At 39.5% G+C, this 72,089-nt stretch overlaps 2 protein-coding genes and 1 long non-coding RNA gene across 3 annotated transcripts; 1 reads left to right on the top strand and 2 right to left on the bottom strand.

The window, feature by feature from the left end:
* The first annotated feature begins 41,586 nt into the window (after positions 1–41,586).
* LOC114280351 (uncharacterized) lies at positions 41,587–43,736 on the top strand. Its single transcript, XM_028222711.2, has one exon. It carries the CDS (start codon positions 42,178–42,180, stop codon positions 43,435–43,437), a length of 1,260 nt encoding a protein of 419 aa, XP_028078512.2. The 5' UTR covers positions 41,587–42,177; the 3' UTR covers positions 43,438–43,736.
* Positions 43,737–53,311: 9,575 nt separating this feature from the next.
* On the bottom strand, positions 53,312–55,052 carry LOC114280350 (Eukaryotic aspartyl protease family protein). The gene has a single exon (XM_028222710.2). It carries the CDS (start codon positions 54,889–54,891, stop codon positions 53,557–53,559), a length of 1,335 nt encoding a protein of 444 aa, XP_028078511.2. The 5' UTR covers positions 54,892–55,052; the 3' UTR covers positions 53,312–53,556.
* An 11,337-nt stretch (positions 55,053–66,389) lies between these two features.
* On the bottom strand, positions 66,390–68,347 carry LOC145792771 (uncharacterized). Its single transcript, XR_014332633.1, has 2 exons — positions 68,198–68,347; positions 66,390–67,120 (listed from the first exon to the last, which is right to left on the bottom strand). It is a non-coding gene; the product is annotated as an uncharacterized LOC145792771 (long non-coding RNA).
* Positions 68,348–72,089: the final 3,742 nt, after the last annotated feature.

The raw sequence follows: 72,089 nt of genomic DNA, 5'->3' as shown, positions 1-72,089 counted from the left end.
AATCTCCGCTCGAGCGCAAGTAGACCCGCTCGAGCGGACCTCCTAAAAACTAGGCAACAAAGAATTGAAACCAAAGCCTAACCAACCTGTAACAACTCTGCCCAATACATCCTAAAACCCGAACAAATGGAATTAAAGGATGACAACAAGATAGATACAACTACCAACTCCACGAAACTGAGTCCGGAATACAACAGAACAGTAAAGGGACAACCGGGATCGCTATAACCTCCCCCCCTTAAAGAATTTCGTCCCCGAAATTAAACACAAGTTTTTCAAAAACAGGTTTTCTCCATTCTCAACAATGCTACAACATAATATTAAACAATCCGACCCATTGCCGGTCAATCCCCTCTCTTTCAAGAGGCATTTCACATTATACATAACAACCTGCATTATCAACATGCATTCCTTTGAAATTTACCAATTTCAACTCATTTTCTACAATTCCATAATACATGCAACATTAACATCATGCCTGCATTTCCACAATACATTGAACATATGCAATGTTATAACAAATTTCCATTAACCAAAACATTCACAATATTTTACAACTTAAGACACATATAATGTTCTTAAAGTTCAACGATATTACAAAATTACCAATACATGGTTACACATCAACAAACAAGTCCGGATATTTCTCGCGGACTTCCAACTCATGTTCCCAAGTGGCTTCCTCCACTCCGTGATGTTTCCACAAAACCTTCACCAAAGGAATGGTCTTGCCACGCAGGACTTGATCCCGCCTATCCAAGACCCGAACCGGTCTCTCTTCATACGAGGCATCCTCATCTACCTCCAAGTCGGTCCAATCTAACACATGGGATGGATCCGGCTTATACTTCCGAAGCATACTCACATGAAACACGTCATGCACTCCGGACAACTGCGACGGTAAAGCTAAACGATAAGCAACCTCGCCAACCCTTTCAAGGATCTCAAAGGGACCAATAAACCGAGGGGATAACTTCCCATTCTTCTCGAACCTCATCAAACCTCGCTTAGGTGATATTTTCAAGAAGACATGATCACCTACCTCAAACGCCAAAGGCCTCCTCCTACGGTCGGTATAACTCTTTTGGCGACTCTGGGCTGTAACAAGCCTCCTACGAATAAGCTCAACTTTCTCCGTCGTCTCCCTAACCAACTCCGGACCCAACAAAGGTGCATCACCCACCTCGGTCCAACACACTGGAGACCTACACGGTTGGCCATACAAGGCCTCAAACGGTGCCATACCGATGCTAGATTGAAAACTGTTGTTGTAGGCAAACTCCACCAAGGGCAAGTGCCTCTCCCACGTCCCACTAAAGTCAAGGACACAACCTCGAAGCATATCCTCAAGGATTTGAATAGTACGCTCGGACTGCCCGTCAGTCTATGGATGATAAGCCGTACTAAAGGTCAACCTAGTGCCCAAGGCACTCTGCAAACCCTGCCACAACCTAACAGTAAAATGAGGATCTCTATCTGAGACGATCGTCACTGGGACCCCGTGCAATCTCATTATGTCCCGAATATACAAGTCGGAGAGATGATCTACCGAATCTCTCACGCGCATAGGAATGAAGTGCGCCGACTTAGCCAACCGGCCTACAACCACCCAAATGGCATCACTACCCCGCTGAGTCCTCGGAAGACCTACAACGAAGTCCATAGTGACATGCTCCCACTTCCACTCGGCAATAGGCAAGGGTTGCAACAAACATGCTGGCCTCTAATGTTTGGCCTTCACTTGTTGACAAGTAAGGCACTTAGACACGAAAAAAGCCACATCTCTCTTCATAGCCCGCCACCAAAACTGGCGACCCAAATCTTGATACATCTCAGTGCCTCCCGGATGCACCACAAGACGTGAATGATGGAACTCTCGGAGGACTTCCTCTCGGCAAGACTCCGGCACAAACAAACGGTCTCGGTATCTCACACTCAAGTCGGGATACACCGTCAAACCCTTCTCAACCTTCCCATTTGAGATCTTCTCTCGGAGGGATTCTACCTCAAGGTCACCTCTCTGTGCCTCTAACACTCGGGTTACAAGTGTAGGCTGCGCAACAACAGAAAACAAGGCCACAACCTCAGCTGATTCACTCAGAAGCAAGTTAAACTCGCCAAGTGCACCCAACATCTCCCATTCCCAGATGGCTATACAAGCTACATCACTAAATGGATTTCCTACTAAAAGCATCGCCCACAAGATTGGCCTTTCCTGGGTGATAGTGCAACTAAAAATCATAGTCCTCAATGAACTCCATCCACCTTCTCTGCCTCAAATTCAAGTCTCTCTGTGTAAACAGATACTTCAAACTTTTATGGTCCGAGAACACCTCGAACCTCTCACCATAAAGGTAGTGCCTCTAAATCTTCAAGGCAAAGATCACTGTTGCTAACTCTAGGTCGTGTGTAGGGTAATTCTTCTCGTGTATTTTCAACTGACGTGAGCCATAAGCTACCACTTTCCCCTCTTGCATCAACACACAACCCAAACCCTCTCGTGAGGCATCACAATAAACCGCATAACCCAACCCTCTCTCCAGAATAATCAAAACTAGAGCAGTGGTCAATCTAACCTTCAACTCTTGGAACGACTTTTCGCAAGTCTCACTCCACACAAACTTGACCCCTTTTTGCATCAATCTAGTCAACGGCGAAGCTAGCCTGGAGAAATCTTTCACAAACCGACGGTAATACCCAGCTAATCCCAGAAAACTACGGATCTCAAACACACTCTTAGGCTGTACCCAATCTTGCACTGCCTCTACCTTGGATGTATCAACAGACAGCCCTTCCTCGAATACCACATGGCCTAAGAATTTGACCTCTCCTAGCTAGAACTCACACTTCCCAAACTTGGCATACAGCTTATGGGCTCTAAGCAACTCAAACACCACTCCCAAGTGTTCCTCGTGCTCCTCCTCAGAAGGCGAATAGATAAGAATGTCGTCCACGAAAACGACTACAAATCGATCTAAGAATTCCCGAAAGATCCGGTTCATCAAGTCCATAAAGACTGCCAGTGCATTGGTAAGCCCAGATGGCATCACCAGAAACTCATAATGGCCATACCACGTACGGAATGCCGTCTTAGGAATATCCTCCTCCCTGACCCTCAACTGGTGGTAACCCGATCTCAAGTCTATCTTGGAGAAACAATGGGAACCTTTCAACTGGTCAAACAGATCATCTATACGGGCATAGGGTACTTATTCTTGACCGTAGCCCGATTCAACTTCCGGTAGTCTATGCACAATCTTAAGGCACCATCTTTGTTTTTAGCAAAGAGGGCCGATGCTCCCCACGGCGAAACACTAGGGCGAACAAAACCCTTATCTAGCAATTCCTGGAGCTGAATCTTCAACTCACTCAACTCGGCTGGAGCAAAACGATAAGGTGCCATAGAAATCGGCGCTGTGCCGGGCACTAAATTAATAGAGAACTCTATCTCTCGGTGGGATGGTAAACTAACGAGATCCTCGGGAAAAACATCCGAATACTCACAAACCACCCTTGGCAATACAATCTGGGTCTCATCACACTCACCACTCATAAAGCTAGCAAGTAGACCACTAAGCTTATTCCACCCTCGCGGATCATACATCGGTGGCAACACACTACCAACCCGATCCCCCAAGAAATGGAAACACTCCCCGCTCAAGGTACAAACCGTGACCCTCTGGCGGTAGCAATCAATAACAGCCCGGTATGACGATAGCCAGTCCATACCCAAAATAACATCAAAACCCTTCATGGGCATGACAACAAAAGGAAAATGAAGCCTATGGTCGGCGACCTCTATATCATAACCTCTAACACCTTGTTTCAAGATCAACTCACCACCAACAGGCGATACTACACATATAGGAGATGCTAACTGTGCCAACTCCAATTCCAAAACAGATGCAAATGCAGCAGACACAAAAAAATGAGATGCACCTATATCAACCAATACATTAGCAATCGAGTTGCAAAACAAGAAGGTACCTCTCACAACTGACGGAGCAGGTACAAGATCTTGCGCGGTAACAGCATACACGCGCCCTGTAGGCCCCTGATCTACCTGCTCACCTCTAGGAGCAAAAGACTACTGCACTGACTGGGATGACGAAGCTCCCGGATTGGCCCTTGAGGCCTGCACAGACTGAGCTGGCTGATAACTCTGCGTCTGCCTAGAACCAGACGCTCCTGAAGTGGCACTCAACTGTGGGCAAAACCTCTTCAGGTGCCCAGGCTGACCACACTGATAGCAAGACAAAGGCTAGCCTCTGCCCTGACTCTGGCCTTGAGGTCTAGCTGAAGAAGAAGCAGCTCGCTAACCCCCTCCCTTCTGCGGGCAAACCGAAGACTTGTGACCCAGCTGGCCACACGCAAAACAAGTCAAGCCTCCCTGACTACCTCTCCCAAAGCCCGCACTCGGCACTGGAAAGGTCGATCTAGCCAAACCACCCTGAGACTGTTGAGGGTTAGAACCCCTCTGTCTCCTGCCGTCACCCTGACCATCTTGGCTCCTCTTGGAGCCTCTCTACCCCTCATCTTCCTCCTGCATCATAATCTCCATATGAGCAGCAGCATCGACCAAATGTCTGTACTCTCGGATAAAGGACCTTCCAACCCTCAGCTTGAGTCCACGCCTCAACTTCCGCTCAAACTCAAAACAATGGCGTTCCTCGGACGCCACCAGTTCAGGTGCAAACCTGGACAGACTAGTAAAAGTAGCCTCAAACTCGGCCACTGACAAGCCCTGCTGTCTAAGCTGGCAAAACTGCTCTCTCAGCTTCTCCCTAGCAGCTGAAGATAAAAACTTCTCCTGGAAAGCATTCACAAATGTCTCCCATGCACCACCAACACTGCCCTTCTCGTACTTCCACCATTGACCCACATCTCCCTTCAGTTGGAAGGATGCCAAGGTCACCTTTAAAGCCCCGTCCTCGATGCCAAGTATCTCGAACGTCTTCTCCATCTGTTCCAACCACTCGTTAGCCTTAAGTGGCTCCATCGGATCCCCAACAAACTCGTCCGGATTGGACCGGAAGAATTCCCTCTTCAAGAAGGAAGGCCTTGCCTCAACAACCTGGGCCTGAACTGGAGCCTGAACTGGATTCTCAGCTCAGAAAATAACCACAGACTCCCTCAAAGCATCGGCTATCCCTCGGGCTAAAGCGCCCATAGCCTCCTAACCTGCTGGCCCGGCCACATTGGCCTGGCCAACCCCCTCCTGCTGTGCCGGAATATCATCCGGTAAAGGCATCTCCTGCCTACCACGTCTGCCTCGTCTACCACGTCCTCGTCCTGACATCCTAATAAAGGTAACGAAGAACGTTAGCACATTCATAAATGTGCCAAAACTAAACACTCGCGTCCTAATACATGGACAACTGTAATTCACTCCACGTAAGCACATAAACACATAAGCACTTACGAATTTCATTTCCAGATAATGATAGTCCCGAGGCGTTACTAGAGTTCTGGTTAGAAACAGCATTGATCAAGTGCTTTTCCAACAAGACTCCCAGAAACCCAAGGATCCAATCAACATCCTAGAAACTACATTCCATACCCACATAGTCACATAAGCATGTTATCAATTAAACACATAGCATATGACACTACATCTAAGTCTCTATCAAGCGAGACAAACCCATTGTGATCCTAATCACTTCCCATGTACCCAAAGTATTCGAACCCGATACGCTCTGATACCAAGTTGTGACGCCCTCAAAATAATACATAAAACCCATCACTTTAAACATGCATTGATATAAAAGAAACCAACCATTTCTATTCATCAGAGTAATTCTTACACTGTATTACATGTTAACAACAAAAGCAAATGCCCTATGGGCTTACAGTTTTCCAAGTCAACACCTAGTTACACAAAAGAAGAGTACTAACTCTATACAAAATAAGCCATTGGCTTGATATACATGTAATACAAACAAAATAAACAAAAAAAAGAGTCTTCAACTCTCATCATCATCCAAGCTATGTCCTTGGAGGTGGCATACTACCTATACCTGAAAATAATGTCCCATAAAGGGTGAGCCAACGTCCAGTAGAGATATGCTAAACACAGTATGAGCAACGACTAAGACATTAGCAATTGATAAATGTTCAATTTTCATAAACCAATTCATAACCCATTTCCATTTCATGACCACTATGTTCATGTTTCATTTCAATTTCCATTTCTTATCAATTTCTCAATTTACATCAACGGCTCAGAACTTGGCCAACCACTTATATGAGACAGCGACTCATATTAAACATTTTCCATTTTTACAATAGATAAACATACTAGTTGTATCAACATCTCAACAGATAACCATACAAGCTGTATCCACATTTCAACAGATATGCATATTAGCTATATCAACACTTCCAAAGATAAGCATATGAGCTATATCAACACATTATCTGACAAGCATATTGTAGACAAGCCCGCGGGGGACCTCGCTACAGCTTGGACTCGACTTTCGTTAGTCACGGTTCTAAATCTGAACCAAAGAGTCCAAATCCGGCAAATCGTTTTAAGAAAACAGATTTTTGAAAGAAGTGCCAAACATGGACTGCTTTGCCAGATACAGAGTCGCCACCTAAATATTTTATTTTGGGAAATTTAGGAAACCCTGACTCGGTGCCAAAAGGCCACGTGTCCGTCATCACCAAAGTTGCCTCGGCTCGGGAACTTGGGTACGATTGGGGAAGGTCACTTCGTGAGCACCCCCGCTCGCCCGGTCATAGACCGGCCTCTACTAACCATGACATCTATTTTTGAAAACATTGTGAGTCCTTATTCCGATTATTAGCCTAGGTTACTACGTGATGCGCACAGCATACAAATATAGACCGGGTCGCCTGAATTGGAACGAAACATTTCATGCTTGTTTTTGAAAATGGTTTGCTACCCGCAGGTAGGCTTAAAAACATTTTATGATTTATTCCAATTTAAGTAACCCAACCTTCACCCACAGGCATTCAGGCAGTTATATCAGATAAGCACATAGCCTCATGGTAAGCATGCTATTCATGGCAGTCACTCACACGCATGCAAGGATGCTAAAGCATAAAGCTTACCGAGTACTCCAAGCCAAAATAGGAATTCATTAGAAATCATGCATGATCCTAACTATACAAAAATGCCTAATGCAACACATGCAAAATGCAATTATAGCAGGCTCGGCTATTCTAAGATGGCATATGAAATGTTACAACTATCATGTATTCAACTTTGAAATTGAAAGTACAATGCAGTTAGTATGATGCGCCGAGCCCGGTGCATGCAATACAGATGAATGAATGCAAACATGCTGTCATACTGTATGCTAATTTAAATATGCCCTAATCTAACCATCATAAGCGGATAAATAAAAGGGAGAAAGACGTAGGGTTGGAAGACATACATCACACTCACGCACACTTATTACAGTTGTGCCCTCACTCGGAGGGTCCGAATAAATATACAGTCCCGAATAAAAGAATATTACAGTCCAAATATTACAGTCCGAATAATGTACAAATTCCTAATTAATTAACAAATTAATTAAGAAAGCTGTAAAACTGGCATGCAAGCCAGGGACTGCCTTGCTTCTGATGGATGATGCATGTCCGGGTTGTCTTGCGCAGAAATCCACCGGAATGCCCCAACTAGCCTCTGTTTACACATGTTCTTGAAATGCGTGCCAAGCCCCAAAAAAGTTGCTGATTCTTCGTTTTGCTGCAACAGAGAGCAGGAAAGGGGCATAGCAATGTATTTGCACAGATATATGCATGTCTCGATCCTCGTGCCACCAATCACGCATACCGAGGCATGATGGCCGAGGAGTCGAAATGCACAACTCAATATAGAATGAATGCACATGAAACTACAGCTAAAACCTAACTCCATCATGGGTAATCCGGAGTGTCGGTGACTGGGGAATTGAGACACATTCCGTCACTCGGAGTACGAAATGTACCTCGTTTCCCGTGCCCAGGCTGACTCCTATTTCGAACACGATGCAATATGCATGATATGCATGAAATGCAACTAAGATATAATCCTAACATACACAATGCTACGGAATGACATGCCTCGAAATGCGTGCACGCAGGCACGCAAACCGAGAAAATGATAGAATGTGATCTAAGATACAACCTAGTATGCACTATGCTATGAAAATGAGATGCCTCGAAGTGCGTGCACACGGACACGCAAACCGAGAAAATGGCATACACAATGCGAATGATATGAAAATGTGATATGGGCTTATACCAACATGAGTGAGCCTCAGCCACACTCACATAGGATGCCGATGGCTGAAAATGAAGTGCCTCGAAATGCGTGCACATGAGCACGCAAACCGAGGCAATGGCAAAATGCGATGCAATGACATGAAATGATGATGTGGGCTTATACCAACATGAGTGAGCCTCAGCCACACTCACATAGGATGCCGGCGGATAAAAATGAAGTGCCTCGAAATGCGTACACACGGGCACGCGAACCGAGGCAATGGCAAAATGCGATGCAATGACATGAAATGATGATGTGGGCTTATACCAACACGAGTGAGCCTCAGCCACACTCATATAGGATGCCGGCGGATAAAAATGAGGTGCCTCGAAATGCGTGCACACGGGCACGCAAACCGAGGCGATGGCAGAATGCGATGAAATGACATGAAAATGAATAGCAATCATTCTAATAGAATTTCAGCACTAAGATATGGGGGAAAACAGTCCCGAAATGAGGCGAAATGACACGAAATGCATGGAATTGTCCCGAAATGCGAATTTAGGCACCCGAAATGGCCTATAGCTATGCCAAACATGCACAATATGGACATGCAATGCAAAGACAGAAGCTAGACAGTCCCAAAAAAGGCACTTTCACAGTTATAAACATGGCCAAACAGCAAGCATAGGTAGGGCAAAAATGGCATGCAAGAATAGGGGCCAAAAGAGGGGTAATGAAGCAAGTGATATAAGCAAAATCCAAACTGAAAAATTCCCTTCTACAACACTGAAGAGGGACCAAAAATATGAATATTTACAGTGTGTGTCAGCCTCAAAATCAGTATACAAACATGATAGAAATGCGATGCAAAATGAGGCTCAAAAGTGGCTATAACATGAGGTATGCAAAATATTCACCAAACAGCCAAAGACCCTTAATAAAACATGTAGAATGGGCCAAAATAGGACTATTTCCAGAACTGCAAAATGGCCAAAAACAAAAGCATGATAGGCTAACTAAACATGCAAGAATGGGGAATAAAAGAGAGATATAACATGAAGTGGCATATGGAGGTCCCAAACCATGAAAGGACCTAAATGAAATATGAAGAATGGACCAAAATAAGCACTTTTTCAGAACTGTAAAATGGCCAAAAACAAAAGCATGGTAGGCTGCCATTGCATGCAAGAATGGGGAAGAAAAGAGGAGTATAAAGGTAAGTACAACATGGAAGTCCCAAATGGTGTTGAGCCCTTCTTCAATGTTGAAGAGGGGCTCAAAATAAGCCTAATATCAGTTTACAACATGCTCAAAAACAGATTAATCATGGGCCAAAAATAGCATGCAAGATTATGACATATAAGAGGATCAATGAAGCAAGTGCATCATGGAGGGCTCAAACAGGGTTGAGCCCTTAATGAAAAGTGAAGATGAGCTCAAAAGAAGGCCCCTTTCAGTTAGGGCCGGAGCTTGAAACAAAAAGCATGTGGGGCTTACAAATGGATCAAGAAAAAGGGTCAAGAGAGGAGAAGTGTTACTCACCCTTGAAGACTAAAGCTTTTGTTGCTTCTTGGACCAATTTGCAGCTCCTTTAGCCTTTGAGAAGCCTTCCTTGTTGCTGGAAATGAGGTGGTGATGGTAGAGCTTGGTGGTGTAGAAGAAATGGTGTTTAGGGACTTAGGAATTTTCAAGGAAATGAGAGGTATAGAAATGGCTTTGTGTATGGAAGCTTGAAGAGCAATTTTTCTAACCCCTACAAGTGAAGCCACTAGCTGGTTATAAGGGCCAAAAAGGGGGTGTAAAGGTGGGGGAAAAGGAGAGCAACTTTCCCCCACAAAATATCCCCCGGATAAAGATATTTTCTGGGGGATAAAGCTCCACAGTTGTAAAGTGCACAGTGCAAGGAGCTCGGCCGGCCTGTTACTTTTGCTGCAGGTGGCCGGCCGGCCACACCCCCTAGCCGGCCGGCTAGGGGTCAAAAGGGTCAATCGGATTTAGTGGCCGGCCACCAACTGATGGTGTCCTCCTATCTGTGTACAACACAACCCTGTGGTTAAAAGTCCAAGAAAGTGGGTCCAAGGGGTTCAACATTAGCTCGGAAAGAGGGGTTCAAAAGGGTCAGGTGGAATTACTGGCCGGCCACCAACTTTTAGGGTCCTCTCATGTGTGTACATCACAAATATGTGGTTCAAAGTTCAAGAAAATGGGCCCAAGGTGTTCAACATTAGCCTGGAAGGAGGGGGTCAAAAGGGTCAAGTAACATTAATGGCCGGCCACCAACTTTTAGGGTCCTCCCATGTGTGTACATCACAAATATGTGGTTCAAAGTTCAAGAAAATGGGTTCAAGGTGTTCAACATTAGCCCGAAAATGCGAAAAACGGGCGCTGGAGGGCGTCGGAGGATGTATAACTGGTTGCTGCAACAATTGCTGGCCTCCCACCCTTCAGTGACCTCTCCGGTGATAAAACAGAGGTACCTGCCAAAAATGAACGAAAACCGTTGCAAAACGAATGCTCGGGGGCCAAAACGCGCAGTTCGAGGTCCCGAAAATGGGCTGTTAAGCACCGAAAGTGGCATTCGGCCACGAAGTGGGTTTCTCAGACCCCAGTGTCCCTCAAAAGGGAGAAAATAAGGAGTATGCCAAAAATCGGAGCAATAGGAGATGGTTAAGCGGTCCCGAACCGAGGCACACGGCCTGACGGCTCCGAAAATCGGAAACCGGACTCCGAAATGGGAAAAATGGCCTACGGCCACCAAATGTAGCCTGCGGACATTGAGAGATGGTCTACTGGACCTCTCCCTCCCCTCAGGAAAAGAAACAGAGAAAAACGAGTCCGGTTCGCAAACCGAGACAAGGCACAGAAGAGGGTTCGGAAGTCCGGAGGCAGGGCTCACGGCCGCAACTCTGAAACTTCTGAACGAGCACATTATGCAACATCACCAAGCGCTCAATCAGTGACATCTGAGTCTTAAGGTCGGTCAAAAATGGGGTGTCTACAGTTGCCCCTCTTTGACAGAACTCGAAAGTCACAAGTGACGGGAGTGAATGTCAAAGCCCAAAGACGACCCATTTTTGACAAGGCCGAAGACTTAGACAAACAGGCAAGATAAACAAAGATATGCCTGCAGGCATGCCCGCAGGCAGGGGGCAAAATGCAAATGATAATGCAAAGAGCCGGAGGTAACCCAATGATCATGCAAATGCAGCAAGCTATAATGAAGCAAGTATTCGCAAATAGATGCAACAGTTTTAAGCAAGAATGCAAAGCAACAACTACATTTCATGCAGTTAAGAATGCGGAGGATTATTCAATCCCCGCCACATCTCACACGGAGAAGATACGATACCTGCGCGATTCGTCTGGTTGCACCAGCCTCAATTGAACCGTGCATACAATATCGTGCCTGCAAAAGAGAGAAATTGCAACAAGTACAACATGCTACCAACATATATTTAATGTGATTCCGAAAGTTCGACACACGCAGTGCCGGTGAGTGTATACATCGCAATGCAAGAGTGGAACATGCGTGACAACGTATGCTCAAACATAGAGGTATGCCAATATCAAGAAATGTGCATGTTAATGCAGGTATGCTCATGAGAATGCAAGTTATGTGCATGATAGTGCGAAACGAGCATGAATCAGGGTGCCCGTTTGTCATGAAACAACGAGTATGGAAATGCGTGTTTCGGCGAAGGCGACTCAATCACAGCCTCCGATCCACTTCCTGGAAAGGCTACAACTCGTTCAAAAAGGATACACTTTGATTTCGATGAATGATGATGAGACATATGTCAGATCTCGAAGTCGAAGTTCTGACGGAGCAATTTCGCGACCGGAAGTGTACTTTTCTTGAACTTTTTCAGGTCCCGGGAACTCCGATCTTCCTCAAAATTTGCAGAGAGCTAGGTGGGCATGTGGGGGACATGGTCGGCCGTTTATCTTCCCAAGGGGAGGTGGCCAACCGGTTTTCCATAAAGCAAATGGCTGGCCGGCCAGTTTTCCAAAAAGCAGATAGCTGGCCGGCTAGAAAAGAGGGCCGGCCGGCCATATGCCCAAATCCGAGGGTAGTTTGGTCTTTTCACCCCCTTTTTGATGCTCCTTCAATCCAAGACTTGGGGCCTATATAAGGCAGCCGAGACCTTCCCCTTTCTTGCCTCCTATACCACTTTCTTCTCCAGATCTGAGTTTCATACGCGTTTTCCAACGCCCCGCGCAAATTATTTTCGCAAAAATATTCAGTTTCAAGCACTTTGAAGCGATTAAATTTCGGTTTCGGAGCTTCTTTTCGCATTTTCGCCACTTGAGGTAAATTTGTCTCAATATTTGGAAGATTTTCTCAGGAGTTGACTTTTGTTGACTTTTTTATTTCCCGAGAGTTGACTTTTGTTGACTTTTTCAAATTTCGGCTCATTTTGCTCATTTTTGCTCCCTTTGCAGATCTTCTGAAAATGGCGGGTAATTCTCCCCACGGCGGAGGTTTTCCAGGTGCCGGAGATGATTTTGATCCCATGACTCTACCCCCGAGGACCCGACCTTTTATTCCCGGGAGGTACCGTTCGCCAGCACATGTCCTCCCTCGTGCTGTCTTCCGTCACTTTACTAGCTTTGACGAGCGAGCACCCGGGGATCTGCTTCTCCGAGAGCCGGAGCATCACCTCTCTCATGAGGCCCGAGAGGTATTTACTTCATTTTCTATATTTTTCGTACATTTCGCACCTTTGCCATGCTTGAACATGCAGTTTAGCTTATGACATAGTACTTTGCTTGCATCCTGAACATGTAGTTTCAACACTCGAATTTCTGAACACTCGGCTCATTAATTAATTGCGAACGCACAGTACACATTACTTAAGAGGCGAACACATGGCTCAAACACTGATTTGTCGAACACACAGCCCGAATTCGAAAGTGAACACACAGCCCACACTTTAAATTTTCTGAACACACAGCCCAGATTAGATAGTGAACACGCAGCCCACACTAGTTGAAATTTGAACACGCAGCCCAAACTTTGAAATTTTCTGAACACGCAGCCCAGATAAATAGTGAACACGCAGCCCACAATTTTAACTGAAAGTTGAACACGCAGCTCAAACTTCAAATTTTCTGAACACGCAGCCCAGATAGATAGTGAACACGCAGCCCACAATGATAGAAAGTTGAACACGCAGCCCAAACTTCAAATTTTCTGAACACGCAGCCCAGATAGATAGTGAACACGCAGCCCACAATGATAGAAAGTTGAACACGCAGCCCAAACTTCAAATTTTCTGAACACGCAGCCCAGATTAAATAGTGAACACGCAGCCCACACTGATAGAAAGTTGAACACGCAGCCCAAACTTCAAATTTTTCTGAACACGCAGCCCAGATTAGATAGTGAACATGCAGCCCACACTAGTTGAAATTTGAACACGCAGCCCAAACTTCAAATTTTCTGAACACGCAGCCCAGATTAATTAGTGAACACGCAGCCCACAATTTCAAATTTTCTGAACACGCAGCCCAGATTAGATAGTGAACACGCAGCCCACACTGATAGAAAGTTGAACACGCAGCCCAAACTTCAAATTTTCTGAACACGCAGCCCAGGTTAAATAGTGAACACGCAGCCCACACTGATAGAAAGTTGAATACGCAGCCCAAACTTCAAATTTTCTGAACACGCAGCCCAGATTAAATAGTGAACACGCAGCCCACACTGATAGAAAGTTGAACACGCAGCCCAAACTTCAAATTTTCTGAACACGCAGCCCAGATAGATAGTGAACACGCAGCCCACAATTTAACTGAAAGTTGAACACGCAGCCCAAATTTCAAATTTTCTGAACACGCAGCCCAGGTAGATAGTGAACACGCAGCCCACAATTTAACTGAAAGTTGAACACGCAGCCCAAATTTCAAATTTTCTGAACACGCAGCCCAGGTAGATAGTGAACACGCAGCCCACAATTTAACTGAAAGTTGAACACGCAGCCCAAACTTCAAATTTTCTGAACACGCAGCCCAAGTAGATAGTGAACACGCAGCCCACACTGAATTTGCATGTAGCTTATTTCACTCCATCGGCACACAGCCCATTCCATTCCATTGGCACGCAGCCCATTTCATCTCATTGGCACACAGCCCAGTTCATTTCATTGGCACACAGCCCAGTTCATTTCATCGGCACACAGCCCATTTCATCTCATTGGCACACAGCCCATTTCATCTCATTATTGACACATGTATTCATTCTGAATGCAGGTTGGTTCCCGCAGTGTGCGGGGGTATGGTTCCACCATCGCGCGGGACTGGTACGCTGAGCTCCCGGAGGGTGTCCGAGACTTAATAGACTTGGCAGGGTTCGGGCCCTTCTGCGTCGGGTTGTCACGTTGTCCTGCCAGGAGGACACTGATGGCAGCCTTGGTAGAAAGATGGTGGGACACCACCAACTCCTTTCATTTCTCTGCTACCGGGGACATGACCATGACGCCTCTAGACTTCGCTGTGTTGACTGGCTTAGACATAGGAGGTTGGTCCATCCCTTATGATGAGGATATGGGCGAGTGGGAGGCCGCTTGGATGTATCTATTGGGGGCTCGCCCGCCTGTTGACAGGGTTTCTGGGAGAGTCCGATACACTTGGTTCTCTTCCCACTTCCGGCGGGCGGAGATGGTGCCCGAGACTCCCGAGAAGACGGAGCAGTACGCCCGTGGTTTCCTTATGTTCCTCTTCGGGACTACTCTGTTCGCCGATAGACGCAACACAGTCGGGCTATACCTGCTGAGCGCTCTGGTTGACCTATCACAGGTCCATCGATATGACTGGGGTGGCGCCGGCCTGGCTACCCTTTACTTTTATATGAGCGCGACCTCCCGCGGGCGGGGCGATTTACTTGGCGGCTACTGGAGAGCCTGGGAGGTACTTTTCTGTCCCCTTGATTTACATTTCTGCTCTTCATTACTTGTACATTGCACACACAGCGCACTTTTACAGTCTGTATTTTGCTCTCAGCATTTCGTACTTACATTCTGCACTGCTTTTCTCAGCTATGGGTCTATGTATACTTCCCAGCATTAGCCCCAGAGTTGGAGGTGGTAGGGGTTCCCATGACCCCATATTCACTGGTGTTCGAGGGCCCGCACCGGCCGAGACCTCGAGAGACCCTCATGTACCTGCGACAGTACTTTGACACTGTGCGACATTCAGAGGTACTTCAGAACTTTCAGTTCCTTTCATTCTCATCTTTGATTTGCTCTGTATATTCCCGCTCTCTGATTGGTTTATGCATTTATCATCCGCAGATCACATGGCAGCCCTGGGTGTCCCTGGGTGACGGTCTCCGACTTCAGTATACCGGAGGGTCGGACATCTCCCAGTATAGGGTCCTGCTTGAAGGGCCGGTTGGCAGGGCATGGTTCCTGGGGGAACGCTTTCTGCGCCAGGTATGGGGGTATCTTTCTCAGGATCCTCCCGCAGTACCCCCAGTCAGTATGCGGACTGCTGACAGGCTCTCTTACTCGGAGGTAGTCGGCGCCATGCTGGGTAGTGATGCTTTATTATATGTTAAGGAGGGGGACTACGCCACTTACCGTCACATATATTTGATGCCTCCATTGACGGGAGCTCGTATCCCGATGATGAGGCCTGCCGGTATGTCATCCTCGGGCCAGGCTTGGGCTCGGGCTGCAGACGCCCCTTCTACTAGCAGGGCTGGTACATCCAGAGGTGGGAGTAGACCGGTTCCTCCGACTCCGTCGGCTTATCCTCATCCTGGATGGCCAGATATGCCGACTGAGTTGATGGCGTGGCAGTATGGGGCTATCTCTCCGACCCCGATCCCGTTAGAGCCTCCGATGCCAAGTGATCGATACGCCATTGATCCTGACTCACCGCTGGTATGCTCCACTGCTTTTCATTCATCATTCAGATGTTTAGACATTCTTTCGTTCACTGATGATTATGAGCTCATATTTGCAGCCATCGCGAGGGTACATGGAGGAGGTGGTTGGACTGGTGGCCACACTCGAGGGCATGGTCCTGCGCAGGGAGGCACAGTTGTCTATCGCGGGCATTCAGGTACCCTTCAGTTTTCTGGCATTTATCATACTTCTGATGGCATGCTGATTTCTACTGCATCGATAGACTACTTGTGTAGAGCACATCTGACACACACCCCACTTGGACACTGCATTTACATGCACCCACTTCACGTAGCCTTTGCTTGTATCTGCATCTGATGTATATATTTGGACTGATGTATTTGAATTGAACTCTTTGTTTTCAGATGCCTTCATGGTCCGGTCAGCCGCAGGCCAGGCCACCCGGGCCTCCTTGGGGAGCTGGGCCATCTGGGCCTTTTCAGGGAGTTGGGTCACCCGGGCCTTTTCAGGGGGCGGGGTCATCTCGGCCTTCCCGAGGAGCCGGGCCATCTAGGCCTTTTCGAGGAGCTCGAGGAGGGCATGTCCGCAGACGCAGGGCTCACGTTGTAGAGGTGGAGCCTGATGAGGAGGAGGAGGACGCTGAGGAGGAGGAGGAGGCTACCGATCGTCAATTAGAGACATCTGCTGAGGAGGGGGGCTCCGGTTTTGGTTCGGGGAATAGAGGTGAGGCTGAGGGGGATCCTGAGGATGACAACTCTGACTCAGATGATGATGATGATGGTGCGGAGGTTGTCCCGCAGAAGAGGATGAGGAGTGCTTCTCGTTCCCGTTCCCGAGGACTTTGATGCCGCTGTTATTTCCTGCTTTATTTTTCTTTTTGCTAGTAGTTTGTAGCACTTTGCACATTGTTAGGCAGTTTTATTTTTTGTAAAACTTGTACCTTTGTTTGTTGTAAAGCATGATGGAATGAAATAGCTTTTGAAAAGGTGTTTGTATTTTAAACTTTTAGCATCGTATCGCATCATTTATTTTGCACAAGAATGAAATTGAATGGGAATGCGCATTGTGTAATCACCAAGTCAGGTAGTGAACCGACGCAACAAACTAAGCAACTCAACTTACTAAGATATAGCAGGACCTTAGGAAGTTTACAACTCGATAAGCAAAATGCAACAACGTTGACAACGCAAATAAACAAGACTTTAACAAAGATTGTTTAAACAGAGAACAATGGCTCAAAAACACGAAACACGTCCGCTCGACAAACAACTCGATAAGCAAAATAACAACTCGATAATCAAAACAACAACTCAATAAACAAAACTCAGCAACAACAGAGTGTACTTCTGATGATCTGGGCACCGGAACGCATCCGAAACGGAGGGAGATGAAGGCCTTTGACTCTCCCGTTGCATGGAAATGCTTGGAACTCTCCCTCGAAGGGCAAAACAGGGCCAAGGAGATACACTGCAGCATTGCCGGCCATCCCTGGGAGCCGGCCGGCCATTTTTTGTAGAGAGAGACAGCTGGCCGGCCATTTCTGAAAAAGTAAATGGCTGGCCAGCCAGAAAAGGTGGCCGGCCGGCCACTCAGTCCTGCAGCCACCTGATTTTTGACACGTGTCCCCGTGAATAGTGTTTTTCCTTCTATAAAAGCCTCAACTTCGGGAACATTCATTTCATCTTAGTTTTAGACAAAGATGGAGGCGTTTCTCGCAGAAAATCTCATATCTTGGATCTCTTCTTTGTATGGCTCGGAAAAGCTGAACTTCCGGGGTTTCGGCTTGAATGCACTTTTCACGCTGAGCCGTACTCCGCTACAGCTTCCTTTTCTCCATGCCGCGGCAAGGTTCTGGAATCCAGTGACGTATGTTTTTAGCTTTGGCGGCCAAGAGATGTGTCCCACTTTCGAAGATTTTCAGGTTTTGATGGAGTCTGAATGCTCTGAAGTGATCTTGCCCCAGCTCCGTTTTGGTCATGCTCAGGCTTTAGGGCGGATGTGTGGGCTTACGGCGCATGACACTCGATCTCTGATCTGCAGTGGGGAACTGGACATCCTTGGTTTGATCCATCGTTTTTCCGACGCCGGTGACCGCAGCAACCATTATTGGCAGGGTTTCCGGCAACACGCCCTCTGCTTATGTTTGTTGTCTCACTTTCTACTTTCCTCGGGCTTCGGCGGGGCTAGCATTCGTCTGATTGAAGTCGCCCAAGGTTTGAGAGAAGGAAAGAGCTCTATTGCCATGACCTTGGCCGAGACACTGATGGGCTTAGATTCTGTCTATCGCCGGGAGGCGACTAGGTTTGCCGGGAGTCCACTGCTGTTGCAGGTAATGTTTCCCACCCGACCTCACATATATATTTGCTCACATCACTCGACCCTCAGGCTCAGTTTTTCTCACAAAACCCTTGTCTTACTTTTCTCTCATCGTACATCTCTCTGTTCTTTATTCTCTCATTTTCCATCCCTCCCCTAGGTATGGTTAATGGATAAGTTGCAGGTTGTGGACTCTTGCCCGGCCTATTCAGCTCGAGGCTACTTCTTTCGGCAGCGCCTAGTCAATGCTCTTGACGAAAGGTGGTGGTTCGATTGGATGTGCAATTTGTCCGCAGACGGCATTGCTTGGCGTTGTCCTTGGCTCAACCTCCCGGCAATGAGCTATAGTATGTCTCAGCTGATTGGGATCCAATTGATTGGTCTAACCCACTGCATATTCTATTTTCCGTTCCGGTTCCTGCGTCAGTTTGGTCATGATCAGACCTGCCCACCGGAGGGGATTGAGTACCCAGTCGCTTTCCCGGTCCGGGGTGCACAGCTTGCCCGATACGCCACGGCATGGAGGACTAGAAAGCTCCTGGCCCCTGCTTCAACTTTCAGTTGCACTTTGTCCGATGAGTGCCTGGATTGGCTCAATGAGGAGGCACAGGTTGGGCCTAGCTTGGCATCAGATGCTTCGTCCAGCTCTGGGAGGGGACGCAGAGATACTTGATTCAACTATGTCCCAAATTTATTGCTTATTTAGCATTTTCAAGTTTTCGTTATGAATGTACCAAAAAAAGCAACCTCGATTGTAATGCAAGAGCAGGAGAACTCTATTTTGAAATCAATGAAATTGAAAGTTGTGGTACTGAAAATTTTCCGCTTTTGGTCCAAAAATGGTCTTAGTCGTAAAAAGATTGATTTGAACAAAGTCAACTTTTATTAAAACTTTTCAAAACTATTTTCGATGTGGATCAGAATTGGACACGCCGAAAATCTGTCACTGAGATGCACAACCCCAGATCCCTGCAACTGGAAAGTTGCCCCTAGTCTGAAGAACAATGCGGCACCGCAAAGCAACGGAAAGTTGCCCCTAGTCTGAGTAACTTTACACCGTCGCGGCAACGGAAAGTTGCCCCTAGTTTGAACAGCACTGTACCAGAGATCGCGATAAATGCTGATGGATAAAGATGACTGAGATGATCGAAATGGACAGAGTTGATCGGGGAAAAGTTTGTGGCTGAACTTCGAGGTGAAGTTGCCTACGTATCCCAAAGATGGGAATCAAGCCTTACGTAGTTCAGACTCAGGTTCACTCGAGTATTTTCACTCTCCTTTTGCGCTCTAACTTTTGCCAAGGCCGCCCTTTGCGGGTTTTCAACCTTGCGAGCTCAGTTTTTATATTTTCTAATTTTTTTGTGCTCTGACTTTTGCCTAGGTCGCCCTTTCGGGTTTTCAGCCTAGCGAGCCTCTCAAGGATAGTATTTCTTCAACTTGTCCATATTGATCGGTTGTGAGAACTCCAAGCCATCTAGATCCATCAGAACCACAGCTCCACCTGACCAGATAGCTTTGATAATGTAAGGACCAGTCCAATTGGGTTTGAACTTGCCCCTTGGGTCGTGGATGGGAGCTCGGTTGTCTTTGAGCACCAAATCTCCTTCTTTCAGATTCCTGGACTTAACCTTCTTGTTGAAAGCCCGGGCAATTCTGCGTTGATAGCCTTGGACGTGGTACAGTGCTTTCAGTCTTCTTTCATCAAAGAGCATGAGTTCTTCGAATCTGCTTTGCGGCCAATCTGCTTCGGCTATCTGGCATTCAGGCAATACTCGTAACGACGGAACCTCAATCTCAATGGGTAGAACAGCCTCCATTCCATAGACCAATGAATATGGAGTTGCTCCAGTAGAAGTTCTGATTGAAGTCTTGTAGCCCCACAGAGCAAATGGCAGCTTGTCTGGCCAATCCCGATAGGTTCCCACCATCTTCTGCAGTATATGCTTGATATTCTTGTTGGCGGCCTCAACCGCTCCGTTGGTTTGCGGCCGGTATGTAGATGACTTATGGAAAGCCACATTGTATTTCTCCAACAAGTCTACCACTTCTTTCTTGAAATGGGAACCATTATCTGAAATTATCTCGTTTGGCACCCCGTAGCGATAGATAATGTTGTTTCTGATGAACTTTACGACGTGCGACGCCTTCAACACCGCGTATGATTGGGCCTCGACCCACTTTGTGAAATAATCTATCGCTACTAGGATAAACTCATGCCCGTTTGACCTCTTCGGGGTAACAGCTCCGATCACATCAATTCCCCAGACTGAAAAAGGCCATGGCGAAGTCATGTTGTACAGTTTTGACGGCGGGATGTTCATGCGATTTGCATGGATTTGACACTTGTGGCATCGCCGAACAAAACTAATACAATCCTCCTCCATGGTTGACCAGTAGTAGCCCTGTCTGAGGATATTTCTGGCCAGCATTACTCCATTCATGTGTGCACCGCACTCCCCCCCATGGATGGCTTCCATCAGGCGTTTTGACTCTTCAGCTTCTACACAGAGCTTATGCATTCCCAGATGACCCCTTTTGTACAGCTTTCCCCCGCAGATAATGAACTGAGCAGCCATTCTTCTGATGGCCCTCTTATCTTTGGCATTTGCCCCTAGTGGATATGTCTCCTTTTCCAAGAAGTTCCAGATGTCGTAATACCAGGGGTTGCCGTCTTGAACCTCATCTATGGCGGAAATCAACTCGTATGCTGGCGCAAACTTCTGATCAATAATGACTGGACGCATCCGGACTCCGGACGGGATGTCTATCATAGAAGATAGAGTTGCTAGTGAATCTGCAAACCTGTTGTTCTCTCTTACGAGGTGGGTGAAATTTAGCTTCTCAAACCGAGGAATTAGCAAATCCAAGGTTTGGTGGTAAATTATCATCCTTTCCTCCTTGACTTTCCAATCTCCTTTTGCTTGAGACACAACAAGGTTCGAGTCCCCAATGACGTCCAATCGTCTTGCCCCTAGTTCCAGGGCTGCTTTCAGGCCAGCAATACATGCCTCATACTCTGCTTCATTGTTGGAAACTTTGAACCGGAGCTTGAATGCTAAAGGGATACGGGAATCATCAGGCGCTATCAGCAACACCCCTATCCCATACCCATACTGGTTTGACGCTCCGTCAAAGTACATCGTCCAAGTTTCATCTTCGACGTGCAGAATGGCTTCATCTGGGAATAGATACTCAACCGCTTCATCCCCCTCAACCGGGTGGTCGGCAAGGAACTCTACTACCGCTCTCCCTTTTACTGACTTGCGCGTTACATACTTCAACTCAAATTCGGAGAGCAACAGCAGCCAGCGAGCCAGCCTACCCGTAAGTGCTGGTTTCTCGAAAAGATATTTGATGGGATCCAAACGCGAAACCAACATTACAGAGTGGGCTAACAGGTAGTGCCGCAGCTTCCTGGTTGCCCATACCAAGGCCAAACAAGCCTTCTCCAGCGGTGTATAGCGGGTCTCGTAATCCAGCATCTTTTTGCTCAGATAGTATATGGCCCTTTCCACTTTGTCTTCTGACTCCTGCGCGAGCATGCAGCCCATGGTAGTCTCAGTTACCGAAAGGTACAATATCAACGGTCTCCCCGGCTCTGGTGGTGACAACACGGGTGGGTTCTGTAGATACTCTTTGATCTGCTCAAAAGCTGCTTGACATCGGCCGTCCCATTGGAATTTCTTTCCTTTCTTCAGGAGACTAAAAAGTGGTTCACAAGTCAAGGTTAATTTAGAAATAAACCGTCTTATGAATTGCACTTTACCCAGAAAGCCTCGCACCTCCTTTTCAGTCCTTGGTGGTGGCATTTCTAAGATGGCCTTGATTTTGGAAGGGTCGACCTCGATGCCCCTTTGTGTAATCAGAAACCCTAGCATCTTCCCTGCTGTAACACCAAACGTGCATTTCTGGGGATTCAGTCGCAGCCGAAACTCTTTGATCCTTTGAAAGAATTTTTGTAAGGCGGTGTATTGACAATCATGTCGTCCACATACACCTCGACCTCTTTATGGATCATATCATGCAATATTGTAGTTGCTGCCCGTTGATACGTAGCTCCAGCATTTTTCAACCCGAATAGCATCACTCTATAACAATATGTCCCCCACGGGGTAGTGAACGCAGTCTTCTCCTGGTCTTCGGGTGCCATTACTATCTGATTATAGCCTGAGAAACCATCCATAAACGAAAGCAAGGCGTGTCCTACCGTGAAATCCACCAGTTCATCGATGTGCGGCAAGGGGAAGTCGTCCTTCGGACTGGCCCTGTTCAAATCTCTGAAGTCTACACAGACCCGAATTCTGCCATCCTTCTTTGGCACCGGAACAATATTGGCCAACCAAGTTGGGTATTCAGATACCAGCAGGAACCCTGCGTCAATTTGCTTGGTGACCTCTTCCTTAATTTTGAGAGCCCAGTCCGGGCGAATCCTTCTGAGTTTCTGTTTGACAGGTCGGGCCTCGGGGTCAAGAGGGATCCGGTGCTGTACAATCTCAGGATCGATTCCAGGCATGTCTTCGTAGGACCACGCGAAAACATCTTTGAAATCTTTTAATAAAGCGACTAAGCGCTCGCGCTCCTTTGAAGACAACGTGGACCCGATCTGGACCAACTGCGGGTCCTTCTCAGTACCAACATTCACAGTAGTGATTTCATCCATTAAAGGTTTAACAAATCTTTCCTGCTCTTGATCAATTAATCGTTGCAAAACTGGGGGAATTTCTCCCTCGTTGTTTTCATCAAAATTTTGAAAATCCTGATTTAAGCAATAAATCAAAGGCACAGAAAAATACTCAGAAACCACATCCACATCATTCTCATTAAATATTTCCAAGCCGTCAGATTCCTCTGTTACAACAGACTCAAAAGAAAATGAAAATGACGACCTAGACAGGATTGTGGCATCCGAGTTATCACCCCCAGGAATACCGGACTCAGACTCAGTCGAGTTGGAATCTGATTCCGACGCATAAGATTCGGTAGAATCAGATTTCGGCTCACTACCTGACCCGGAGCTGCTAGATAAAAAGCCTTCTTCATATTGCCAAATGAGAGAAGGTGCGATAGATGCTTCTAAAATCGGCGCTGGAAAGCCCGCAGCTATTTCATCTCCAATCACAGAAACCGAAGAGTTATCCCCCAAGCACTCTTGGCCGATCGGAGGATCTGATAGTAGACTCGCCAGTGCTACCCCCATTTCAAGCTCTGTGCTCTCAGGATCCACTGTTTCACATTGCTCAACCTCAGTTGGTGGGTCTGTCTGCGCTTCGGCAACGTCATCCCCAGATAATTGTATGTCGAAGAAGATTTCAAAACCAGGCACGCGTGTCCCCTCCGCGTTTAGCCATGGCTCCGGGAAGCCGCAGAATGGAAAATCTTCCCCCTCCCGGACGAAGCGTCCGTTTAGGGTACCCCATATGGGCCTATGCATTAACTCAAATGGCTTCCCGGCCTTCTTTGCCCTGGCCCTTCCGGCCATTTCTTTTCCTTTCCTCACCCAATCCTCCTTGGTGGGCAGATAACCCAGTCCAAAGGCGTGAGGGTTGTGTGGCACTTCGGCCAACACTGAGACGCCCTTTCGGCCACTTCTCCCTAATCCCATCCCGAGGGTATGTTTTAGCTTGTTCATGAGGTAGATAGATTGTGCACTGACGTACGTGCCCTCATTCACAGCCATGACATTCTGCACCACTTGAGCCTCGGCCAAAGTGAACCCCGACAAAAACACATCTTCCGTGCCGTGCTCGATCTCCAAGACAGGTGTAGACACTTCCGGCGGCGGATGGATTGATGAATTCCCGAAAACGATCGCTACCCCTTTCCCGTGGGGGTACTTTAGCATCTGATGTAGAGTGGAAGAGACTGCTTTGACCTGGTGCAACCATGGTCGCCCCAAAAGTAGGTTAAAGGTTGCGGGAACGTCCAAGATATGAAATTCGATACTGTGTTGTCCTGGACCAACCTTGGTTTGAATCTTAACAGTCCCCATCACTTCTCTGCTGGTATTGTCGTATGCTCTGATCACTTGGGTAGTTGGGACGAAGTCCGCGGGTTTTAACCCGATCGCATATGCCGTTCTGGTCGGGCAGACATTAATTGCAGACCCGGTATCAACAAGTACCACCGGTATCCACTTATCTCTACATTCCACAGAAATATAGAGAGGTTTGTTATGACTTGTGCCCTCAGGCGGTAGCTCCTTGTCTGAAAAGGTTAATGCCGGGGAACCTCCTCTCGGAAAAACCAGCCCAACCAGCTGTTCAGGCGTGGTGTCTATGGAGAGTTTGGACTTGTCCATAGCAGATAGGACAGCTTCTCTATGTACTCGTGATGCCATTAGCAGTCCCCAGATGGAGATGTCTGCTTGTATCTTTTTTAACTGTTTTAGCACAGCTTCATCTTCAATCTGCTTCTCCTTCTGTTTCTTCGCTTCTCTATCCTTCCCGGATGCCTCGGGTTGGTCCAGGTGTGGGGGTTTGAAGTACCGCCCACTTCTTGTCATATGGTCAACCTCATCGAGGTACCAAGTGTCATCCGGTTGATTATTTCCCCAGTCTTCATCCGTGTGGGCAAGACATAAGTCATCATCTTCCCACCACATTCCATCGGCAGCCAACAGACACCTGTCTGGCTCCGGTTTAGTTGCACTTGCAGTATTTCCTGTCAACATGCTCGCAGCATTCTCTATCTTCGTGCACACAGCACTTTCAGTCCCCTCAGGGCCTTTAGCTTTCCTAATTCTCTCAGCCTCCTCAAACTTTTCCTATTCCAGCTGCATCAGTACAGCTGTTTGTTCAACAATTCCCGTATCCATAATGCCCATGTCTCGAGCGGAATTCTTAGCACCGGCGCTCTCCGGTGATACAACTTGACTTTCGGCCATTCCGGCCACAACTGATACTTCCGCCCCTGCCGGGCTCTGTTCTGGTTGGGCTTCCCCCACTGCATCTGGTTGATCCTCGAGCCATCCAGTGGCCTCCGCTGATCCGTCATAATCGTACCAATTGATTGACGCATCCCCCAGTTCCTGGTCATCGAGAAATTACAGGTTGGCAAAGTCCTCCTCTACGGCTGTCAGATCATCTGCCCATAGCCCAGATCCATCCCCCCGGATCATGCATAGCTCTCCTGTCTCTGGCAATTCTATACCTAGCCCAATTCGGCTCGTTGATAGGATGTACTTGCTTGGATCATAGGCTCCCCCAGCAAAATTCTGTCCAGTCTCAGATTCAACAATCTCATTCTCTCCCAAAATCTGCCCTGCCCTATCTTCGACGGTCACCGCCATCAGTTCTGGTTGGGTTTTGGAGATGTCCACCATGCACAAGAAATCTGTGCAGTCGGGGAGGAGCACCTCCGGCTTGGGTAGGTGGGTGGGCGTAATATAGATGCTAGGATCGTAAGATGCGACCCCAGTCTGGATAAAATTAATTCTTTTGGGAGGGGGAGGTTGGTTATGTGGCGGGAGAGGGTTGGTTGTGACATTAGGTTTATCAGGAGGCGCGATCACCTGTTTGTCAATAAGATCTTGGATCTCATGACGCAATCTGTAACAACGGTCGGTGTCGTGACCGTGTTGTTGGTGATATGCGCAGTACTTGGCTGGGTCATAAGAGGGGGGAGTGGATTCGGTAATGGCTTTGGCTCCAGGGGTTTTAAATGATTTTTTCTGATCAATATTCCCAGAACTTTGGTCAGGGGCATATATAGTGGGGTAAAGGTTCTTTGGCCTCGCGGTTGGAATCTGTTGGTTTGTGTGTTGCTTCCGGACGCGCCGGAGAAGGGTGTGGCAGTCATGGGCCTTGGAGGGGGAGGGGGAGTGGTGGTGACCATACTAACTTCCGAGGCTCTCGTATTTGCAGCGCCACTCGGGCCCGCATTGTTGTTACGGTTGAACGTCCTCCTCGGTTGTTCTCTGTCATGGTCAAACAGACCTTGTTTCATTGCGTCTTCGATTTGCACCCCCATCTCATGTAAATCTGCGAAAGTAGGGAAGGGGACTACAATCATTCTCTGCATCAACTTTGGGTGGAGATTGCGCACAATCATCCGGATTTGATCTTTGTCAGTGGGCCTTAAAGTCATCATTGACGCCTTTGCCCTCCATCGGATCACAAAGTCCGAGAAAGTTTCCTTGGGCTCTTGCCTTGTCGTTTCGAGATCACGGGTTGTGATCTCGATCTGAGTGTTGTATGAATATTGCGCGACAAAGGCCTCAGCCATTTCATCCCAATTCTTCTTCACTTCATCTTGTAACTTTGCGTACCAATGGGAGGCCACACCCGACAGGGTTCGGCCGAATAATGAAAGCTTCTGTGGTCGTGTTAGGCCCATTGGCCGCAAGATGTCTGCAAACAGTCGGATATGGACCATGGGGTCGCCGGTCCCGTCAAAGCGGTCGATTTGTGGCATTTTGAACCTATCGGGGAGTGTTACGGCCTCCTCGGTATATCCATCTTCGATATCCGGCATAGCCTTGACCCCTTGGGATTTCTTAAAGAGTTTCTCCAGTTTGCTCAATTTCAGAGCTGTATGATCAACCTCGACCTCGAAGGGAGAGTCCGGGTGATTGGATGTATGGACCTTGGACAGTTGTGGTGGAAGCGGGGGCGGAGCTGGCCCCGTTGGAAGATTCGTGTCCTCTTGTAAGTTTTGGATAGTCGGCACAGTATTCTGGGTGTTTGGAGGAGCGTTCTGAACAGCAGGTGTCTGCTCAGGTAATGGGGCCCCTGCCGGAGGAGGAATTTGGTGTGAAGCAGATGTTGTATTCTGTTGTTGCAGCCTGGTAATCAGCTCAGCCTGCTGGGTCATAATCTCAGCTTGCTGCTTAGCGAGTTCATCTCGGCAAACGGCATCCTGCTGCACGGCCCGCATGGTTTCCTGCATTTGGCGCATCATCTCCTCAACTCCTGTTGGTGCCGTCATACTGTTTCGATTTGTCTGAACTACTGGCAGATCTGTCTCAATGGGGATCTCAATCCAACTGTCCACTGATGGGGGAAACCACTGTTCTGGTGCTCTCTGTTCAGATACACTGCGCTTTTTCTGCTTCCTTCTGGTAACAGGGGGTAGAGAATGGAACACTGGCTGTCCGTCGATTAGATCCTCAGATCGATGGAGTCGACGACCTCGTGTCCAAAGTGCTTAGGGAATGCCTGCTGGGTTGGAAGCAATTGTGCTAAAACTGGCCTAGCAAAAGATAAATAAAGCGAAATGGAAATAAATAAACAGATAAACGGACAGCATAACAGCTTAAAATAAAATGCATGACACACAGCCGGGCATAATCAACACACAGTCAATAAGCTGAATAACACACTGTCCTCAAACATTGATTATTATCCCTGTATCACTGTCCCCTAAAACAGAATCTGATATCCGCAGATAACTAATTCTCAAATACTGGCTGATGCCCGCAGGCCTGATGCTCAAACTCATATACTAATCTGATGCCCGCAGGCCTGATACTGTCAATACTGAACTAATGCCCGCAGGCTTGATGCTGTCAATACTGAACTGATGCCCGCAGGCTTGATACCCAAACTCATATACTGATACATGCATTCCTATAGAGACGCACTCTAAAGCACATAGCAGATAAGTGAGGGCCAAAACACCCCTATGTTGGGGGAGGGTTTCCCTGTCCTATTTTGTCAGGAGCCAGGGTTTCACTACGCACGCAGCGGTTTCAAACAACCTATAAACGGGTAAGCAACCTGTCCTAATTTGGAATGGTCACTATGGATCCGAATATGCACTAGGTCGAATGGTCAAAGAGGGTGCCCCGGTAAAACCGGGGTTTGTGTTCCCATACTGGCAGAGCCCACAACCGGTTAGCCTTATGGTCATGCCTTGACAAGACAAGCCTCTGGCAAACCGTTCAGGAATAGCAGATGGCAAACACGGTGTCCTAGGCGCACCAATGCAAATGCAATGCAAAGAAACACACAAGTGTAGTAAAAAACAGATATCACGAGTTCGAGTCAAGTTCTCTAAATCCCCAGCAGAGTCGCCAGAAACTGTAGACAAGCCCGCGGGGGACCTCGCTACAGCTCGGACTCGACTTTCGTTAGTCACGGTTCTAAATCTGAACCAAAGAGTCCAAATCCGGCAAATCGTTTTAAGAAAACAGATTTTTGAAAGAAGTGCCAAACATGGACTGCTTTGCCAGATACAGAGTCGCCACCTAAATATTTTATTTTGAGAAATTTAGGAAACCCTGACTCGGTGCCAAAAGGCCACGTGTCCGTCATCACCAAAGTTGCCTCGGCTCGGGAACTTGGGTACGATTGGGGAAGGTCACTTCGTGAGCACCCCCGCTCGCCCGGTCATAGACCGGCCTCTACTAACCATGACATCTATTTTTGAAAACATTGTGAGTCCTTATTCCGATTATTAGCCTAGGTTACTACGTGATGCGCACAGTATACAAATATAGACCGGGTCGCCTGAATTGGAACGAAACATTTCATGCTTGTTTTTGAAAATGGTTTGCTACCCGCAGGTAGGCTTTAAAACATTTGATGATTTATTCCAATTTAAGTAACCCAACCTTCACCCACAGGCATTCAGGCAGTTATATCAGATAAGCACATAGCCTCATGGTAAGCATGTTATTCATGGCAGTCACTCACACGCATGCAAGGATGCTAAAGCATAAAGCTTACCGAGTACTCCAAGCCAAAATAGGAATTCATTAGAAATCATGCATGATCCTAACTATACAAAAATGCCTAATGCAACACATGCAAAATGCAATTATAGCAGGCTCGACTATTCTAAGATGGCATATGAAATGTTACAACTATCATGTATTCAACTTTGAAATTGAAAGTACAATGCAGTTAGTATGATGCGCCGAGCCCGGTGCATGCAATACAGATGAATGAATGCAAACATGCTGTCATACTGTATGCTAATTTAAATATGCCCTAATCTAACCATCATAAGCGGATAAATAAAAGGGAGAAAGACGTGGGGTTGGAAGACATACATCACACTCACGCACACTTATTACAGTTGTGCCCTCACTCGGAGGGTCCGAATAAATATACAGTCCCGAATAAAAGAATATTACAGTCCAAATATTACAGTCCGAATAATGTACAAATTCCTAATTAATTAACAAATTAATTAAGAAAGCTGTAAAACTGGCATGCAAGCCAGGGACTGCCTTGCTTCTGATGGATGATGCATGTCCGGGTTGTCTTGCGCGGAAATCCACCGGAATGCCCCAATTAGCCTCTGTTTACACCTGTTCTTGAAATGCGTGCCAAGCCCCAAAAAAGTTGCTGATTCTTCGTTTTGCTGCAACAGAGAGGAGGAAAGGGGCATAGCAATGTATTTGCACAGATATATGCATGTCTCGATCCTCGTGCCACCAATCACGTATACCGAGGCATCATGGCCGAGGAGTCGAAATGCACAACTCAATATAGAATGAATGCACATGAAACTACAGCTAAAACCTAACTCCATCATGGGTAATCCGGAGTGTCGGAGACTGGGGAATTGAGACACATTCCGTCACTCGGAGTACGAAATGTACCTCGTTTCCCGTGCCCGGGCTGACTCCTATTCCGAACACGATGCAATATGCATGATATGCATGAAATGCAACTAAGATATAATCCTAACATACACAATGCTACGGAATGACATGCCTCGAAATGCGTGCACGCAGGCACGCAAACTGAGAAAATGACAGAATGTGATCTAAGATACAACCTAGTATGCACTATGCTATGAAAATGAGATGCCTCGAAGTGCGTGCACACGGGCACGCAAACCGAGAAAATGGCATACACAATGCGAATGATATGAAAATGTGATATGGGCTTATACCAACATGAGTGAGCCTCAGCCACACTCACATAGGATGCCGATGGCTGAAAATGAAGTGCCTCGAAATGCGTGCACATGGGCACGCAAACTGAGGCAATGGCAAAATGCGATGCAATGACATGAAATGATGATGTGGGCTTATACCAACACGAGTGAGCCTCAGCCACACTCACATAGGATGCCGGCGGATAAAAATGAAGTGCCTCGAAATGCGTGCACACGGGCACGCAAATCGAGGCAATGGCAAAATGCGATGCAATGACATGAAATGATGATGTGGGCTTATACCAACACGAGTGAGCCTCAGCCACACTCACATAGGATGTCGGCGGATAAAAATGAGGTGCCTCGAAATGCGTGCACACGGGCACGCAAACCGAGGCGATGGCAGAATGCGATGAAATGACATGAAAATGAATAGCAATCATTCTAATAGAATTTCAGCACTAAGATATGGGGGAAAACAGTCCCGAAATGAGGCGAAATGACACGAAATGCATGGAATTGTCCCGAAATGCGAATTTAGGCACCCGAAATGGCCTATAGCTATGCCAAACATGCACAATATGGACATGCAATGCAAAGACAGAAGCTAGACAGTCCCAAAAAAGGCACTTTCACAGTTATAAACATGGCCAAACAGCAAGCATAGGTAGGGCAAAAATGGCATGCAAGAATAGGGGCCAAAAGAGGGGTAATGAAGCAAGTGATATAAGCAAAATCCAAACTGAAAAATTCCCTTCTACAACACTGAAGAGGGACCAAAAATATGAATATTTACAGTGTGTGTCAGCCTCAAAATCAGTATACAAACATGATAGAAATGCGATGCAAAATGAGGCTCAAAAGTGGCTATAACATGAGGTATGCAAAATATTCACCAAACAGCCAAAGACCCTTATCAAAACATGTAGAATGGACCAAAATAGGACTATTTCCAGAACTGCAAAATGGCCAAAAACAAAAGCATGATAGGCTAACTAAACATGCAAGAATGGGGAATAAAAGAGAGATATAACATGAAGTGGCATATGGAGGTCCCAAACCATGAAAGGACCTAAATGAAATATGAAGAATGGACCAAAATAAGCACTTTTTCAGAACTGTAAAATGGCCAAAAACAAAAGCATGGTAGGCTGCCATTGCATGCAAGAATGGGGAAGAAAAGAGGAGTATAAAGGTAAGTACAACATGGAAGTCCCAAATGGTGTTGAGCCCTTCTTCAATGTTGAAGAGGGGCTCAAAATAAGCCTAATATCAGTTTACAACATGCTCAAAAACAGATTAATCATGGGCCAAAAATAGCATGCAAGATTATGACATATAAGAGGATCAATGAAGCAAGTGCATCATGGAGGGCTCAAACAGGGTTGAGCCCTTAATGAAAAGTGAAGATGAGCTCAAAAGAAGGCCCCTTTCAGTTAGGGCCGGAGCTTGAAACAAAAAGCATGTGGGGCTTACAAATGGATCAAGAAAAAGGGTCAAGAGAGGAGAAGTGTTACTCACCCTTGAAGACTAAAGCTTTTGTTGCTTCTTGGACCAATTTGCAGCTCCTTTAGCCTTTGAGAAGCCTTCCTTGTTGCTGGAAATGAGGTGGTGATGGTAGAGCTTGGTGGTGTAGAAGAAATGGTGTTTAGGGACTTAGGAATTTTCAAGGAAATGAGAGGTATAGAAATGGCTTTGTGTATGGAAGCTTGAAGAGCAATTTTTCTAACCCCTACAAGTGAAGCCACCAGCTGGTTATAAGGGCCAAAAAGGGGGTGTAAAGGTGGGGGAAAAGGAGAGCAACTTTCCCCCACAAAATATCCCCCGGATAAAGATATTTTCTGGGGGATAAAGCTCCACAGCTGTAAAGTGCACAGTGCAAGGAGCTCGGCCGGCCTGTTACTTTTGCTGCAGGTGGCCGACCGGCCACACCCCCTAGCCGGCCGGCTAGGGGTCAAAAGGGTCAATCGGATTTAGTGGCCGGCCACCAACTGATGGTGTCCTCCTATCTGTGTACAACACAACCCTGTGGTTAAAAGTCCAAGAAAGTGGGTCCAAGGGGTTCAACATTAGCTCGGAAAGAGGGGTTCAAAAGGGTCAGGTGGAATTACTGGCCGGCCACCAACTTTTAGGGTCCTCTCATGTGTGTACATCACAAATATGTGGTTCAAAGTTCAAGAAAATGGGCCCAAGGTGTTCAACATTAGCCCGGAAGGAGGGGGTCAAAAGGGTCAAGTAACATTAATGGCCGGCCACCAACTTTTAGGGTCCTCCCATGTGTGTACATCACAAATATGTGGTTCAAAGTTCAAGAAAATGGGTCCAAGGTGTTCAACATTAGCCCGGAAGTGCGAAAAACGGGCGCCAGAGGGCGTCGGAGGATGTATAACTGGTTGCTGCAACAATTGCTGGCCTCCCACCCTTCAGTGACCTCTCCGGTGATAAAACAGAGGTACCTGCCAAAAATGAACGAAAACCGTTGCAAAACGAATGCTCAGGGGCCAAAACGCGCAGTTCGAGGTCCCGAAAATGGGCTGTTAAGCATCGAAAGTGGCATTTGGTCACGAAGTGGGTTTGTCAGACCCCAGTGTCCCTCAAAAGGGAGAAAATAAGGAGTATGCCAAAAATCGGAGCAATAGGAGATGGTTAAGCGGTCCCGAACCGAGGCACACGGCCTGACGGCTCCGAAAACCGGAAACCGGACTCCGAAATGGGAAAAATGGCCTACGGCCACCAAATGTAGCCTGCGGACATTGAGAGATGGTCTACTGGACCTCTCCCTCCCCTCAGGAAAAGAAACAGAGAAAAACGAGTCCGGTTCGCAAACCGAGACAAGGCACAGAAGAGGGTTCGGAAGTCCGGAGGCAGGGCTCACGGCCGCAACTCTGAAACTTCTGAACGAGCACATTATGCAACATCACCAAGCGCTCAATCAGTGACATCTGAGTCTTAAGGTCGGTCAAAAATGGGTGTCTACACATATGAGCTGTATCAGTAGAGTCCATCCCCTATCTCCTCCCAAACAACATCCGGTTTAGAGGTCCATTCCCTATATTCCCCTAAACCGTGGAGTACATCCCCTATCTCCTCCCACACACACAACGTATATACACAAAGGTCATATACACAATCAATCAATACATAACGTTAATGTATTCTATCAACCGTCATACTTTATGACATATCCAATTGATTAGTTTTAGTTTGCCTAATCATCATGCATTGTCTACAACAATCAAACTACCCTCCACCGGTAGCCCAAGCAATTATTTCTAAACAGATAATAAAAGCTCCAACAGATAAAATATCAATGTTTTCAAAAGTGAGCGATTAATAAATCTAACTCCACTATTCAACCATATAATAAACCAATTTCATTATTTCCAACTCAATTCCATAAAGTCACAACTTTCCCAAAATTAGGGTTTTCCACCCGATTTCCAAATATTGACCCAATGGTCTAAATATCAACAACCAATAACGATATCATTATTTTGAACCCACAATACATATTTTAGACTCAAAATAACAAATCCTCTTTTAACATTTTGAAACCCTAAGTCCCAAAATTTACCCAACTTCAACACTTTATCAAAACAACCAAAAGTCTATGTCAAAGACCATAAGAGTGAGTAAGAATCCCTACCTCAAATTCAGAGCTCAAGGAAAGAAGGTGAAGAAACTCAACGTGCTCCAAAACTCAATATTTTCAGATCAAAGTGTAGCCCTCGACGATCAACCCAACTCTTACAAAGGCCGTAGGAAAAGGAAACACTTTAACTAGATCAAACCCTAGAGAGAAGGGAGTTTCTCGAGAGAGGAACTCTCAAAATGTCTTTTTAGAAAGCAAGAGAGAGAGAGAGAGAATGTAAAAAGTGATTTTAAAATGCCTAGCTGCCAACTGATATACGACATTCTCGCTCGAGCGGAGAACACAATGCTCGAGCGTCAAGAACAAAAAACTAGGTCCGCTCGAGTGCAATAAGGCCCGCTCGAGCGCCAAGATACAAGAATAAAGTACATCTGCTCGAGCGCGAAAACCAGTCCGCTCGAGCGTAGATTTTTCCCTCCCAGAACTTACACTAAAAAGTACTACCCGCTCGAGCGCCAGAGTACCCGCTCGAGCGCCACCGCTCGAGCACAAAGAAACCCGCTCGAGCATGAAAAACATGCCTGTAGAAGTTCTGCAGAGCACCAAAATACTGGGAGCGTGCAATCTCCGCTCGAGCACAAGAAGACCCACTTGAGCGGACCTCCTCAAAACTGGGCAACAAAGAATTGAAACCAAAGCCTAACCAACCTGTAACAACTCTGCCCAATACATCCTAAAACCCGAACAAATGGAATTAAAGGATGATAACAAGATAGATATAACTGCCAACTCCACGGAACTGAGTCCGGAGTACAACAGAACAACAAAGGGACAACCGGGATCGCTATATCAAAGCAATGCATGGCTTACAAATCATATTAAATCATACAATGCAATAACATGAACATAAAGAACAACATGAGCAAATCAAGAATCTAACCTTAGAACACGGATCTAACGGTTCGATCTCTAGGGATCAAGCTTGGAAATCTACCTTCTCTTAAGAACTCCTCTTCCTCACCTAGAGCTTCTCTCTCCTCTTCAAAACAAAGATATAACAAATGATAGGTTTCTCCTTCTGCCGGCTGGCTTAACACTCAGCTCGGACACGTGGCAACGGCTGGTTGGCTCTCCTCAAAAAGGTGATAGATTGACAAGACAAGACTATGACAAAGTGTATCTAACAAGCTACCCGGCAAGGCACTCCGGCAAGTGATGACATCGGCTAAGGACAAAGCTTCGGCAACTAACGTGACAATGACCTTGGCTAGGAAGGACAACACTTGACTAAGCTGTGCCACACCTTGGCCTAGATGTGCCACACCTCGGTCTAGGTCATACCACACCAGAACAAGATCACTTAGGTGCAAATATAACATCTCGGCCTAGATAATACACATCTCGGCCTTGGTGATGAACACCTCGGCCTAGATAATGACATCTCGGCCAATATGTCAAGGCGAAGGTGGAGGTCAAATAAAGGGGTTCCAAGATAATTCTAGACTGAAGATGACCTCGGCTTGGAATGATCTAGGCTTAACATAGCAGGGAAGGGACAAAGCATGCAAGCAACACTTAAGCAAAACAAGACAAGATTCATGAATGCAAACTTAACATGGCAAAACATATAAATGCATTCAAACATTACTAGGACATGAATGTGGGTTGTTACATCCTTCCCCCCTTAAAGAAGTTTGGTCCCCAAACTTCGCTTACCTTGTTCCCAAAACGACTCCGGATGTCATGTTCTCATCTCTTCTTATCATCTCTAGCTTTTACCTTGGGACAATCCTTAATACGATGACCTCTCTCACCGCATCCGAAACATGCTCCAGTTGCCTGAAGACAAACTCCAAAATATAGCTTCCCGCAACTTGCACATGTCGGCCAAGAACCACCTTCCGGATTTGCGTTGTTGGGACTGTCCACCTTTGTCTCCTCCTCGGCATCAGTCGGGTCTGCCTCTTCTTCGCGATTGTCATAGGTCTGCCTCTTCTTCTGATTCTTCCCCGAACTGTGACTTCTGTTCAGGTTGGCTTCTGCAAGGATGGCTTTATCCAACACTCCAGCATATGTCAGCATATTAAGCAAATTAACCTGATCTTGTATTGGCCCTCGAAGTCCACTCTCAAACTTCCTAGCTTTCTTGTATTCGTTGTCGACCATGTGAGGTGCATACCTTACCAACTCGGTGAAAGCACGATCATACTCTGCCACTGTTTTGCTACCCTGTGTCAACATTTGAAATTCTGTGGTCTTGCGATCTCGGACATTGAGTGGGAAATGCTTGTCATAGAACAGCTCCAAAAATCTGGCCCAAGTCAAGTCTGGATTACCTTCTCGGATCATCATCCACCATCTACGAGCGTCGTCTTCCAATGTGAATGGTGCCAATGACACCTTCTGGGCGTCGGTGCTAGGAAAAACTCGAACAACTTCTCCATTTCAAGAACCCATGCTTCTGCTTTCATCGGCTCTATACCTCTATGGAACTTCGACAGTTTCATCTTCTTGAATTCGCTGATCAGGGTCAATGTGTCATGTCCATACAAAGCTGGCTGCGGAGGCATTTGTGGTACTGGCGGTGGTGGAACTGCGTGTCGGCCATCTGTCTGCGTGGCCTGGGTGGAGGTGGTACTGGTGTTCTGCTGCCTTGCTTGCCTTAACTCATCGGCCAAACTTTCAACAATCCTTTCTAATCTGTCCAACCTGTCTTCGGACTGATCTCGGCCAACTGGGGGTCTACCTCTTCTCATGATGTTAGGAGTATGCAGGATGTGACTTTTAGAACAAAATGAACAAATGAACATGTATGCAAGTGAACATGATCATGCCGATGTAACAAATGCTCATGCCAAGATGATGCACACCTTGTCAAGTAACAAGCAACATGATGCAATCCTAAGGTCATTCTAAGGGAAATCTTATGCTCTTTAGGACTCAAAGTGTGTGAATAACGTACTACAAGGAGCGCGTGCTCTGATACCATTCTGTCACGACCCCAAACCGCCCCTAGTAGGATGGTGTCGTGATGGCCAGTAATCCGAGATTACCGAAGGCCAACTTACAAAGTTCACACACAATCAAAGTATAAATATATGGGGCTCACAAGTGCGGAAGCAAAATATACAAATCTAATTAGTCCATAAGAGCAGTGCATAAGTCAAATGGAATGGCATACAACTTTACATGGCTTTACAACTTGAATATAAATAAAATGAAGTACAAAAATACATATGAAATCTTGATAAAAGGCTTCTCAAGCCGACATAAACAAAATGCATGAAATACAAGTCAAGAAACATAATCTTCCAGATTGCCGACATCCTCACTGCCGACATAACATACATACAAAACACACATCTCGGCGTAGCCGACTTCTTGCTTGTTACCTACATACATACATAGGAAGGGTGAGCTTGGATACTCAGTGAATGGTACAAGTAATAAAGCGGTTAAATGAATGATTCCCGAGGTCCTTGTCAAAACAATACATATATCATAGCTTGTTCAAAACATGGGATGAATCTAGTTCATCAACTTGATCTTACAAAACTTACTTACTTACTTACTTACTTACTTTGGATGTTAATAGCATCTACATAATACAAGGAATGATATTCCAGACTTACAAGACCCACGCGGTAAACCGTCAGTGGCAAAACAAGACAAAGCAAGGGAGATATCTCAAACAAGGGTGGTACAAAAGTTTAGAGTCCTCTAGCACAAAGGACCTATGTTACAAAGGCCCGTAGCCCCCTAACACGAGAGTACTGCGAAAGTTTAGAGTCCTCCAGCACAAGGGACTTTCAAAACAAGATGTGCAGTTGCATTATAGTCCCCTGACACTAAGGACTTTTAAAACAAGATGTGCAGTTGCATTATAGTCCCCTGGCACTAAGGACTTTCTGAGAATGTCATCAAAACAAGATAATACTTGATATACAAAATAGGGGTAATCATTCATGCTTGATCAAATACTTTTATCAAAACGAAACAAGGCTTTATCAAATCTTTATAACATAACTTTATTAAAAATACCACTCACATAGTTCTTGGGACGTCGGGATCAAGGCAAAGGCCCAAGTCCTACAAACATATGGCAAAGTATACTGAACGTACTTCTCAAAACAAGTCTTACATACATGCATATGATCTCGGGAAAACATGCTGGAAGTCAAAACACTGTTTTACATGTCAGGAAGACATGCTGGGTACCAACCAGGTCTTTGCCGAGGCCCCACACCTCCTGGCCGAGGTGTGGTTACTTAGGCTTCGGCGTGCGGCTGTATGCCGAGGTGCGCACAAGACAAACTAAAGGTGTAAGTGATCATGAAAGGTATGCCAAGGTGAGATACGATGCTTGGCCTAAGTGTGAGGTCTGGGTAAGAGTGATCTCGGCGACTACACTTAAAGAAGTGAGGTCTGGAGATCGGGGCTTCCACCCGTGAAGAACAGGAAGAACATGAACATGAAGATCATGAAAACATGAATGCTAAAATCATAACTTCTTTATTACAAAATCTAGGATTTCATGCTATGAGTTCGAAAACATGGACCTAGGTACCCATGCTTGAAAATCATATGAAAACAAACACAAAAACATGGATCTAGGCATGAGCTTTCGGATCAAAACATGACTTTTCTTGAAGAACACATGAATGCTATTTTCTCTTTCTAAAACCGAACTTCAAAGCAATGCATGGCTTACAAATCATATTCAATCATGCAATGTAATAACATGAACATAAAGAACAACACGAGCAAATCAAGAATCTAACCTTAGAACACGAATCTAACGGTTCGATCTCTAGGGATCAAGCTTGGAAATCTACCTCCTCTCAAGAACTCCTCTTTCTCACCTAGAGCTTCTCTCTCCTCTTCAAAACAAAGATATAACAAATGATAGGTTTCTCCCTCTACCGGCTAGCTTAATACTCAGCTCGGACACGTGGCAACAGCTGGTTGGCTCTCCTCAAAAAGGTGATAGATTGACAAGATAAGACTATGACAAAGTGTATCTAACAAGCTACCTGGCAAGGCACTCCGGCAAGTGATGACATGGGCTAAGGACAAAGCTTCGGCAACTAAGGTGACAATGACCTCGGCTAGGAAGGACAACACTTGACTAAGCTGTGCCACACCTTGGCCTAGATGTGCCATACCTCGGTCTAGGTCATACCACTCCAGAGCAAGATCACTTAGGTGCAAAGGTAACATCTCAGCCTAGATAATACACATCTCGGCCTTGGTGATGAACACCTCGGCCTAGATAATGACATCTCGGCCAAGATGTCAAGGCGAAGGTAGATGTCAAATAAAGGGGTTCCAAGATAATTCTAGACTGCAGATGACCTCGGTTTGGAATGATCTAGGCTTAACATAGCAGGGAAAGGACAAAGCATGCAAGCAACACTTAAGCAAAACAAGACAAGATTCATGAATGCAAACTTAACATGGCAAAACATATAAATGCATGCAAACATGACTAGGACATGAATGTGGGTTGTTACATCTTAGTTCAATTCTCTTGAATTCATTCATGAATCAACTCAATTACAAAACTAAAGGCTTGAATTCTTACCTTAAGTGTTCAATTGGGTTCTAGATGACTAGTTCTTAGAGTCTCCAAGCTAATTCCTCCAAAAGTTCTTCCTTAAGCTTGAATTTACTCTCTTTCTAGGCTTCTCACCCTCTCTCACGTTTTTGTCACCACAAGATGAGAAATGAGAGTGTAAAGATGAGTTTAGGGTCTAAATTAACCTTATATAAGCTTGAAGTAAATTAATTTAATTACTTCTCGTTTAGGCTAATTAGCTTTGATTATTTTATTGGGTAAATTACAAATACACCCTATGAAGTTTAATTAAAATACGAATCACTCCCTATGATTTTGAAAATTACATTTCATCCTCTTCTAATTTCATAAATCATCAACTCAATTAACAATTTTTAATAATGTTAAAAATATATTTCAATTAATAATTTAGGTAATTTTATTATTGTATAGGAGAGCAATTATGAATTTCATTTTTTTAGTTAATTCTATTAAATAAAAAATTCTAATAAGGGGGGTATTTGTAATTTTTCAAAGAGCAATGCTTTATAGCCCGAATTTGAGGTTGGCTCGAATGACTTGAAATTCATCTTACCGGTCGTCCGGCAAGAAGGTTGACAGCCATGGTCGACAAAGGTGACAACCGCGGTAAACAATCTTCCACCCGGTCGTCCGGGCAAACGTCTGGCTGGTCATCCGGGCAGACGACCGACCAACACCCATTCGAGCCATTCTAGCCCCCTCCAATTTGAGCTACCACTCTTTTTCCTTTTTCAAATCACAAGGGGTAATCTGTATTTTAAGCAAACTTTAGAAGGTGCATTTGTAATTTACCCTATTTTATTCTAATTACTTGGTTCTGAATCAGATTTCAATTAAACCTACCACAAATTGCTAAAAATTCCAAATTACACATTAACCTAGGCCATTTCGTGATCGGATGCCGATAAGACCTTCAATTTGCATACCAAAACAGAAATACAAACATATATTCTTACCATGAACATACATAGACTCCAATAACACATAGAATGCACAATTAATTCGTAATTTCACCTTAATTCCTTGTTAAGCATTCCTAATTATAGATTATATGCTAATCACAGGTCATGGTAGTTACATAGTTGTTTTTTGGATACATATCAATTAACTCATAAAGTCTCTATACTCTTTTGGCAAATGGATTAAAAGCCAGCTTGTTGACTTCTTGGTTTTTTTGAGTCATATCATTTCTTTATTTTTTTACATATTTTTTCAAAAAAAATAAAAAAAAAAAGCTAAAAAGTCACATTTTAGCATACTTTCCAAAATAGGCTCAAATTTAAGAGATACACATAATTACAGTATTACTAGCTGATGAAAAATAACATGTCACGTGCAACGCACGTGCCCAACCACTAGTGTATATATATATATATATATGCACACAAGGACGGATTTAGAATTCGAAATTTGAGAGATAAAAACACGTTTAACTTCTCATCTTTGAAAATTATATTACTAATTACTCCTATAATATATTTAAATTTTACAATTTTTGAGGTGCCACTGCACCTAGGGGTGTAAACGGTTTTGATTCGGTCGATATTGAGAGTATATTTAGTACTGAATCAATCCTTTCGATTTTTATAATTGAGAAATTGATATAGACTATATGCTACAGTTTAGTTTTATCGGTTTTGTCGGTTCGATGCAGAAAAAAAATTTACATGATATTTTAAAAGGTTTTATAGTAGATTATAGAATTTTACATTGAAAATAAATGAAGAAAATATATGAAAATTGCTCTATAAATGTTTTTTTTTCCTAATTTTTATCACAAAAGTATATTATATTAATTACTTCACATGTAATGTTCAAGAAATTATAATGTAAAAATATTTAAATATAATATTCGGTCAGTTCGGCTTGTATCAGTATAAAAAGTTTCAAAATCGAAACAGACGATATGTTATGAAAAACAAACTGAAAACTAAAATTTGAGATAGTTTCGATCAGCAGGCTTGATTTTATCAATTTTTCTTCCATCTCTAAGCGCACCCCTCACCCCCTGGATCCATCCTTGTGCGTAGCACATGCAAATGTACATGCAGGCATGCGCAATCCAAATACGCGTATTATGTACAAAACAAATGCTCTGGCCCTTTTCCCTCTCATACAGAGAAGTTGTAGCAGGGCCAACCAACTATACATTTCTCTTTTCTATTTTTAACTATCTTTCTTATACACTCTCCTCCATAAAATCCTCCCTCTTCATTCACGTCCACACACCCTTCTCTTATTATAATTTTCACTCACCCCCCAAAAACAATAATACCCACAAGTGAGAAACAAAAAAAACAATACAACTCTCTCTCCAACTTCCTTCTTGGATCGATGTGGATGATGTTGATGAAGCCTTCTCCTATGTATCGCTAATGGAGGAAAAATCAACACAACTTTCATTGCCAAACACAATCCATCGATCTGAGTAATGTGAAAGGAAAAAAACAAGATGGAAGCGCTAAGGGTGAAAGAATTGTTGTTGTTATGGTCAAGGTTGCAAAGTAGCCATATCACCCTCATAGGTGGTAATCACACCGCTGCCAGGTTCTGCACTCGCTAAATCAATCATTTCCCTTGGTTGCCGCTCCCACCTCCCTCTCGCTTGACGTTCTTTTTTTTCTAATCGTTGATCTCTTCTCCTTCAATTTCTTTCAATCTCCGCAATACTTTGTTATTTGCTCGTTATTTAGCTGATTTAATTGTTTTTCATTAGACAAACTTTGCAATCCAAAAATAACTTTTTTTAGCAATGGATTTGATTCATGGGATTCGAACAAAACATCACTCCCACAAAGTCATGAACCTATATAAAGATGGTATCGACCTAAGTGCCAATAATACCCAATTCTTGATAATTAGGCTGCCTGATTATTGGGTTTTGAAGCTGGTGATTCGACTCGTGCTTTTGGCGTTGGTAATTGTTTCATTCCCCTGGCATGGCTTAGTACTTGGTAAAGTTTCTTCAAGTTTTTCCATGTCTGCTAATATATCTAAGGCAGATCGTCAGGTTTCATTGAATTCAATCAATTTAGAGTTGTTACCATTAGTCTTTCGTGATTTAGAAAACGAAGGACTCTTAAAAATGGGTGATAGAGCACTGTTTGTTAACAGTGGCAATGAGGAAGCCATTTACAGTTCTCAAATGCTTAGCAACAATGAAATGGATTTGATTTCTTATTCAGATTTAGAGCGACAAAGCTCGATCCCAGGTGAGACATTCGACTTTGCTTTTGTCCATGACTTTAATGCAGCCAAGGAATTCATTGACAGGACCCTCAAGGTGGGCGGCGTTGCCACTGTCCAACTTAGTGAGGACCCTTTGCTCGCATTCCACAAGCCATCCAACTACAAAATTGTCTACCTTCGTCGATTTGATTCCAAAATTGTCGCCTTGCGAAAAACCGGCCATGCCATCACAAACTCATCCACGATAAGGAGGCTATGCGGTGTAACACCAGAGGAAAAGAAGGCAGCTCTTAAGAAACTTGAGGACGTACTGCTTGAACCGCCTAGAGCGGCTTCTGGGAAATCCAAAAGCTACCATACGCGAACTCGCTACTTGCCAGACTTAATAGGTGATTCTCTCGAAAGCTACCCACGTCGTGTTTTCATAGATGTTAGCTTGCCCGAAAATGATGATGATTCCATCGGTGATGCCGAATGGTTTGCCAAGCATTATCCGACAAGGAACAAGTATTTTGAGATGTACAAGATTGAGCCTGTAACGGAGGAATCTTCTGGCACGGAGGTGACACCGATCGGGATGTCGGATTGGTTGAAGAAGAATGTGAGGGAAGAGGAGTATGTGGTGATGAAGGCAGAGGCTGAAATGGTGGAGGATATGGTGAAAAGCAATGTTTTAGGGTTGGTGGATGAGCTCTTCATGGAGTGTAAGCATCAAAAAGTTAGTGGGATTAGCAAAAAAAGTAGAAGGGCATATTGGGAATGCTTGGCTTTATATGGAAGGTTAAAGGATGATGGCGTTGTGGTGCACCAATGGTGGGGTTGACAACTGGAAGAAATTTCAGACAGTGTATAGGTGGTTTAACAATTAGATCTATTAGTCTATCATCACCTAAGCCTCCCTAAAGAATTTTTTATTTGAAGGTCCTAAATTTGTAAAAGCCAGAATTTATTAAGGCCTCATTGTGATGTTTAATATGAGATTCTAAAAAAAAATTGGACCTGTATTGGAAAAGGAGAGAAAAGAGTGATACAGAGAGAAAAATGAGAGGAGAGATAAAGTGAGATGAGAGGTGACTGTACTTTGCTACTTTGTGTTTTGCTTGTGTAATCTTCATTGTCCTAGTTTTGGGGTTGTTATGATTATTTGGTTCTTTTTGTGTTTCAATAAAAAAACGTAATGCAAACTGAATTTTTTTAGAAAAACCATGATGTGTTTTAATGGTGGGGTTGACATAATTTTTATGCAGAAAACTTATGTGGTGGGAGTAACACTTATACTGTGTTTGGTTGGGAAATTTGGAGAGAGATTTGGAAAGGGAAAGGGAAAAGGTGTGTGAAACTAGGTGAAATGTAGGTACATTTTATTCACATTTCACCTAACTTTTCCCTTTCTCTTTTCAAATCCCTCCTCAAATCCTCCAACCAAACACAGCGTTAGTGAAATTACAAACTATAATGATGGGTTCATTGGTTTAAAATGCTAAAAATTATTATAGATATTTGAACGAATTACATTAACGGTTCTTATAGTTTGAGATTTGTGTCATTTTAATCATTAATTTTTTAATTATGACATATTTGATTTTGAATTTTGAATCTTGTTTCAAATAAAGATAATTGAAGATATCATTGCTTAATTTCAAGTACAAAATCGCCAATTTGATAAAATATAAACTAATTTGACAAAAAAAAATGTCAAAAAAATATTTTTTAATTTTTAAAAATTATTTCTACCCAATAAAGACAAAATTATGTAAAATTAATAAATCTTATAGACATTTATTCTATTTTTTTACCAAATTATGTTTTATTATGTGTTTGGATGATGATCATGTAATAGATGGTTGTTTTTATTTTCATTAAATTAGTTTCTATTCTGCCAAAATTCAAATATGGCGACAACTTTGATATCATTATTAAACCAATCCATTAAATCAAAAAATTCAAGACTAAAAACATTTCATATATTAAATATATCGATTACACATTAAAATCCTAACAACCATATATCCATTATATGATTCTCATCTAAACACATAATAAAAATTAATTTGATAAAAAAAAATGTCTAAAAGACTTATCATTTTTATATAATTTTATCTTTGGTGGGTAGAAATAATTTTTAAAAATTTAAAAATATTTTTTTGACATTTATTTTTATCAAATTAGTTTATATTTTATCAAATTGATGATTTTACCCTTAAAATTAAGCAATGATATCTTCAATTGTCCTTATTTGAAAAAATATTTAAAATTCAGGGTCAAATGTGTTACAATTGAAAATCGAGAATTAAAGTGACACGAGTCCCAAACTATAGTGACTGTTAATGTAATTCACCAAAGATGTTTTTGTATAAAAATTCCATTTATATTATATAACTAATTTCGTTCAAAATGGCGATAATGATAACGAGATCACAGAATATTGTTAATGCGTTTTTATATTTAAGTAAGAGTAAAAAATTTATTCTACTGCGATTTAATCCTAAAACAGTTTTCCTTTCCTAAAAGATATTCAAATTGCAAAATTTATGCTACACATGCCTAAAATGTGAGAATTGATATGAATAAAAATTCAGTCAAAAGTCAAAATACAATGTAAAAGAACAAACACAGTTCTAAATCTTCATCTTGTTCTCTAAAATGTCTTAACTTTAACCCCCTTCTTTCCAAAATCCAAACCCAAGCTGTGCAGCAGTTATTCTAAATCCTCTTATATAAGGTTAACAAAAATCTATTAATTAAAATCTAAAAATGGTCATCTTGGATTTATTTTATTTTTTGTATTTTGTGAACTTTATTTTTAATTTAGACCTTTTTTTAGATGCTTCTATTTTAAAGACACCTAAATTGCACCCAAAAAATAAGAAAAAAAAGGTAAACTCTTGTGTAGTTTTTATTAATGACATGTCTAAATCATTACTAATTTCAATATGAATTTGAAAAGAAAAGGAAAAAGAATACTTTATTTGCATTTTTTGTTTTCTTTTTCAAAATTTTACCTAAATTTATTATCCAAATACAATCAAAATTGACACTAATTTTCTCTAGGCAAAATTGGATTCCAATGGAAGCAGTTTTCATTGTTGTGGTAGAGTTGCTTCACAGAGTTAATTTGCCCTAGTTTGTCCTTCTTTTTTATGAGAACCATCATGGACCTTAAAAAAGAAGGATTATCTAATTTTAATATTACCCCTAGTCTGATAATATATATGTATATATATATATATATAATGTGATATGAGATTAAATTATAAATGAAGTTAATATGTTAGAAATTAAGTTTAAAAATTTTGGAAATTACACATAGTTTTTTTGTTAGGAATGTGGTTAAGTTAAAATAAAGTGTAGAGAGAAAGAGAAGAAAACGAAGGAATACTTGATCATTTTACATTTTTTTTTATTAATTGTGTTTAAAAATTAATTATTGATTGATGATTTTGTTTATCATTTCATACTTTAATACAGTACTTATAAAGTTTATCATTAATTTGTAAATATTTTTTTTTAAATATACACTAACATGTAAATTCTTCTGTAAAATTATTCATAATTATGGAAGACAAGTGCCCTACTTACCAAGTGCAACCAAAAATCATAAAAAATAATAGCAAAATTTATTTTATCTGGTTTTGGTTTAGTTTTGGAACATTTTACCTCTATCTTTTAAAAATAATCATTTTTTTGGGCATAGTGCAATCTTAGTGATTGAAAACAATTCAAATAGAAAATAAAGTATAACAATTCTTGATATCTATATATTTGATATTGAATACGCGTTGATATTCTTTTCAATATTCTAGTGGCATAATACAAAATTGAAAAAATCATGCTTCTAATTATTTTAACAAATTTTGATAGTATCTTAACCTTTGTAAACAATAAAATGGATTGAGAACAAGTATAAAAGTGATACGAACACACTTATATTATTGAAATAAGATGAAAGTATAATATTAGAAATACTAACATATGGTCACACTCTTCTAAGCAAATAGAGCAAAGCATGTACAAATACAATTAGCACTCTCACTCAAGATTCACTAATATTTTTCTAGATAATGTCTTCATTTTGAGCTGCTGCTTATATAGACAGTTGATGCCAGATTTGAAACCATTTGATATCTGAAGAGATAAGGTTGTTAATCAGATCACATGGGATGTTTGATAAGAAATCTGCTTTATCAAGCATCTTTATTTTTTGCAGGTTGTCAAGTATCTTTGCTTTTAGCAGTTTGTTGTTTTGAGGAAATTATTGCAGTCACAGGTTATTGAGATCAATTCCTTAACTTGTCAGAGTAACCCTCATCAAGGTTCCATGTAGAAAAATGGGTTGGAGATGTTGGTGGACTTACAGATATTGTCTGGTTTTGGTTGGAAAATTGTGGGAGAGTTTACAATATTTCTTCATCGAAATCAAAAGCAATTTCTTCTTCCACCATCTGAATGTTTACAAATTAATAATAAACTTTATAACTATTAAAGTATGAAATGATAAATTTTATCACCTAAGCAGTAGTTTCCCCAATTTTATATACCTTCAAGAAGTAACAACAAAACACTCTAAATAGCACTTGTTAAATAATGAGTTTTATCTTTATTTGTTTTTATGAATATGTTTAATGGGTGATTCTATTTGTACCTAAATAGCAACTCAGTACGTCTAATTAAAATTTTAAAATTCTAGTTCCTATTATACACTAATGTAAATTTACTAATAAGAACAATACACATTAAATCTTAAAATAAAATATTATTATTTTTTTCTCGTGACACAACTTAATTACTTATATGTATTCTTTATATTCAATTCTCTAAATCTTCTCTCAAGTTTTAATTATTTTCTTTTCATCTTTTTCCTCACTCCAAAACTGTAATCTACCTCCAAAACTTATCATCAATATCATTATTTTTTATTGTGTTGTTACCTGTAAACAAAAGAAAATTTGAAAAGAATCAAACATTGAATGACAATATAATCAAAAGTATTTTTTAAAACAATTCATTAAAAAAAAGAAACAAGTATTTATATAAATGTATAAAAATAATAATTAAAAGTATTTATGTCGTGGTTTTCTCTTGGAGCATTTAGTTCTTGGAAAAGGAATTGCATTATAAACTGAGAATGCTTCCCTTCCAGAATCTCAGCTATGGGAGTTGAAGTAATCATAGCATCATCAGATACACTCGTGCATTGTCTTTTCTGTAAGCCCTTAACATCCTTCTTATTTTATTTTTATTTTTTAAGTAATCCAGCAATAGATGAAAATAATAATGAAAAGTGTTTTGTCATTTGAATTCATTTGTTTATTATTGAAATGTATCATAAATTATGATTTTATCTTAAAATGTAATTTGTGAAAAAAAAAATATATTGAGAATAAATTATAATCTTAAATAATATAGGAGTTGTTTGGGGTGTCCTAAATAAGTGCACTTTTTGTCTTTTTAGACTAAAAAATTGAAGAAAAAAAATATAGATATTTGGGTTAACTTTTTAACTTTTTATGAAAAAATGTATATTAAAAAATTATATAAATTAGTATGTAGGGGAAAATTAAGATTGAGAGTTATACAGCCGTAATTTTTGACTTTTGATGAATAGTGATAACTTTTTAACTTTTTGAATAACTTTTTTATTTTTTAACTTTTTTTCAACTTGTCAAACTTGATCTTAATACTAGAATACTAAAAAGTTGAATATACTAAATTTTATTTATTTATTTATTTGGTGCAAAAAAAATTCCCCATGTTTAATAGAGCATCCAAACAAGTCAACTGGTCACCGTGGTTTTAGACGTCGAGTTGGGCTGAGCCCAATTTCATACACATACAAAAGTTAATATATATACACATGATCTCCCCAAAAATACATATTCATATATATAGACAAAAAAAAATTAATAATCATTAAATTAAAAGCAAACTTTTGTTTTTAAAAAATTGAAATTGACTTTTTTTTTTTCCTCAAAATTTTTAGGATTATCTAATTTAGACAGATTTAATAATAAATTATCAATATGTCATAATAGTTGAACTTAAATTTCATTAAGTTCTAATAAAATCGTCACTAAAAATAATTTTTTGTGACTATTTTTTACATGTCACTAAAAATTGACAATTAGTAACTTTTAGTTGTCAAAGTTTTTATAAATTGAAAGTTGAAAATTAGTTATTTTTTTGTGACGATTTTTTTAAATTGTCTCTAAAATTTATAATTAGGTCTCGTTTGGAAACATGCTAATTTAGTAACTTTTTGGCTATTTGGCTAAAATATGAGCTAAACAAAACTAGTATGTTTATGATGACTTTTTGACTTTTTACGAAAAGAAGTGCAAAAAGTAGAGAGTAAAGAGAATCTTTGACTTTTTTGTATGGGTTGTTGGCTTTTTGACCTTTTTTGTAATTTTTTGACTTTTTGGCTAAACTGGTCTGTTGCCAAACGAGGCCTAATGACATTTTTTATGACAATTTTTAAATTATCGCTGGAAATTAATAATTAGTGACTTTTTTTTAATAATATTTGATGAAAAATACTATTAATTATTATAGAACTTATTGGATAATAAGTTTACCTATTAAGACCTACATGTAAATTCTCTCAGATTTAAATGATAAAATTTTAAATATTATTTTTAAAAAAAATAACTAAAAACCAAAAAAGTAAACTTGTAAAATCCTTTGATAACTTATACTTAAGCATGCTTTTTCTTCCTTGTCATGCGTCTCAAATTTTCTCTGGGTACACAATTAAATTAGGGAAATTTAGTTATAAATTCATTTTACCTTCCTTTCATTGTTAAAAGGATTAAGAAAAAAATTATACTTTCTAAACTCCTTCATAATTATAAAATCTTGCATAAAGGACAAAATTTGTTATTTAAATATTTTATAGGACTATTATACCCTCAATTTCTGCATATATAATCAGCTTCGTCATCAACTGTATCATAATCACCATAGTTGCATCTTCCAAGTTTCAGCAGAAGGTCGTCGACAAGCCGCCGCCATAGTAGCGTCTTCCAAGCTTCAGCAGAAGGTCCTCTCTTCATTTTCATAATCAACAACGATGAGGCTTTGAGTATGTTGAAATTAAATGAGGATGTCGTTGGAGATTTGAAAGCTAGGGTTTCGGAGCAGATGGAGATTCGGAGTGCGGTGGAGATGGCTTAATTGGAAGCGGAGAAGAAACATGATGAGGTTGTTGATGAGATGCTAGCGATGTTGAATGCGAAGGCTGAAGCTTCGAGATTGAAAGAAATTGAACAGGAGGTTGGGAAGGATGTGGATGAGGAACAGTAGAATATATGTATATATATATATATATATATATTTGTGTGTATGAGTGTTCTTGAACACATGTATTCTTTTTCATTAAAATGTGTGATTGTTGATCGAGTTTTAGAAGTTTTTCGTTTCAATTAGATATGTGGATTTGTTGATTAATTTGTTTTGTTTTTGTTTGTTTTTTTTTTTAAATTTTTTTTCTTAATTAGATATGTTGATTTGTTGATTAATTTGTTTTGTTTTTGTTTGTTTGTTTGTTTTTGATTTATTTTTGTTGTTTTTTATCTAATTTCATTTGACAGAACCAGAGTAAAATTTTACTCTGGTTCTATTGTTCTATTTTTTTCATTTGACAGAACCAGAGTAAAATTTTACTCTGGTTCTATTGTTCTATTTTTTTCATTTGACAGAATCAGAGTAAAATTTTACTTTTATATAGAGTAAAATTTTACTTTTGTGTAGAGTCTAACATTTTATTAGTTTTTCAAAGTAAAATTTTACTTTTAGTTTCAGAGTGTAACATTTTACTCTTATTCAGAGTAAAATTTTACTTTTATACAGAGTAAAATTTTACTTTTAGTTTCAAAATGTAAAATTTTACTTTCATACAGAGTAAAATTTTACTTTCATACAGAGTAAAATTTTACATGTAGTTTCAGAATGTAAAATTTTACTTTTATACAGTGTAAAATTTTACTCTGAAATATATAGTAAAGATGGCTTAATAGGAGAGCTGATAGATATGAGAGTAATATAGTAAAAAAAACAAGTTTTAAAATATTAGGGGATTTTGAAAGTACTTATATAATTCTTATTCTTTTGAAAGACAAATTAGATAGTGAGGGGGCTATCACCAAATCTCCCATTAAATTAAAGAAATTCAATCCTGTGATACGGAGAATTTAAAACAGGAAAGATGGAAAGAAAAAGAGAATCCTTGCTTAGATTGAGCCTAGGGTTTAATTATACTCTCACATTTCAACTACGTAATATTGATGGGTAAATATTAGGCTGGCTTTGAGTGATCCATTGTGGACATGTGATTATGTAAGACATGAACTAATAGGTGTTAAGGGATTAGTTGGGCAGAAATTCTTGATGCCTTGAATGGTTTGAATTTGTGTTCACCGGTTGATTGGCTGAACGATCACCTGAACGACCGGATAAAACACTTGTCTATTGCGGTTGTCACCTCATCAACCATGGCTGTCACCTTGTTTACTAGACGACCGGCAAAATAAAATTCGAACCATTCGAGACTATCTCAAATTCAAGATATGTAACATTTCTCTTACTTGAGCCAGTCAAAACTCAAACCATATTAGACACAGTCTCGAATGTAATGCAAAATGGGTTGACTGTGAAATAGGGACATAAATCAACGACTTTAGAAAGAATTTGCACCAATCTAAGTCAAGTAGGGACATAAATCAACGAGTCTTCCAATCATATGATGCATCCATATGAGAGTTATAATTAACAAGATAGATAAGGACATGTGTAAGAGTAACAAATAAAAAGAATTTTGCACTAGTGTGAATCACTCCTAATCATGTAAGATTCAAGTTATAAATATTACACAGTTCAATTCAGAAGATAAATCAATAGAAAGGAAAATGCTAGAGGTCCCAAATTTTTTACCAAATAAATGACTAAATGTCTCACATGGGTGTGGGGTCTACAAAATTGCGGACCCCACACCCATGTGAGACATTTGATCATTTGTTTGGTAGAAAATTTGGTGTTCCTAACATTATCCTATCTTGTCTAACAATTACTAATGACAAAAAAGTAAATTATTAAACCAATGACTACAATCTATTAAAGACGAGTCCATTTTCTCCCACAATTTTGAGCACACTTTAGTGTATGCATATACTTCTAGTAAATATCTCATCTAAACCAATGATGATAAATTCTATGTGCATATAAAGTTATGAATCCACAAAAAAGAAGAGTTCAATCTGCGTAGATTCTAACAACTTATAATAGTGACAAGGGCAATATCCACCTCCTTCTATGCTAACACCCCATTCGTTAGGGAGATTTGATTATCTAACATAACTAATATTAAAATTCTCTAGTGAGATTAGACAACATATCTCAAACTCTCCTGCAAGTAACATGTTTTTTTTTTTTTTTTCACAAATAGTAGAAAAGGAATGTGGAAAAAATTTGTATCACACAATAACAAACTTGAATTTTGACATCACATCTCATATCCCATCATCACTTACACATAGTATCAGTATTCAAATATAGTACTCCCTCCGTCCCAAAATAATGGTCCCTTTTGGGGAATCTAACTTTTTTTGGTAGTACAATTATTGCATTTGAAAAAAATTAATTTTTCAAAATTATCCTTTTGATAGTATATTTTTTGGGAATATCAATGTTATTATTGTACTTTTTATATTGTTTATTAATTTAAAAGAAGGGCAAAATGAAAAATTTATATTATTTTTGTACTTGATTTTTGAAGAGTGACTAATATTTTGGGACAATAAAAAATGGAATAAGGGACTAATATTTTGGGACGGAGGGAGTAAAATATATCATCTATATATAGTAGCTATCAAATTATGTTAGATTAGTATTTACATTTGAATAGTGAAATTTACTATCTCTTATAATTTCATTATTAATTGGTGATATTATTTGTCAATGATAACGTGACATTATCATTATACATATTTTTTAGGCTTAAATTGGTTGTGGCAAGAAAGTAAGTTTATTGGCTAAAAAATATTCTTCTTAACTCAAATTTTTTTTGGATAAATTACAAATACACTCCCTGAGGTTTGCTTAAAATACGAATTGTCCCATGTGATTTGGAAAATTACAAATACCTCCCCTGTCAGAATTTTTTATTTAATAAAATTAATTAAAAAAATAAAATTTCTAACTGTTTACCTATACAATAATAAAATTATCTGAATTATTAATTGAAATAAAATTTTAACATTATTAAAAACTGTTAATTAACTTGATAATTTATTAATAAAAGGACATATTTGTTGTAAAATTAGAAACCTTAGGGGGCATAATGTAATTTCTAAAACTGCAAGGGATAATTTGTAATTTAAGTAAATATCAAAGAGTGTGTTTGTAATTTACCTTTTTTTTTGGATGACCAGTGTTCAAGCTAACTTGTGCACACCTCAAGTAGTCTATAGACCCACGCAAAGTGTCTTTCTAAGTGAATCGGGCAGACATGACTTCAAAGAATTGATAGCACCTAATGAAATTTGAATCTGAGACTTGAAGGGAAGCAGATCCTAAGTTGCACCCATTAAACCAACCTTGGGATTCTTCTTAACTTATTTGACAAATTTATTTTCTGTAAAAAAAATTTACTTTACTATAAAAATTTATTAGAAGAATAAATAATAATAATAATAATAAAAGAATTTATAAAACAAACTAGCTGGTCCTTTTTTCATTGTAGAGTTCACATGCATATCCAAACAAACAAATTAATTAATTAATACACCATCCTCGAATACCTATTATACAAAATACTTCATCTTGTACACTACTATCATTTCCATAATACACATATTATTCATATGACCACCAAACATTATGAGATAAAATCTACCAATCACTCCTTCAAACAGAGAGCTAATAGACAGAAACAGAGCACACTAAAAACCTAGTTACAGAGCTCACGAGCAATCCCCAATCGAGAATTCACAGTATCAAATAGGATCCTAAGGTTCTGCTGCTGCAAATTCGCAATCACATTCAACACCGAGTTCACATTGCTCGGCGCAGCCGCCATTGCCAAGCACGCCAACGACCCGGCACTGCTATGAATCAAACTATTCTCCATTGGCAACACCAAATTCATGCCCGTGAATCGAAACGTGATCGCCGGAACTACGTTTTCGTTGCTGGCAGAAAAACACGTGTCGAACGCCCCCAACGACGAAAACGGGCCTTGTACCTGTTTTCGGAACTCGTCTCGGATCGCATTGTAGGCGGGTTCAACGAATCGGGTTATAACCGTGCCTGAATCGATTATTGTGCCTGCCCCGGTGTTCGGGTCGAATGCTAGGAGTTCTGGGGCTATGGGGACGCTAACCCGGCCCACATTGACTCCGATGAGGTTAACGTAGTAGAGTGATGGGCGGTGCGGGTTGTGGAGAAGTGGGGTGGTTTTTATGTTGGTGGGTTGACCCGTGGGGCCAAGTTTTAGAGATCCGGAAAAGTAGTATGATTTGAAACTGGGTAAACAGTATGAGAATATACCGGAGTAGAGTGACTCCGATTGGGAGAGTAGTGACATGGGTCCACGGCCCAGGCCCAATAGGCCTTGGGGTGGGACGGACTTGCCGGAGACTGTGTTGATGCATCCGAAAGCGAAATTCGGAATCACATCCGTGGCTAAGCTTAGGGCATCGTGAGAGAGAAGAGCGGAGATCGAAGAATCACCACCGTAGGACTGGTTGAAAAGGCACGGGCTTGAGCCTGTGGCTGGGCAGGAGAGCCCGTGGACCTGGTTGCATTCGGGCATGGAGCAATCCGATGACCCGTAAGTCGAGGAAGTGCCCGGGGCGAACATAGTGGACGAGCAACCAGTGCACCCGGAGCATGGGACCCACGCGGCATCATTGCTGGTGTCGAGGACCATGAACATGAGTTGACCGGGAGTTCCGAGCTTGGCCCGAACCACATAGTTTCCAATGTTAAGGGCTTGTTGGCCCGAGGCTATCGGGACCTTGGTGGGCTTTTGGGCCACAAGGCTGGACAAGTAGGTGAGCCTTTCTGAGTCTTTGGAGGCCATGTTGAGGACTGTGTTGACCCATGATGATGAAGCAGGGTTTAGGGAAGAGAAGGGTGAGCATTTACTATAGATGTGAATGACTGAGAGGTCTGAGTTATCAGATTTAGCTTTTGAAGAAGCACATGGATCAAAAGCTATGGTGGTAGTGGTGGTTAAACACAGTAGAGCACCTAGGAGTAATGCAACAATGGATGAGTCCATGACTGGGACTTTCTACTGGGACAGCCCAGTTGTGAAGAGGGTGGTATGTTTGACAGAGGAGGGAGAGCATTATATATAAAATCTAGGAGACCATTAAATTACTAAAATGTCTATTTTTATTTTTTGTTTTGGTTCTCTTCTTTTTGGCTAAGGAGGGTATTTAAGACTATACACTTGGTAAGAATATATTAAATGATACTATATTATAGAATGTATAAAGCATAATAAAGGTACTACATTATAATAGGCTTGGTTTTGGGAAGTGAGTTTGTTTTTTTTTATTTTTTTGACTATTTTAATTTGGGGTTACAAAGTTTGATTTGGGAGGAATTTTTGGCTTTTTTGATTTTTTTAGTTTTTTTATAAGAGAAAGAATATAATGATTATAGGTTGGATGTGATATTTTATCTTATTGAGTTAAAAAATCTATTTTATTTTTTGTGGCTAAAATAGTTGCAAACCCACTTTCCAAACAGAGGATAAATATATTTTTTTTCCTAATAAGACCAAAATACCGTTTTATCTTTTTATCTATTTTTTATATCATTTTATAATTAACATATTAGATAATATTTAGCTAATGGCGGAATCCACCAATCATTTTTCTTTTAACCATATTTAACCAAATTTGCTCCATACAAAAAAGTGGTAAAAAATAAGACACAACAAAAAGTTGAAGGGGCAAAAACAAAAAATTAACATTTTTTTCTTCATAAATAAATTTATTATCAGAAAAAATTGATAAAGATTATCATCATACTACTACATATCAACTAATGTTTGAAGCAGGTGCCCACTATCCTGGCCTGGGCTCGGCCTGACCCATGTCGGGTCTCGCGAGCTCCCGTTAAAATTCGGGTCGAGACAGTCTGACCCGGCCTATTGGGCGGTGGGCCTGGGCTCAGGCTTGGGCAGGGCTTGAATATATTTATACTTTTTTATCAAAATTTTATTTTTTTTACCAAAAATTACACTGGGCCTCAGGCTGAGCTCTAAGTGGGCCTTGAGCGGGTTGATGGACTGGGCCTAAGATCTCGAGCTAGATTCAAGCCCAAGCCTAATCGAGTTGGGCACATCCCAAACCCAACCTATTTTTACACTCCTACACTTTTAGAATTTTTAGAGAAATTTATCAGGACCCAACTGGTTAATCGGTCGAACTCTTTCACTTGCTAAAATATCCATGTTAACCCTATAGGAAGGTGGTCCAAGTATTTGTTTCATACAAGTTTCTCTTAAGGTACATGGAAGATTTTTGGAATATTATTATGAAAATACAATGTTTTTTAGGATAATGATATATAAATATATATAATAAAAATATATATATAGAATGATATTGTCATTTTTGTTAAAAAACTTATATATTTAAATGATATAGGCCTCGTTTGGCAAAATTACCTTTTAGTCTAAAAGTTAAAAAGTCACAAAAAAAATAAAAAAGTCAACAATCTATATCAAAAAATCAAAAGATTTCATTTTTTCTCTACTTTTTATACATTTTTTTGTAAAAAATTAAAAAGTCATCCAAAAGATACTAATTTTTTTTAGGAAAATATTTGGTAGTTCAAAATTTTGTGGCTCAAAGGCTCAAATCTGTCAAAACGACGTCGTTTTACACTCAAAATCTGTCAAAACGACGTCGTTTTAAATGATTTGAGCCATTTGAGCCACAAAATTTTGAACTACCTAACATTGTTATTTTTTTTATATCATATTTTAACTAAAAAATCAAAAAATTATTAAAAAAAATTTATTTTCAAATCAGACTTGAATTACAAAAAAGTCATCACCATATTATTTCGATGCAAAATTTGCATAAAAATATAAATGCAATAATAATAATAATAATATATATATTTTTTTGGTTAAGAAACAATTAGCTGGGCTATAGGTAGACCAAACAAGTTGCTCAGAATGGGAATCAAAATTAATGTGAAGAGTGTGGTGGCAAGTAATAAAGTAACATAGAAATGACAAAATAGCTAATCATGTGATCTTTTCATGTTTGGGAGAGAGATCGGAACACACCAGAGTTTGGAATGTTGGAAAACAGCGAAGAAGCTCATATCCTATTATCTCTAGTGGTGGTGATGTTATATGTATTAATTAATATATTAATTAATATTATATTATTATTATTAATTTTACTTATTATTTAAATTATAAATATTTAAAAATTTAAAAATTATATCACATTATCTATTAATATATTAATTGATACATATAGTATGATTCTACTTTCCAATAGCATATGCTTCCAAATAATGAAAGAATGTCGTTATCTTTTAATGCTCCAAACTCCCTATTTTGACCCTCTTCTTTATGAAAAAAACACTTAAAATGCCACTTTGTGTGGATGGTGAAGTAGCCCAACATTTTTTGTGGTCCTAGAATATATGAAAATGAGATCTTATTTAATTAAGATTTTAAAAAAGTTGAGACGTTTGATAATAAGAATTTTTTTAAATTTTTTTTGTAGATTTTAGAAAATAGATTAAGTGATCAAATGGTTAAGTCACCTCTATATGGTTAATTTATTTGGCAAACGTCGAAAATTTTACTTTTTTATTTTTAACTAACTATACTGAGCTTCCCTAGGTATTTACATTAGAATGTATATTTTTATTTAATTAATCAGTGTAATTATGTCAAAATAGTAGAGGTTGTTGTATTTATTATTATTATTTTTTTCAAATCTCAGGAGAGCTTGGTGTAATTCACCAGCTATCTTTTTTTTGTCTTTTGTCTTAAGGGAATTATTTATTCTTTACATTTTTAGGGTTTTTCTAATTTAATAGTACCTAAAAGTCGAGTTTTTTGGAATATTTTTTAGAAAGTTCAATGATTTTTTTTTTCTTTAATATTAAAAACAGTTGCTAAACTAGATTGGAAAAGACTAGTGCTATTCAAACATAATTTTAAATTAGGAAAGACTCTTTATCTTCTCCCCCATTTCGAAATCATAATGGGTGATTTTTTGGATTGCATTGTATTTGTTTGACCCTAGTTGTGTTTCCAATCTCTTTTTTTGTATTAGACCAATTGATATTAAATATGGGGAGTCAATCTATAGTTTACCATAGAAACTAGACTCTAGCCTATCAACATTGTTACATGATTCTTTAATGGATTATTCTAGTATACACATCTTTAAAAGAGTGTGTATTATACACAAATTATAATATTTGTGGTATTGATTATTATAAATATCATAACTAAATATTTTTCAGTCATTACTAAAAAAACAATAAGTAACAACTAAAGACATTTTGGATCAAAACCAAAATAATAATCACAATTACTCATAACTAATGTGTATGAGTGATTTATGCACTATTAGGTGGAGTTCCGTAATCAAACTGGACTATATGGAAAACGAGATCTGCAAGATAGAGAACCAATGAGAGATGTGCGGTTGGGACTAGTCGGAAAACCCCTCTGACGTTAAAGTCAAGGAATTAGAGAGAATGGAGAATGAAAATGTAGAGAGACAGAGAGAGAGAGAGACAGAGAGAGAGAATAATTGTTTATGTAGTGGAATTTGAAGCCCAGACCATGGTCCATTCTAGAAAGAAGGTGGTTACGTAGTCATGCCTTACTCTTCAAGAGTTGTGTATCTTTCTCTGCTCTTTTGTCTTCTTTGTCTATTATGTGAACGTATTTGAGTAAAGGGAAAGAACAATGAGTCCTTTGCATGTGCATATGCTTAAGTCTGCAGGGTATGTTGCATGTCCCCTTGTAGATTGCATATTTTCTTCAAGCCATATCAATAAGGATGGAGTACCAAGATGACATGTCTCTCTCTGAAAAGGCAAGGTGTCTTCTACTCAACAGGGGTCGTACGTGTTTGGCCACATCCAAATAGAGATGGCAATTTGAACCCGGCCCGACAAGGACCCGGCCCCCTAACCCTGATTAAAATGGTTTTTTCCCGAAAAATACTCCCGACGGGCTGGGGATAGTATTCGAAAATGAATCCCCAACAATTTTCGAGCTGGGGACAATGATACGTTCCCCAACCCCAGCCTCGGCCTGTCCTCGTCCCTGTTTTCCTGAGCTAAAATTACTATTATACCTCTCTATTCATTCATATATATACCCTTCTATTGTATACCACTCTCTGTCTCTCTCTCTTTTCCCTCTACTCTCTCTTGCAGACTCACAGATCAACGGCTTCGATCCCTTCGCCGTCGTTCCTTACTTCGTCGCTGCCGCCGTAAATTCTATACATTATATATATTTTCATATACATATGTGTGTGTATTGATTATATGTTGCATTTACAAGTTTTTACCAATTCAAATAGAAATCATGCGATGAAGCCACTAGATCGACTTGGAATCAAAGACTGCTTTGAGCATATCATATGCTTCGAGACTCTAAATCCAAACCTCTCAAAATCTACTCGCCTTGATGAGTTTCTCATAGTTCTAAAACCCTCATTGGACGCCATTAAAACCGCCATCGACATCACAAATGTCGATTCTCATTTTACGGTACATCATACGGTACCACCTAGCCCTACTCTCTCACAACCTCTTTGCCACCTTCTCCTCATTCGTCATCTCCGTCATTCGCCACACCTCCATCAGCCTTTGCTCCTGCTTCTTCCTTCACTTCATATCTAGAGCTTCTCTCTCTTCTCTATCTTTCTGTCTCTCTCTATTCCTCTCTCTTTCTCTATTTGTTATATACATATATATATATATATATTATAGATTTAAGCTCAAATCTGTGAGATCTATGTTAGATCTGTTGTTGATGAAATTTAGATCTGTTGTTGATGAAGTGATGATCTGCAATTTTCAAAAAAAAAAAAAAAAAGTCGAGAATTTTTCAGGGTTAGGGAAACCCGATCCTCATTAGAGGGCATGGATCGGGGGAGGAGGTGATGGGTTTCCCGCTGGGGATCAAGAGGGTGAACGGGAAATTTTGTATCTTTGAGGATCGGGAATGGAGAGTTTAATCCCTTGCCCCATCCCAGTCCGTTGCCATTCCTACATCCAAATGAGGGACAAAGTGTCTTCTACTTAGCAGGGGTCGTACTCATGTTCGGCTACATCCAAATGATGTAAGTAAGCTCTATTAGTTCTTGTTGTAATGATGTGCCTGACATGTAACACATAGATTGTCCCACCTCGGGCCGGTCTGTTGGATTCGGTCCAACTATTTGTTCGGCCCACCTCGGGGCTACTGATCATTGTTTGGCCCATTTCGGAGTGGTTCATTGGGTCTGGCCCAATTGAATAGCTCGGCCCAACCTAGGCATTGTCGAATAGCTGATTTGACTCTCTTCAACCAGCATTACAATAAGTCATAACTAATTCATAATTAATATCACAATAAGTTATAACTAAAGATCATAAACGTCATAATTGTGACATAGAGTACACACTCCCACATCCCAAAATAGGGTGTGCAATTTAGAATTTCTCTTCTTTTAACATCTAAATCATTTTGTCTCATTATTTTAACATATTTTTAATCATTGAATCAAATTTATATTTTTTTAAAATTTTGCACATGATTCAACAATTAAAAATGCATTAGAATAAAAGTATTTAGAAGTAAAGAATCTTAAGACATTAATTAACATTTTATGTGTCGGTCATACAAATTCATGCATGCAAAGCCCAGTGCCATGATTGTAATTTGAGATAAAATTGAAGGGCAATATTTCTTTCTTTCTTTTTTTTTTGGTTTAATTATTGAGATGGTAGTGTAATGTAAGTAATGTAAGAACAAACGACTCGTGAACTCTTTTCTAGGTGGAGTAGTACCACAAAACAAATGCAGCAGTGGGCGACACAACCGCAATTTTGTCGAGACGCCGCTGGCCCTGGCACGAGATGCCTGTCGGTCACGGGCTCACCCCAAGACCTTCGGCTGACCCACCCGGTCCCATTCCTCACCCCCTCCCCAAACCAATCAATCTTATAATTAAGGGTATGTGTGGTGCGATTCAAATAATTTAATAGTAAAATTATAAATTAGATTATGAATAATAAATTGACAAATAATTGAAATTCAATTTGAATAGTTTAGGACAATTTCAATTTGGTTGCTGATTGAAAAATATTTGTAAAAAATTATTAGTATTTACATAATATTTTTCATATATTTACAAGCTAATCTTACATAATATTTTTTTATATATATAACTATTGAATTGTACCAACAAATTCCACGTCTTAAATCTCTTTTACGCTCATTTTTATTTTAATATTTCATTAAAGGTTAAAAAAATATATGTATCAACTATAGCGGAGTGGAATGGTTTCGAATGCGCATTATAAGGGCTGATTTGGGGTGTCCTAAAAAGTGCATTTTTTGTCTTTTTGGACTAAAAAAGACAAAAAAAAAATATGGAGGTTTGGGTTAACTTTTTGACTTTTTATGGAAAAATGTGTATTAAAAAATTGTATAAAAAAAAGTGTGTAAGAGATGATAAGAGAGGAGTGGGCCCCAGCCGTACAACCGGCTGTGTAATTTGAGTTGGAAATTATTGGCTAATTTTTATACAAAGCACTGGACGGTTTTGTTTGACCCGTGGGGGTCATCACGGGTCCCATTTTAATAATCTGAACCGTTCAATATGTGTAACTCGTCGAACACTATGTACCTATAAAAAATCACGTTAATCGGATATCGATAGCTATCTGATCAGATTTATTTATTTTTCAATCATTAATTATAACACCATCCATTTGTTGTATATAACTGATTTGATCATATAGTTATCTATATCCGATCAATGTGATGTTTTGCAGACATATAGTACTCTACGATTTCTACACATTGACGGTTCAGATTATCAAAACGGGACCTGTAATGACCCCCATGGGACAAACAACGGTGTGTGTGAAAATTACACCGAATCATTTCATTTTTGCTGCACAGCCGCTGCTTTACATCAATTCAAATTGTCCTTTTTGGGAAGAAAAGTGATTTTTAAATTTTTTTTTTTGGTGAATAGTGATATCTTTTTGGATTTTGGAGTAACTTTTTGACTTTTTGACTTATATAGTATAAGCCAAACCAGGCCTAAATTTCAAAGTTTAATCCGCGGTTAGCGGATAGATCGGTGTGAATTGATATAAATCGGTGAGGTTTCAACAAATTGGTCAGTATTTTGCGCAACTCTATCTATAATTGCAGAGTTGTTTGGTGTATTTTATCTAAATTATTTTGAGAATCTATGTCAAATTGTCAAGTGCAACTTCTATTTATAACTTGTTAAATAAATTGTTTGATTAATGATTGTCAACAAGTATAAAATGTTGAAATGTTTATAATTTCAATACACTTTCTATGTATATTTTTTCAACACTAATGACAATCCTAAAAATTGTTATTAACATTTTTTTTTAAAATAAAAATAACTTAAATAAATTTGATAAATTATTTAAAAATTGAAGGAAAAATATTTTAAATTCTGGTATTTTTATTATCAATAAATTTTATTTTTTTACTACCAATTTTTAACTTATATTTGTACCATGCTACCCAAACTGCAACCCAAACTGCACCTTATTATGGAGAAGTTATTAGTTGGTATTGGAACATTGCTCCACATCATTTATTGGGAGACAAGTGTTTCATTATCCCCTTAGAAAGGCAAAAAAGTGATAGATCTCACTAATTCAACCAATAACAATTAAATTAGAAAACTACATCAGGTTGTCCTAGGAGTAGACAATAATTTTTCCTCATTATGATCCCAAAAACAATACCATCACCTCACGTGCAACAATAGGTTTTTTATGTTTAGGAGTGTTTTTATGCTATGTAGCTTGAAATTTTCGAGCTCGAAATTGGCCTGAGTTTAAAATGCCGTTGTTTTGTCGTTTTGATTTTTTTTTTTTTTTGATAACTGGCAGAAGAAGAAAATCAAAAAAGAAAAAGAACAAAGAAGAAGAAGAAGAAAGAAGAAGAAAGAAGAGAGTAGCAAAGAGAGAGAGAGAGAGAATCATAATCATCAACCAAACACATTATCATCATCATGATCACATCTGAAATGTTGAAATGGAATATTTAGAAACTACCACATCTCCCGCAATGGTATAGTTTCTAAACTCACCATAGAGATCAACAAAAAAAAATGTAAAAATCTGAAGAAAAAAAAAAAAAAAAAAAACTTCAACACATCATCCTCACATCATCTTCTCTTTCTCTTCCTCTGCTTCTCTGCTCTCCCTGTTTTAGACGTTAAAAAAAAAAAAAAATACTTTGGCAGTCGGGGCATTCGGGACAGAGAGATTCGAGCTACGAAGGATTATCCTTTCCCTTATTCTGATCCCAAAAACAATGCCATCACCTCACTCATGTGCAATAATAGGTTTTTATGTTTAGGAGAGTTTTTTTTTTTTTCTTCAGTAATGGAATGTTCGAGTTAGTTTATGCTCATCTCATTAATTTTGGAATTCTAAAATTAACAACTAGCAAAACTTCTAGTAGCCCCAAAATTTAGGAGAGTTTTATAGTGTGAATCCTTTAAAAAAGCACTCTCATTCGAAATGTTACACTATTTTATTGTGTTAGTTATATCAATTTGTGATTAAAGTTTAGAATGAATAAATTTATGGTATCCAGAAAAAATTAAAGTTAGGAATTGGTTTGATTATGTTATGAATTGTATAGTGTAAATATTACAAATCATTTATGGTGAGAAATATTATGAACTATTTTAGCAAAAAAGGTTACATGTGATTATATTATGAAATGTTATGATTATGTTACGCCATAAGGACTCCTAGTGGCGGAGATAGCAAATTACTTTAGGAGGGACACTTAATCACAAATTTAAAATTTTAAAAAAAATCACTAATCAGCAACAATAATATAACACAAAATTTTTTAATTAGTACTGAACACAATATATAAATATTTATTACAAGCAAATATTTTTGCAAAAATATAAAAGTGCAAACAACAATATTATAATGACCACATTTTTATATTATATTTAGTTTACCATTAAGTTCTCAACATACTACATTATAAACAGACATGGTAATATGGTATAAAAATATGGTTGTTATAGCATTGTTGACATGTAAATTACACACCTGATTTATGCATGTCAAATTGTATATCAATTCCTCAATTACTTTGAGGAGGATGAATAGACTAATTTTTGTTCTTCTTATTTTATGTTCAATTTATTAATGGGCATTACTAACATAATGTGAAATATTAAAGAATGAAATTGATATAATTGAAACTATAAGATCAAATTGACAAAATGGACAATCTATATGGACTACATGTGTAATTTCCCTAACATGAAAAATAAGAAAAAAAACAGACAAAACAAAGGAAGACTCATTTTTTAATTAAGAGTTCTTATGTGATTGTAATGTATCAAAAGTTGATACATAACTTAACATGTCATTATGAGTAAATTTTGAGACATAAATTATGAGTCTCAATCTTTTTCCAATTAAGAAATGCCTTTAAATTAATTTTTAAAGGATCTTAAATAAATCAATAATGTTTTGTTTCCGGAATCTTTCTTCTCCGAATCCGCCGACTGCTCAAAACGACGTCGTTTTGGATTCTCTTACCGGTAAGATATATTAAAATTCTCTTGCCGGTAAGATAATTTTTATTAAATAACCCCCTCGTAAAACGAAACTACCGTTAAAAACGACGTCGTTTTGGATTCGAAGTAAATTCGAGCTTGAAAATTTTCGAGGTACGTATCATTACTGTAAATAAATTAGGGTGGGCATAATTATTATTTTTTAGAGGTTAAACAAAAAAAAAAACAATTTGTCAATGTATAGGTACTAGTGTAATTAAAAGAAATTGAGGAGGTACATGTGCCTCCCGGGCAATGGTAGAGGGTCACAATTTTTGTGGCTCAAATGGCTCAAAACTGCCAAAACGACGTCGTTTTGAGCACAAAACATGCCAAAACGACGTCATTTTGGCAGTTTTGAACCATTTGAACCACACAAATTGTGGCTCTCAAACATTATTATGTGCCTCCCTGGTCCTTTCTTCCCTCCGTCCGTCCCTGAGGACTCCCTCATCTTTAATCTAACAAAAGTTCTTCTACTCTAAAAAAATATTCAAAAAAATATATTTAACGGTTAAGATTAATTTTATGGTACAAAGAATAAAACTCAATTGCACATTCTTTTCTAGTCCAATTTTGAGATATATATATATATATATATACAGTTAATTAGGCCCGTGCAAGGCACGAGTGAGTTGCATAATTTTTTTATTTTATTTTATAGTGTTTACTTTAATTGAAGCAAAATATGATAGAACGAATATTTGACAGAGGTGAATGAAGAATAATTTTATTCTAATTCAACAGCCTTCGGTTTCATTTCAATTAACTAAATACTATTTAAAATTATTATTATTAAAAAAATCTCTTTTTTAGAAGTAAATGGAGTAAAAAATTAAATAAATTGAATCGTTTATATATAGGGTTCATCGAGCATATCATTTATAAAAAAAATAAAATTAATTAGATGTTTTTGAATTGTTCAATTCACATTATTTTTCAAAAATAAGAAGTCTTTTTATCTAACAATTAGAGAAAATAAGGAGAAATTATCCTTTTTATAAAAAAAACTTAAAAAAATTATGAAAAAGTCAATTTGCACACCATATAGACTCTCAGTACACACCACAAATGTTGTTCGGATATAAATTTTAGAACGAATATCAAATGTTTGGATTTAAAATTGTACACATTTGATTTTTGTTTGAATATTTATATCCAAACACTATTTGTGGGTGACTTGCACAGTTCTTATTTTTTTTGGATTCCCCCCCCCCCCCCAAGAGATTAGTGAAGCGATCGGATTGTTAGCTAATGTCTCAATGGGACCACATAATTAAATGTAGTGTTACCATTTATAAGAAGCCTACAATTTAAGTGATTCAATTTAGTTAATAGGCTTAAGGGTATATGTGTTATAGACCTAATGTGCAGATACTAGTTGTATAATTTCTATTTCTATGAGGGACAGAAATAGAAATTAAAACATATTGATTAAAGTTGGTTTTCATTACCTTTCAGTTTTAAAACCAATAATGGTTAATTTATTGGTTTTCATTACCTTTCAGTTATGAAAACCAATTACAACCTTTAAAAGGTTATGGTCCCTATTCCTTCCCAAGGTGAAGAAAAAATAAGAATACTGTTTTGTTTTTCTAAATCCTCTCAAGGAAAAACATAAGGCACCAAAGGGGAAAGGATTAGAAGGCAATAACATAATCAATATCAAAGGTTTTATTGACAATCAGACACTTCCGTTTAACCGTTCATCAATGGATTCAGGTATGTCATTTTGTCTTGATTTCTTGATAATACACATGGTAAATGATCCAAAGTGTAAGGTTTATGTTCTGAAATTTATGTTTACAGCCAGTACTCCTAAGATTACCAAAAGCCTCTTAAACAGAATCAGAATTATAGGAGCTGGCAGAAGCAAATAATAAATATACAATGTCCATTGAACTGTGTAGACTTAAATGAGATAGAGAAAATTTTATCATTGATACACATATATACATACATAATTATCTCGTAGGGGTTAAACCCAATATACAAAACATTGTTAACAACCAACACAAAATATAATTATATGATCAAAGATTTAACCCTTGGACACGGGAAACCTTGTCACTTGATACTTCTGGAACCTCCTCGTGAGGCACAAAGATTGGTTTGACAAAACAGATCCAAACAAAAGCCCTTAGGCCTGATCTAGCGCTCGATCACCTATATATATATAAACAGTAAGGTAAAATCTAGTGAATAACATTAAGCTAAAGAGGTTAGTAAAAGAATTTCAAACATTTCATAATTGTAAAACAAATCATAGCATAATTATTCTCATATCCGAACAAAATAATGATACATTTAATAGAACATAACATATTCTCTTCCGACTAGAGTAATCGGTCCCGGACACCGATTATCAAACATAACACCACTTTGTCAAGGGTTAGCGAGATCTCGTAATCACATATATGTCATAAACTCGCATTAATATGTTGTCTACTATAACTTGGGACTTTCTTTAGCTTCCATAGTAGATTCAAAAACAGGACATTCGTTCACTTAAACAAAATATCATTATAGAAATCATAACTTATCGAATAACATTTCGAACATAATTCATATGAACATATCTGTACAATAACGTTACTTACAGTGGGCTTTTCAGAAACGATTGATCAATCTTTAGATCTTGACCTACAATCACAAACGTACATAGCATAAAGCATGACTTACTCATTCGTATAGCCAACATGGCTTAGCTTTCCTTACATTAACTTTTTATTCATTCCATATCTCATGATTTGTTCACATTAAACCATCTATTCGGATCAAATAATTCTTCTTATCTTTTATAATTCAATTATTCATGTTGGTTTCTTACTTTTTAAGCCTTAATGATTCATAAATCACGCCTAAGAATGCTCGGAAAGAGATAGGAGCGAAGATATGAACTCAAAACGTCTTTTGAAAACATGTTGAAAATAAGCTATTGGTTAAAGCCAACTTTTAGTCACTAAAGCCATTGTTCACCATTTGGTCACTTGAGCCAACTTATGCAGACTGCAAAAGTACTGGGAGCTTGCAATGTTGGTTCGAGCCACCACTTGATCATTCTAGCCATTTGTGAAATTCTGAGTTTTTAAAACAGAAAGTTTGAGCTCCAAACACAAATTCAAAGTCTTGGATCATACTTGGCTAATTCAAAAACACAAAATTACTTTAGAAAACTTATATACATGACCCCTTAAAAAAAACATTTGCTTTAAAATCTCATCAATTTACCAAAATTGAGCTCAAACCTTATTCATGCAAGATTTTTCACCTATTTCTCTTGTTCTTCAAAAACATGCAATGGAGACCTCAAACTCATGAATTTCTAAAACAATAACATGATTTAGACTCACACACACGTAAAAGTTTCAAAACTCAAACCCAAAATGATGAAATCAAAAGTTGACTTCCATGAATGTGCATGCAACTCATCTTTTTGTTCAAAACCCCATTTTGTTACAAATTTCATGAGATTGGCTCAATAACTTGTTGAAAACTATGATGCATGTGCAAAATAACTTCCAATTTCATCATGGATCATAGAATTCAAACCCAAAATGATAAAATTCTACATATTCATGCATGCATGCATGCAAAGCTACACCAAATTTCATCATCTTATAGCCAATTCCTTTCCAATTACTTATATTTAATCATAATTTCTTCTTAATTACATGAGCTAGGTGAATTATCTTCATAAATTGAGGATCAAGACCTTACCTAAAGTCTTGAATTAGCCAAATTCTTGTAAATCTTAGAGCTCCTCTTCTTAATCTTCAAGAATCAAGCCTTAATCTTCCAATTCTCTAACTTTCTCTCTCTAAAATGAGAGCTCACTCTATCTCTAAAAGTGTTTCTCAGATTTTTGCACTAAGGAATGAAGAGTTGAGCTCAAAATGAGCTTAAGGCATAAATTTATATAGCTAGGATAACTTAATACATTAATTAGAACATTAGGCCAATTAAACATAACTTAATTAATTAAATTGAATTAATTTTTAATCAAACTTACCAAATGGTTCTAAAAATTCCAATTAGTTTATTCATGTAGCCAATTTTGATTTCTAAAATTATTTAAGCCATCAATTTCAAAATTTGAACTAAAATTATAACAGAAAGTTTTCAAATTAGACAAATATACACAAATTAATCAATGGCACATATCACAATTAAAATTTAACACATAATTAAATAAATGTAATCATGATATGTATTTTGGGGTCGTCACAACGGTAGTGTTGGCTTTAACTGAAGAAAAATATAATAGAATTATTATTTGGCAAGGGCTAAAGAAGAATAATTTCATTCTAATTCATTGGCCTGCGGTTTTATTTCAGTTAATTAAATATTATTTGAAATTATTATTATAAAAAAAATCTCTTTTTTAGAAATAAATAGAGTAGAAGATTAAACAAATTGAATCATTTATATTATAAGATTCGTTAAGTTTTATCATCTATAAAAAAAATTAAATTATGGAAAAGTCTATTTGTACACCATATAAACTTTCAGTACACACCTAAAATAGTGTTCAGATATAAATTTTAGGACAAATGTTAAATGTTTGGATTTAAAATTACGAATAAAAATAAATTATTCAAATATATTCCATTCAATTATTTATATCTGAACTACTACTTTATGTTCATAAATTTAGATTCGAATATTTGACTTTTGTTCAAATATTTATATCCCAATACTATTTGCAGCGTATACTAAAAGTTGGTACCGTGTGCAAATAGAATTACCGGAAAGTAATACTTCTATAAAAGTTGATTTTTCCAAAATATCCATCAAAACTCCACACACCCCAAAAAAAAAGGGTAAGATGAAAAATTAACAAAGCAGCAAAATAGGAAATTAAAATAATCCAAACTACCCTATTTTGTCTTGTAGTATGTAAAATAATTCAAGGGTAAAAGCTACCTGGAAGCATATAGATAGGATCATGAGTAGGAGTGTAAAATTGGCGCGTGACTCGTGAATGATCTAAAGCCTGTTCGCTGTTCGGGATGGGCCTAGCCCATTTAGGCCCGTTTGGGCCCAGGCTTGAGTGTAGGCCATCATTTTGAAGCCCGATTTGCTTGGCCCAACCTTTGGCCTAGCCCGTGGCTCGCTTAAGGCCCACTCAAGACCTGACCCATCTGAGGTCCAGTGTCTTTTTTTTATATGAAAAATAATAAAATTTTAGTAGAAAAAAAAAATGATCAGGCCCATCCAAGCTCGAGACCAGGCCCACCAACCCGCCTAAGGCCCGAATACTCATGAGCTTAGACCTGGGCCTAATTTTTTAGTTGTGAGCCAGTCCGGCCCGACCTGAATTTTGACGGGAGCTCGTGAGGCCCGATATGGGGCGGGCCAAATTTACACCCTTAACAGGCACAAGATTGAGGGCAATTACGGTAAAAACAGGTCAAAAGACAAGCTATCCGCCCTCAAGCACTGCTTATATATATATATATATATGGTCCATGGAACAAAAATTGAGAGCAAAAATAAGTTAAAAACAAAAATGTTAAAAGAGATTAATTAAAGGAACCAGTTTTTCTATTTTATTTTATTTTTGGTTATATTTTGGGAAGTAGAAAAAAACTTAATTTTTTTTTAAACTTTTTTTGGCTTTTTTCTAAAAAACATACCCAATATATATATATATATATAATCCAAATAAATCAATAAATTAATAAATTGACTTTTTTGTAATTATTAAAATAGACCGACATTAGTATATAAGTCAAATTAGATTAATGCAATAAGTCAACGTCATCTTATTGACTGAAATCTCAAACCTCACTAAAGGGACACTCGGCAACCTGAATTACATAAAAGGTTAGAAGTCTTCCCTTTGTTTTTAATAATTGAATTATACGAATTTTAGTAATTATTTAATAATGTAATTTTCGAGTTCTCCTGATTCCATTATTTTGAATGGATTAAAATTAAAAAGTAATTCTTAATTATTTACCTAAGCTAAAATCACTTTGCCAAATTACAAATGAATTTGATCCTCATCTCATGGTAATTTTAAATTCTGATACTTCCCTTTATATAAAATTATAATTAGTTAGTTATTAAAAATTGCTTAGTGTTAGGGGTTATGGATGTTGTGGTTTAAAAAAAATTATATACTGTGTATAAAAGTGAATAAAAATTAAACAATCTTTTTAAATTTTTTTAATCTATTTTTAATTTAATTTAAACAAGGGATTTACAAGAAGAATTATTCCATGCTCGTGAAACAAGTTTAAATGGTACTTCAAATTAACAACTATTAGTTCAAACTATAAAATCCATCATTTTGATATATTATTCAGTGTTCCTAGAGCAAGTTTAGGTAGTGCCTCTAATTGATAGTTATTAGTCTAAATAATATGACTCATCACTACTATGTCGGTATTTATAAGACAATATCAAATTGTGAACTAGTATCTGGAATGAAATATTGCTCCAAAAATGCTGAATATTTTTTTTTTTTTCATTTTTGTGTTGGAATTTTAGGTAACAATATGCAAAATGTTAATAGATATTTATACTATTATATAAATAAAAATGTTGTTAGATTTATGAACTCAAAATTCTTAACCCTAATTTTCTTATTTTTTAATAAAAAAATATAAAAATATATGTGTCATAAAATTATTAACCTTTTCACTTTTATTATAACAAGCATCCACCTAGTATTATTCGTGGAATAAAATGAATAAATGATATAGATGATAATTTCATTGAAATTATATTATATAAGTTTAAATTTTACATTATATATGTTTTATATTAAAGTAATATGTAATTTTTAAATAATATTATTTTTTTAATAGTAAACAATCTAAAATTGCATTAAAAAAATGTTAAATTTTAAATATGAATATACTAAAGTTGTACTATTATTCACATGCGGCTCTAAATATTTTATAGAAACTTACAAAAATTGATATCCAAAATAATTGAAGAGAGAGATCGGGGGTGCTTTATGAAGTTCGTCCTAAATTTTTATTGAAAAACGTAAAGCATCAATCAATGTTTAAAGAATCATAATAGGTAAGGTACGAAAATATAATAATTCGTTTAATCGGTTGGTATGGATATAAATTTTTTGAATACCAATTAAAAACTATACTTTCATACCTGCTTAAAATTGAAATTTCAATCCACCTCGGGCAGTCAGCTTGGTTCAACTGATTTTTTAAAGAAAATTTATGAATAAATCCATCTACATGTTTTTATTAGAATTTTAAGATATTGTGCGTGTTGATTTCCGCACTTCCGTCTTTGTGCTTGAACTAGACTATCCAAAAATCGAGAGCCAGCAAAAGGGACAAAATCGTAAGAGTTACCCAACCGAGGTTAGTTGAAAAACCCCTTAGGTAGTTAAATTAGGAGTCGGAGAAGAAGATGAGGCTTCTCTAGATATAGAGAGGGAAATGGAGAGAGTGTATGTATGTGTGATGGCTAGGAATCAATGAGTTAGTTCAGATCATATCAAATAAGATACCTTGCAATGAGATAGATGTGTTGTGTATATAGATGACTTGACTTGTTCTCCAATGCGAGAGTAAGAGACCTTGGGTGCCTCAAGGTTCTCTCTATCATAGCTCAAAGAGGTGACCACTAA

Source organism: Camellia sinensis, chromosome 6 (assembly GCF_055761805.1).
Source record: "Camellia sinensis isolate YWXY chromosome 6, ASM5576180v1, whole genome shotgun sequence".
Lineage (NCBI taxonomy): Eukaryota > Viridiplantae > Streptophyta > Magnoliopsida > Ericales > Theaceae > Camellia > Camellia sinensis.
This window is presented reverse-complemented; position numbering and strand designations above follow the sequence as displayed.

Bases quoted from the DNA above. Each gene is read 5' to 3' on its own strand.
- LOC114280351 (XM_028222711.2), top strand. From the start codon at position 42,178: ATGGATTTGATTCATGGGATTCGAACAAAACATCACTCCCACAAAGTC.
- LOC114280350 (XM_028222710.2), bottom strand. From the start codon at position 54,891: ATGGACTCATCCATTGTTGCATTACTCCTAGGTGCTCTACTGTGTTTA.